This window comes from Rhinopithecus roxellana, chromosome 9 (genome assembly GCF_007565055.1).
Source record: "Rhinopithecus roxellana isolate Shanxi Qingling chromosome 9, ASM756505v1, whole genome shotgun sequence".
NCBI lineage: Eukaryota > Metazoa > Chordata > Mammalia > Primates > Cercopithecidae > Rhinopithecus > Rhinopithecus roxellana.
Window position 1 is genome coordinate 110,469,738 of NC_044557.1, and position 70,878 is coordinate 110,540,615.

The 70,878-nt window shown below is 46.6% G+C and overlaps 1 protein-coding gene and 1 long non-coding RNA gene across 4 annotated transcripts; one reads left to right on the forward strand and one right to left on the reverse strand.

Moving 5' to 3' along the window:
* Positions 1 to 368: 368 nt before the first annotated feature.
* SLC25A37 (solute carrier family 25 member 37) lies at positions 369 to 48,894 on the forward strand. Of its 3 annotated transcripts, none has more exons than XM_010357048.2 (4): positions 369 to 782; positions 39,516 to 39,744; positions 41,721 to 41,777; positions 44,699 to 45,915. In XM_010357048.2, the coding sequence occupies exons 1-4, from the start codon at positions 573 to 575 to the stop codon at positions 45,217 to 45,219; spliced, it is 1,017 nt and encodes a 338-aa protein (XP_010355350.1). In that variant the 5' UTR covers positions 369 to 572; the 3' UTR covers positions 45,220 to 45,915. The 3 variants fall into 3 exon arrangements, with proteins under 3 accessions (XP_010355350.1, XP_030793205.1, XP_030793204.1); XM_030937345.1 differs by having other exon boundaries at positions 507 to 782; positions 39,516 to 40,218; positions 44,699 to 48,894; XM_030937344.1 differs by lacking the exon at positions 369 to 782 and adding an exon at positions 8,871 to 8,936 and having other exon boundaries at positions 44,699 to 48,894.
* Positions 19,267 to 19,876, reverse strand: LOC115899580. Its single transcript, XR_004059228.1, has 2 exons — positions 19,830 to 19,876; positions 19,267 to 19,376 (listed from the first exon to the last, which is right to left on the reverse strand). It is a non-coding gene; the product is annotated as an uncharacterized LOC115899580 (long non-coding RNA).
* Positions 48,895 to 70,878: the final 21,984 nt, after the last annotated feature.

Here is a 70,878-nt window from a genome sequence, read left to right on the forward strand (position 1 = left end):
TGCATTATGTATTTAGGTTGAGCGACACAATTTCGAATGAGCGGCGGTCTCTCCAACAAAGCAATCTAGAATGGGACCCTGAGTTTTTTCAGGCCTTAGGAATGCCAAAGCTCGCTCAGCGATTCTGTTTGCAAACCCACCCGACCCGGGGACGGATTTTCCCCGAGACACTGTCATCCATGCCTCTATCTCTGGGCATACTTCACTGCGGCCCCTCCCCAGTGACCTCCCCTGCCCCTCGCGGACCAGCCCCATCCTCAAGACAGTACAACTTTCCGGGACACCCCACGTCTCCTCTCGCCCTCGTCCGGTTGCTTGGAAATTTGCACGGGACGGTGACGTCACACAGGGAGGCGGGTCCCCACTGTCCTGCACACCAATGGCACGGCGGCCGCCGGTCTCTTGGTTCCCGGCGATTGGTGTCTCGGGCCGCCGCGCTCCACCCCAGCCCGCCATGGCGTCAGGCGCCGCGGCCCCGGGGAGGTGGCTCTCACTTTAAGAAGTGAAGTTTTGCGCCCCCTCCCCCTCCCTGCCCACCTCCTGCAGCCTCCTGCGCCCCGCGGAGCTGGCGGATGGAGCTGCGCAGCGGGAGCGTGGGCAGCCAGGCGGTGGCGCGGAGGATGGATGGGGACAGCCGAGATGGCGGCGGCGGCAAGGACGCCACTGGGTCGGAGGACTACGAGAACCTGCCGACCAGCGCCTCCGTGTCCACCCACATGACAGCCGGAGCGATGGCCGGGATCCTGGAGCACTCGGTCATGTACCCGGTGGACTCGGTGAAGGTGAGGCGCTGGGGGACTTCGGAGACGCAACGAGCGGAGGAGGAGCGCGCGCGCGTTTGCATCCTGCGCGCCGACAGCCTGGGGGCAGAGTGCCCAAACCGCGCTCTCCCCAGGACCGCGGCGGGCCGGGGTATCCCCGAGAGCAGCTGCGCGCAGCCTGGGCGCCGCGCCTTCCGCCGACCCAGTGAAGGTGCCCGGTCCTTGCCCCACACCGCCCGCTGCTCCCGCTGCGTGCCCGGCCCCGGCTGCTGGCGGGGGAGGCGGAGTGGCGAGCACCGCTGGCTTCGGCGGCGGCTGGGCTCCCGGGGGACGCGATCGCTGCAGCTCTGCACAGTCTTACCACACTGGCCGTTCGGGCTGGCTGGGGCCGCCCACACGTGCGCGGTTTCCGAGGGAGCTCCCCGCAGGGGAAGCCCTCACCACGCTGGCGGTGAGAAACGTGTGGCCCTGGCTGGGCCGCGCGCCCTCAGGACTTGATGTGTGGCTGCTCCTCCCGGGTTATTTCGGGGACTTGGGGCCGGCAGGACTTCTCTCGACTCGTGGCAGCTCTTTACCGGTTCGGCATCGGCCCGTGGGATCCTCTTTCTGAGGGTTCTTGCACTTCTTCCCCCTACTTTGGGTCGCCGAGCCGCCGGGAGGCAATGACGTTTGCCTTCTTTTGCTTGCCAGGAGGTGGATGGGCTTGTGCCTTACAGCCCTTGCTGTGGATTGTGTGATAGGCACTCAGTTTCCTTTAAACCCTGTCTGTCACTTGCCCCGGTAGTTTTAACTGCATTTCTGTGAACAGGCAGCGTTAGTAGGTGGGTTTTGCCTGGTAGACTGAGAGTTGCCCTCTGTCAGCCTGCCCAGAACACCCCAGGACCAGGATAGAGGGGTGCAGGAACTAATGCCAGTATTGACTGTTACATATTGCACTTTTATAGGCATAACTCATCTATTTCATGCAACAGCCCTGGGGGTTAACAGATGAAGAAACTGAGGTGCAGAGAGGCGAACCGATTACCTTGCCCAGGCTCCTACACCACCTCCAGTCCTCTGGCTGCAGCTGCAGTGTGCTTTGGGAGATTCGGAGGCCTCTCTAGGTGGCAATTATTTTTGCAAGGCAGGTCCCACAGAGGCACTCCCAGCAGCTGTGTCTTGTTGCTGATGCTGGTTCTGCATGAGCAGGTATGAAGGCCAGAAAGTATAACTCAGAGGGTTTTCCTGGCTCCGGGAGCCGGCAGTCAGTGTCTGAACAGGCACAAGTCCAGTGAGGAAAGACATGGGCTTCCAAGGTGCTGCTGGACTTAAACCTGAGCCATCACCCATCTGTCCCTCCAGTGTTCTAGTGGGGAGTTAGAGGAATGGTTCTCATCTCCAGGAGAGACGCAGGACTGATACCAGGAGGCATTTGTGTAGGAAAGAATTCCTCAAATGTAATAAAATTCTCCATGATTGGCGCTGTTGTTTCAAGTGCCCTGGGCAGAGCCTGGGGAAAGTTAGGAGCAGGGAGGTGTTATTTGAGCAGGCCTTAGTCCTGCTGGTGTCTTGAGATGAATGTTCTGTTCGGGAACCCTACGGTGAATTCACTTCAGAGCATCATTTTAGCTTATTTTTAGGATTAGAAATAATTAGTTGTGCCTTCTGAGCACCCTTTGACACTCTCAAGAGGCGTTTCTCACATGTTTAAATTGTGTAATCTGTGTTTAGTTTCTCCTTGCCCCATAGATGTTGATATATTTTGGATTAGATGTCACCTGTGTACTTAGTATTACTTTCCATAGCAGTTTTCACCTGTAGACAGGTTAACATGGTGTGAGTGGTAGAAGGAGCCGGTCTGGTTTTCCTAGATAAGTCTGTAAAACAAGGCGTGGGTTAGCTAATCAGTAAAGTCTTTTAGGTTCTGGGATTCTAACTGACCCCAAAACATGACCCTTAGGGGCCCTTCCATGCAGGGTTGGTTTTGAGGCTGCCACTGAGTGCCAGGATCTGCCAACATCAGCACAGCTGTCTGCCCAGCGTGAGGAGTCAGGGATGTATGCTCCATCATAGAAAGGCTTGGGGAGATCACCCTGTGTTGCTTTTAAGTATTTTGTTTGATGGCAGAGACCGGGAGTAACTGAGTCAGGAGACCTGGGTTGGGCTTCAAGCCATGCTCCTCAGTTGCTTCACGCCTCGGGCACTGTTCTGTGCCTTAGTTTTGTCACCATAAAGTGGGGACAGTGGACCTATTCAGTCCCTCTCCACATTTTTAACCCATGCCCCGCTTCTCTGAACACACAACATCCATCGTCCTCTTTTACGTTACTTGAAATATCAAAAGAATTATTACAGCTGAAAACAAATCTATGTAAATAGGACCTTGAAAGAGAGAAAGCTTTCTCCAATTTCGAAAGGCACCATTTTTAACTTCGATCTTGTAATGACAAATAAGAATGTTGAATCGGCTGGTTTTTTTTCTGTCCTAGGTAGTATGGACTGTGGAACTCTGTGCTGGTCACTTCCAACCCTGAACCTGATGCTACTTATTTTGCAGTTCTAAGTGCAAAGTCGGCCTGGTGGATACTTCCCATTATAATATTAAATTTGCTTGTTCATGAAGTCACACCTCACCTTCCCAGTGTCACTTTAATAACTGGTATATTTTACATGGTGGGCCATGACTCATTAGTGGGCTCTGCATTAAAAAAAAAAAAAAAAGAAGAAGTTATTAGTGAGAGTATAAAATACGAGTGTGCCTGGCATGCAGTAGGAGAAATGTTGAAATTCTGTTTGGGTTGTGTGTGTGTGTCCCTGAGTGCATTTTACAGAAGTGTAAAATGTACTTCTGGCTAGGAGTTCTGGTCAAAAAAATATGAAAACCACTGAACCTGAGGAAATATCTCTGGAGCCCCAGCAGGCAACACTGAGATTATGAAGTGGGTATTTGGAAGACCTTTGGCAGTTTTCCTGCTGCTTCTTGTGTCTTCCTCTTTCACTTGGTCCTCATCCACAAAGGGCCAGTCTACTGGGACCTTTGGCTGCCCCTGCGATGATAGTGAGCAGCGAAGTGATATCCAGGGAGGGAGTATAGGGTCTCTGCAGGGCTCTCGCCAAATGGTGACAATGACTTACTCCTCTCCGGCAGGGCCTGGTGGCAGGTTTTCCATGAGCCTCTTTCTGGTGTTCCAGAGTGGCAAGGGGCACTTGGGGTGGACACAAGAACCCCTGGTCTGGTCAGGAGAGCTGAAGACTTGAGGAGCATGCCAGGTGGGTGGAGGAGGAAATTCCAACCAGATTAGGCACACCACTCGGAGTCCATGCTGAGTCCCGCCTGGGGAAAGCAGGGGCAGAAGGAAACAGGAAAGATTTGAAGCCGGGGACTTCCGCTGACCCTTTCACAGCCCTTCTTTTGCTTTGCTTGTCCGGGGAAACCCTGCCTATGACTCTTCTAGGATGAACCCTCCTTCCCAGGTGGGTGCACCACTGAGCGTTCACTCTAGGAGCCTCCTGGCTGACCTTATGGCATGCACAGCCAGCCTGCCCAGCTCAGCACAGCATTACCTCAACTTCTGACTTCTCTCCTGAGTTTTCTCCTGGCTGCAGGAGGACTGGTAGGAAGGGTGGTGGGGGGCAGTGCAGCAGCTGCCAGAGTCCCCTCCCACCCACTTTAGCGCTTTCCAAACAAAGTGCACTTAGGTCCGTGCCATTCAGCTTCAGAAGGGCGTGAAATCCCAAATTGCTCTAGTTCCTGGGACAAAATTATAATGATTTTTCTCTCTCCCTTCTTGTCTCCTCTCCTTCACATCCCCCTGCTCCCTTCTTTTACTGTCCTTTGATGAGAGGTGATTTTCTTAAAAGGTGAATTTAGAGTGAGGAATCAAAAGAGGGGGATTTGTGAACTGCAGTCCTGTTCCTTGTTTCATGAACCCCCAGGCTGCGTGTTGATACCCACAGCCATGGCCTGCACCCTTCAGGCCTACCCCGAGGAGGGTGAAAACCTCATCCACTTTTCTCTGCCCTCAACTGGGGAGGGGCAGGCTGGAGCGTGGTTTGAGGGCCAGGCTAGGGTGTGGTTTGGAGGCGGGTGCCCAGGAGTACTGTGAACAGCAAAGCGGGCCTCAGCTTTTTAGTAGGGAGAGGTATTTGGGGTTGAATGGGAGGATTTAATCAGCTGCTTTGCTTAAACTATACAAGGGTGTGCACCTGGGGTGGGGGATGTGCGTGTCACCTGGAAGGGAGGAATGTGCTTCCCAAACATTTTTTCCTGGCTTCCACTTGGGCACATTTCAGCTGCATGTGGCCATCTCATTAAAGATGACTTTTGTCCCATCTTAGAGCAGTGACTAGTCTTGGGGAATCAGTCCCACTTTCTCCGTTTTTCAGTCTTGGGCTCCTGACCCCCTCTGACTTCGGGCGTTTCCTTCCTCTGACTCATAGGATGAACTCACCTGCTGGTGTGAAAGCCTTCAGCACCTTTCTTGAACTCCAGAACTTTGTGGCTGTTTTCCTGTCTCCACTAATACTGAACCTTTTCTTGTCAAATAATTTGTGTTTGTGTTTTTGTTTTTAATCCGAAATACCAGCTGTCATGTCCCATCCATGCTGGCCACAGACATACCCCTGTGATCATGGTGTTGGCTGGCCCACGCCAGGAGGCATGGCTTTGCCACTCCTATGCCCACCTTGAATGTTTGTGTCTGACGTTTGTCATAGGAGGGGTATATCCAATCTCTTTCTCTTTTTTTCTTTCTCTCTCTCTCTCTCTTTTTGAGACAGGGTCTCGTTCTGTCACCCAGGTTGGAGTGCAATGATATGATCGCAGCTCACTGTAGCCTTGACCTCCTAGGGCTTGAGTGATCCTCCCAGCTCAGCCTCCTGAGTAGCTGGGACTACAGGCACATGCCACCATGCCTGGCTAATTTTTTGTATTTTTTTATAGAGCTGGGGGGGTCTCAATTTGTTGCCAAGACTGGTCTTGAACTCCTGGGCTCAAGCGATCCTCCCACCTTGGCCTCCCAAAGTGCTGGGATTACAGGCATGAACCACCATGCCCAGCCTCTTTCTTTTTGTTGAACTGGAAATCTTCCCCCAAGTTCCCTCAGCCTTCCCTCAAGTTCCCACTGAGATGGATTTCCCACCCTTAGAGAACTATCTTGGGGTTCAAATTCCAGTCTTTGACTTACTGGTTGGGCAGGACACTTAGCTTCTTCGTGTCCTTACCTGTAAAATGAGGATCCTGATTTTCTTCCTGCTTTCTCTTTCCTGACCCAGCTTTCCATTGCTTCTTTCCCTCTTCCCTCATTTTTCCAGTGGGCCTTATGGAAGTTCCTTGTTAACAAGGTCCCTTACATCTTCCCCTTTTACCGAATGTTTCTTCCACTTCCCCCTTCTGATGGAAATCCAGCTCCTCTTGCTAAGGGTTGGGAGCATGGACCCTTGAATCCAAATCCCTGGGACCGGGTCCCATTTCCCAGTTAGGTGTGACCTTGGGCAAGTTTCTTAACCTCTCTGTGCTATTTCCCTATCTGTAAAAAGGAGAAGAGATGGTACTGATCTCCCAGGGTGGTTGTGAGGGTTAAGGCCTCGCTGTACTTCCCATACCTGGTACACGCACAGAACAGTGGATACCGTCTGATGTCTGCTCTCATCTTTATCTTCATCATTACCAGCATGCTTGCTGTCACTTTCCATCATTCCCTGAGGACTTTGGCATCTGATGCACAGACTTCACCTCCGCAGATCCTTTCCTCACCCTGAGGATGCCCCCTCTTCGTTCCCACCCGACTCAAGTCCAAATCACTCTATTCCTTACACCTCTGAGTCAGCGGCCTTCACCTCCATGGTGTCTTGACCTAACTCAGAACCATCCGCCTCTGAGATCTTAAATTCAGATGTCTGATAGCCTGGACCCCAAGATTGACTGCTGCAGCTGCTGGGGCCTTCAGTTTCTCTGCCTATGGTTTTTCCAACCCTGGCTTGCCCCACCTGGGTCCTGGACAGCCCATCTGTCCCTTGGGCAGCCAAGCCCTTCAGGAACATTCACATTGCCTCCAATGCGCATGCTCCCTGGCCTCAGTTCCACGTGTCTGGGTAGCTGCTTGCGTCCTTCACAGGGGTCCTGTTGCTCCTCAGCCCCCACCCTATTGTTGTCAGCCTCAGCCTGGCATCTTGCTTCCATGTCACAGGGAAACCAGTACCTCGATCAAACCCATCTTCCTGTCACCGTCCTTCCAAACTCTCTTGCCTTCCACCCCCACTGTAAGGGAACAGGTGTCTTCATTCCTTTAAGGTACATCAATGTGGCAGAGAAGGGAGATGTATACAAACCACTCTGACACTTGGATTTGAATCCTGACTGCACACCTGGGCACATTACCTAACCTCTCTAAGCTCAGGTTCCTTCTCTGCAAAGTGGGGATATGAATACTGTATTAGTCTGTTTTCATGCTGCTGATAAAGATATACCCGAGACTGGGTAATTTATACAGAAAGAGAGGTTTAACAGACTCACAGTTCCATGTGGCTGGGGAGGCGTCACAATCATGGTGGAAGGCAAAAGGCACATCTTACGTGGTAACAGACGAGAGAGAATGCGAGAACCCAGTGAAAGGGGTTTTCCCCTTATAAAATCTTCAGATCTCGTGAGACTTACTCACTACTATGAGAACAGCGTGGGGGTAACCGCCCCCATGATTCAATTACCTCCCGCTGGGTCTCTCCCACAACACGTGGGGATTATGGGAGCTACAATTCAAGATGAGATTTAGGTGAGGACACAGCCAAACCATATCAAATACCAAGAGCTATTTTACAGGGTTGTTGTAAGAATTAAGAAGGAATGCCCTGGAGAGGGACACTGATTTCCTCAACTGAATTTAAAATTATTACATGTAGACTTTTTAAAGGACATCCTTAAACTTCCACCACAAGAGGAATATAAAGAGGTCCCTCCTGCACCAGAAAGAGCTGCAGATCTTTTTCAGTGTTCTTGGAGGTATAGGGTGTGAGAACTTGATCAGTTTGTGTCAGCCACCTTGTTCTCTAAAGGGAAAGCCCCTCAAACCATTTTGTATTCTGTATTACACTTCAGAAAGTGTGGAAGCAAAGGCCATCTAATCTTTAAAAGCTCTTAATGTGATCCTGAAGACTTTGGTTCTACAAAATGTGAACTTCTTATGGACCATTAAATTGGGGGAGCAATCTCCTGATTTTTGTCTAGCAACCCTACCTGTGATGCAGGATAATTTTTTTGTCTTTTCAAAACTGTTGTTCTTCCTATATCTCTATAATAAAAGATATTAAAGAGGAAAAATAAAAAAGAATTAAATGATGCAACATATGTAAAGTTCTTGCCGCAGTACGTGGTGCGTACATTGTCAATAAATGGTGACGGTGATGTCATTTTTGTCCCCTTACTCTTGAGTGACTCAGTTCCGGGATCTTTAGCCTTCCTGCTCCATTGAGTTTTTCTCAAAAGTCTTTCTACAGATCCAAGCCCATCCTGTCTTAAACAAACCCGAGACTTCTCACCTTGACCTCACATGCCCCCCAGATTTCTTCCCATAAACAAACTGTTGCCCCTTTTTTTGCTCCTTAAAACAAATGTTGTGAAAGAACTATTGACACTGGTCTCTGCTTCCTCACCTGCCACCCCTGCTTCCTGGCTTTTGCACTGGCCAGCTGCAGCCTTACCAAGGCTCCTGGCTACCCACCATCTTCCTCGCCCACCCTGCTGCCTCTGTCCCTGCCAACGGCACCTCCGAGAGGGGGTTGGCCCTGCGATACTCAGTTTTCCTCTTTGGGCATGGCTTTTCCTCAGGAATGTGCCTTTCCACCTCATTTCTCCCCAGCACACATACCTCAGTTTCCTCCTGGGACCTGATGGCTCCCAGATCACTATCTTGGGCCCAGACTTTCTGGAGCTGAGTCTCCAGCTGCCTCAGAGCCTCCTCAGACTCAGTGTGGCCAGAATGGTGGTCCTGGCTTCCCCTCGGGCCCTCCTTCTGCATCCTGGAGTGATCGTCAGCTTTTCTCCCACCGCTACCTTCTATGCAGGGAAGGCCTGCCCGTGGCTGTATCTGTAATACTTCTTGAATGTGTTTCCTTCTCTCCCTCCCCACAGCTACTTACTGCCTTGGTTCAAGGACCTGGATGTCTCCTCTTCTTTGAGATCCCAGGCTGCCCAAGTTAAAAGTGAGTTTAGGCCGAGCTCAGTGGCTCACGCCTATAATCCCAATACCTTGAGAGGCCAAGGTGGGAGGATCACTTGAGGCCAGGAGTTGGAGACCAGCCTGGGCAATGTAGCGAGACCCCATATGTACAAAAAATAAAAACATTAGCTTGGCATAGTGGCATGTGCCAGTGGTCTCAGCTTCTTGGGAGACTGAGGTGGGGGAATCGCTTGAGCCTGGGAGGTCAAGGCTATAGTGAGCTATGATTGGACCACTGCACTCCAGCCTGTGCAACACAGCAAGACCCTGTCTCAAAAAGAAAAAATAAAAAAAAGTGAGTTTACTCTCCCCTGCCTCACATTGCCCTTTTGCCCATTTCTGCTTTGTCTTTCTCCCCAGCAGTTGTTACTTCCTAACACACACCATCGTTTATTTATATTGTTTACATATTTTACTTATATTTATAATATTGTTTTATTGTTTATGGTCTCTCTTCCCTCATCAGAATGTAGGCTCCAAGTGGGCAGGGATGTATGTTCCTCTGTTCACCACTGTATTCCCATTGCCAGAAACACAGTAGGTGCTCAGTATTTGATGGAGGAGCTTCTGCAGTTCATTCTGCACATCAGTCATGGCTGGTCCTGCTCTTCAGTCTCCAAGCCCAGCAGCTTCCTGGTGGGCTGCAATTTTCTCATTGGAAATAGAGAAGAGTAGCAGTACCGATTGTGCCTCCCTTGTAGGTCTTTTTAGTGCGTCTAGTTGGAAAATACAGGCAGGTTTGCAGGGAACACAGTTTTCAAAGTATAAAGCTCAGTGCAGGTGCCAGGTCATGGTGTTTATTGTCACACTGGGATCCTGCGGGAGAGGTAAGGTTAGCTGATTGGAGTGGAAGATCCAGCCCATTCTTCATGGTGCCGCAGAGCCTGCAAGCCTGCAGAAAGATGGGGAGTAGCCACGTCTTTCTGCAGTTCACGCCTGTGTCTCTTCCCACCTGATAATCCCTTAGCACTTCTGTTTGCCTTGCATGTAAAGCCCGACCTTTGCATGGCGGGCACACAGACTGAAACTCTTTCCTCCTCCAGCCTTTCTCGGACTCATCTACAGAATGACACAGAAGTATTCCGTGAATATTGGTTGAATGAAGGAAGGCACAGCTTTTTAAAAGAGATGCAAAAAAAAAAAAAAAATGAAAATCTTTAAAACTTGTTAATGGCTGGGTGTGGTGGCTCACTCCTGTAATCTCAGCACTTTGGGAGGCTGAGGCGGGCAGATCACCTGAGGTCAGGAGATTGAGACCAGCCTGGCCAACATGGTGAAACCCCATCTCTACTAAAAATACAAAAATTAGCTGGGCACAGTGGCAGGCGCCTGTAATCCCAGCTGCTTGGGAGGCTGAGGCAGGAGAATCACTTGAACCTGGGAGGCGGAGGTTGCAGTGAGCCGAGATTGCGCCACTGTACTCCACCCTGGATGACAGAGCGAGACTTTGTCTCAAAGAAAAAAAAAAAAAGAGAGAAAAAACTTGCTGTTAAACAAATTCCAGTTTTGATTTTTTGTTTTGCATTGGTTTTGAATCCATGCATATTATGACCACAAAGAAGACTTTCTTGGCTCCGTTGTTTGTGTTTTGTGTGTGTGTGTGTGTGTAACCCAGCAAGCAGCAGCTGTACCCCGATGAGGCAGTCTTCATTTGGCCACTCATGTCATTCCACGTTTCCTGAGTGCCCTCTTGGCTAGGCACTGTGCTAGACACTGGGCCACAAAAATAAGAATGCCTGGTCCCCCATTCTCAAAGTAAGCATGCTTCCTATAATTAGACCCTGAGCTAAGGCGACAGAAACAGCTCCCTTGCAAGAGAAGAGTTGCCTGTCTTGACAGACGTTCAAATGGGCTGGGAGAACAAGGTCTGGGGTATTTGGACTCTGGACTGCTCAAGCTGCTGTCGTCTTGCAGGTCTAGAGCCTACAGGGTAGCATCGTTCTAGTTTGTTTGCTGGGCGCTTCTGGAATTGGTTCCTTCTCCTGTGAGAGACAGTGGTCCTCAGTTGTGTTCCCTCCCCACCATCCTCGCCCTCCCTCCCTCCCTCCCACGGTGGTTAGTCATTCTGGAGGCTCAAGCTGGCTCACAGGAGGTACTCTTGAAAACGTCCCCCACCCTCCTCGTAACCCCAGACAGTCAGGAAGGGCCGTTGTCGGGTACTAAGAGGTATTATGGTTTCACATTCGTGCTTTCTCTCTGAAGAGAAAACAAAACATGTTGAAATAGGGAGAAATCCCAGCAGCAGCTTGCTTGAAGCAAAGGTTGCATAACAGGTCTAGGAAACGTCTGGCCATGTGGGTCAAGTTGAGGGACTCCAGCCTTGTGTCACTGAGGGAACTCCTCCGGGTCCACTGAGCCTCTGGATCCATCAGGTCCATCCGGAGAGCCACTTGGAAGGCTCTGGGACCCTGAGGTCTGGCTGGCCACGTGGTCTCTGGTGGCTGTCACTGGTGAAAGAGAGACCCTGGTTGTTATTTAGCCAACAGTGTTTATTCCCTGGCGTGACCAGAAAGGGTGCATTTGAGACACTGCTGTGGGTGGGGGACCCGGAGGAGTATTTGCGTGTCAGACTTACGCTGGTGTTGAGGCCCTAGAAAGGTCACCAAACTGGGGCGGGGTGCAGGCCCCATGAATTTAAGTCCTGATCCTGCCATTAACCAGCTTGGAAACCTTGAGCTAAGCATTTCTCTGGGCTGGTTTTCTCCTTGTGAACCTAGACTAGTGTCATCTACTTTACCTTTTTGACAGGGCTGTTGGGAAGCTTAGGTGAGGTAGATTTGTGAATGGCTCTTGCAAACCTTAATGTGCAAAGCTAATGACAGATTGTATCAGAGGCAATGTGCTTGATAATTAGAGCTGTTTAGGTTAACAGCACAACCTCAGGGGCCAGACTGCCTGGAGTGGCACCTAGTCAAGTTCCTGATACCTCTCTCTGCCTTATTTTTCTCATCTATAAAATGGGGCTAATAACAGTACCCATTTCAGTGTTGCTGTGAGAATTAATTGAGATGATACACCTAGAATGTTAAGAATAGTGCCAGGCACAGGGCAAACACTCCATTAATATCAGCTCCTCTTGTTATTTCTAAAGCATTACTTGAATGCCTGGATATGTTTGTATATTGCTGTTGCAATTGTTGATTATATTATTTTTGCATTGTTTTAGCTTTTATTTGGTCATTTGATCCTCTTAGCTCTCCTTTGAAGGTGAGAAAAGGCAGGTGTTCTTTCTCATTTCATATTCGAGAAAACTGAACTTCAGAAAAATTACATGCCCTAGAACTCGGGCTTTTTTCTGCTCCAGAGCTAAGAGTGAGAGGAGAGAGGAAGGGAATCAGGCTGGAGCAAGCCAGTAGGGTGTTGGATGCAGACTCAGCTGTTAATGGCAGCAGAGCCCTTGAGCTGGGTTCTGGAATATGAGAAAGGGCTGGGATTGATGATGGGACCCAGCTGCATTGTTGGGACGGAGGAACCAGAGTTGAGTTGAGAGACTAACTCCAGGAAATCATGGCACCCAGAAAGTGTGGCACAGAAAGCAGGGCTCTAATGTATAGTTAGGAGTTTTTTGGCCAAATACTCCAGCAAGCAAGGAAAAAGGATGATGACAATATGGTTATTGCCACAGGATATTTTTAGCTGTGTCTGGCTTCTCTCTCCGGAACAAATTGCAGCTGCTGTGACACCTTCTCATTTCAGCAGTGAGTCGAAGTTGCGCTCACTATAGTGCTTTGAATTCGGACTAGTCTTGAGGATTCCTTGCCAGATCACAGTATATGTATATAAGTGACTTACTGGGAAGAGCACTACATCATAATTCCGTGGTCCACAAGGGCTGCAGTTTTCTTATCTGAAATAAGGAACCCTAACGGTGCCCATCCTGCCTCCCCTGGCTGATCTACCTATTCATGTAGTGAGAAAATAGAGGCAGGCTTGCAGGGAACACCACTTTAAAAGTATGAAACTCTGTGCAGGTGCTAGGTCATGCTATTTATTATCACACTGGGATCCTGTGGGAGGGGTAAGGTTAGCTCATTGGAATGGAAAATCCAGGCTCTCATTCCAGCACTAGGACTCAGTGCAGCTGCCTGGCCTTGGGCACTTCACCTCTCTCCTTACAGTGTCTCCCATCTGTTGAGCCAAGACAGGGTGGCTGTCTGCTGCTGACCCTTTGGCTGGCTAATGAGGAAGAGCCAGTGCTGCTCAGAGCATGCTCATTTCATGGTAATGTAGACAGGGAATAGTAGTGGCTGCATGTAGCAGAAACCGGCAGGGTAGGACAGGATAAGCCCACCTTCAGGGAGGTGTACTCAGGGCTGTTAGGGTGAGGACGTCTGTGGTATTCTCATTTTATATCCTTACTCTTATTTTCCAAGAAAGTCTGTCCCTTTGAGCAGCAGGCAGATGAGTCTGGGGACACTGTGGGGAGGGGTCCCCCAGGAGCAGGAAGGTGACTAATGATCCCGGAAGAATGACTGTGTGTGTTTGCAGATGCCTCGGCTCTTCCCCACTTTGGCCTTTCCCGTCACTGTTTTCCTCACTTGCTTAAGAGGAGAAGGAGGTAACACACAAGTGCCTTTGTCTCAGGGTCCCCATGGTGCCCACGTTGGGGGTTTTGCGGACGCCTTGCATTGCCCAAGGCCTGGCTTTAGAAGCAGAACATGGAGAGAGAAGTTGCAGCCTGCAGGAAGCTGGCCAGCCAGACCTGCCGGGCAGCGGGACCCGCGGGCACTGCCTCTGACTCACAGCGTGTCTTTGATGCGCAGTGCTCCTCTCCACACTTTCTCTGCCCTCCTGTGGATCACGGGTGTCCTAGCGCTGTTGGGAGCCTGGATTAAAGTTGGCTGAGTGGCCAGCTGATAATCAGATCCAGGGAGTCAGACCAGAGAGAGGAGGACATCTTTTCAAAGGCAAGAAGATGCTGCCAGTGCGTGTATATACATATGAGGGTGAAAGGGGTAAACCCAGGATGTGTCTTTAACTGAAGAATCAAGAAAGCTGCTTTCCTTAGTCACCCATCTCTGTGGTTCGTTTGCTAAACATTGGCTTGCGTTAGCCTGATTCACAGTAATGTGGCTCCCTAGGAAGATTCAAATGGCATTTGTGAAAATGTAGCTTCATCCACAGCCCTTCGTTGAATGACTGCATTACAGTCAGCACCACATAATGATGTTTCGGTCAACTATGGACTCCATATGTGACGACAGTGATCCCATAGATTATAATGGAGCTGAAAAATTCCTATTACCTAGGGACATCACAACGCACTGCATTTCGCCCGTGTTTCGCTGATGCTGGTGTAAACCTACTATGCTGCCAGTCATGTAAAAGCATAGCACACACGATTAGTAGGTAATGCTTGCAAATAATAATGAAAGACTCTGCTACTGGTTTATGTATTTACTATACTATACTTTTTGTTATTACTTTAGAGTGTACTCCTACTTTTTTTATTTTTTGAGATGGAGTTTTGCTCTTGTCGCGTAGGCTGGAGTGCAGTGGCGTGATCTCGGCTCACTGCAACCTCCACCTCCTGGGTTCAAGCGATTCTCCTGCCTCAGCCTCCCGAGTAGCTGAGATTACAGGCATGCACCACCATGCCCGGCTAATTTTGTATTTTTGGTAGAGACAGGGTTTCACCCTGTTGGCCAGGCTGGTCCAACTCCCGACCTCAGGTGATCCACACCCCTCAGCCTCCCAGAGTGCTGGGATTACAGGTGTGAGCCACTGCCCCTGGCCTTTTTTTTTTTTTTTTTTAAGTTAAACTGTAAAACAGCCTCAAGCAGGTCCTTCAGGAGGGATTCCAGAAGAAGGCATTGTGATCACAGGAGGTTCCAGCTGTTTTGGGACAAGATGTAGAGGTGGAAGACAGTGATATTGATGATCCTGACCCTCTGTAAGCCTAGGCTAGTGTGTGTGTTTAAGAAAAAAGTTTAAAAAGTAAAAAAAAAAAAAAAAAAAAAGTTAAAAGGAAAAGCTTATAGAATAAGGATATAGAGAAAAAATATTTTTGTACAGCTGTACAATGTGTTTTGTGTTTTAAGCCAAGTGTTATTATGAGTCAAAAAGTCAAAAAATTGAAATTTATAAAATAAAAACATTACAGTAAACTAAATTTAATTAATTAATTTTATTTATTTATTTATTTTTGTTTTTAGAGACAGGGTCTTGCTTTGTCGCCTAGGCTGGAGTACAGTGTTGAGATCATAGTTTACTGCAGCCTCGAACTCCTGGGTACAAGGAATCCTCCCTCCTCAGTCTCCTGAGTAGCTGGGATTACAGGTGCGCATGACCACACAGCTAATTTTTAAATTGTTGTAGAGATGGAGTTTCACAGTGTTGGCCAGGTGGTCTCAAGCTCTTGGCCTCAAGCAGTCCTCCTGCCTCCACCTCCCAAAGTGCTAGGATTACAGGTATGAATCACCATGCCCAACCTTGAAATTTAATTTATTATTGAAGAAAGCAAAAGTTTAAAAAATAAATTTAGTGTAGCCTAAGTGAACAGTGTTTATAAAGTCTATAGTAGTGCACAGTAATGTCCTAGGCCTTCATACTCACTCACCACCACTCACTCAAACTCACCCAGAGCAACTTCCAGTTCTGTAAGCTCCATTCATGGTAAATGCCCTACACAGGTGTACCATTAAAAAAATCTTTTGGCTGGGTGCAGTGGCTCACGCCTGTAATCCCAGCACTTTGGGAGGCCAGGGCGGGCAGATCACCTGAGGTCAGGAGTTCGAGACCAGCCTGGCCAACACGGAGAAACCCCATCTCTACTAAAAATACAAAATTAGCTGGGCATGGTGGCACATGCCTGTAATCCCAGCTACTCAGGAGGCTGAGGCAGGAGAATGGCTTGAACCTGGGAGGTGGAGGTTGCTGTGAGCTGAGATCACGCCACTGCACTCCAACCTGGTCAATAAGAGCGAGACTCCGTCTCAAAAAAAAAAAAATCTGTCTCAGCTTCCCAAGGTGCTGTGATTACAGGCGTGAGCCACCGTGCCCGGCAAAGAACAAACTTTTATATGGTATTTTCACTGTACTTTTTTTTTGAGACGGAGTTTCACTTTTGTTGCCCACGTTGGAGTGCAGTGGTGCAATCTTGGCTCACTGCAGCCTCTGCCTTCCGGGTTTAAGCAATTCTCCTGCCTCAGCCTCCCGAGTAGCTGGGATTACAGGTGTGCGCCACCATGCTCGGCTAGTTTTGTATTTTTAGGAGAGACTGGGTTTCACCATGTTGGCCAGGCTGGACTCAAACTCCTAACCTCAGGTGATCCACCCACCCCGGCCTCCCAAAGTGCTGGGATTACAGGCATGAGCCACCACGCCCAGCCTTCACTGTACTTTTGCTATATTTAGATTCATTTAGATAACACATACCCATGGTATTCCAGTTGCCTGCAGTATTCAGTACAGTAGCATACTGTACAGGTTTGTCGCCTAGAAGCAACACGCTATAGCGTACAGCCTAGGTATGCAGTAGCTATCCCCTCTCAGTTTGTGTAAGTACACTCTGTGATGTCCACACAAGGATGAAGTCACCTAACAAAGCATATCTCAGAACATATCCCCATCATTTGCGATGCGTGACTGTAATTAATGAATGGGGCCTTATGGGGTATGACTGTGGGTGCTGGGCACTAGGGAGGTGGAGGCTTGATACAACCCAGGCATTCCCCATGGGAGCCCCGATGTGGCAGGAAGGACAGATGTCCAATGAATCATTCCTTTCAGGAGTGATGAACTGTCTTCAGGGATCCTGAACCTCATGGGGAGGAGTTGGGAAAGTCCCCCCGAGGAAGGAATATCTCAGTATCTCTATCTAGACCTGAAGGAGATGTGGATGTTACAACTAAACTGTATGATTCTCTCTGTCCCTAAGAACGTCACGGCCTGTTCCCAAGGTGCCTGGCCATCCCCAGGATGCCTCCATCCCGCTGACACTCTAATCTGGGGTTCTGCTCTGAGCTGAGAAAGTGTCTGTGGTTTGGGGTCATCAGGGGGCAGCTCTTCTCCTCTATGTTCTGAAATCTTAATTCCCTGTTTGACTGTCTGGTGGCTTTCAGAGAAGCCCAGCCTCCTCCCGGGTGGGAACTTTCACTGCTGAACTAAGGACCCGAGGAGGATGGAAACGGGAGGAAGGAAGGCTAAGCGGTCACATTAAAGGCATTTCTGCTCATCATTGGCTCATAATGGGTGGCAGAAGTGGCTGGTGGAGCAGTGGCCAGGTAAGTTGCTAAAAATAAAACATGCTCATGTGATGTGTGCAGGTTTAGGGTTAGCCTGAGTGACCTTTCCTGGTCCAGGTCACAACTTGTAGGGCAAAGAGAGACTTGAGGATGGTGTAGGCGACAGCTGTGCCTTCCAAAGGTCAGAGATGGACCTGGGATCTTGTAGTGCCAGGGCCTGCTCTGGAGGCTCAGATTCGTGTGTCACTTCCTGTCTCTTTTGAAAGGTAACTGGAGAGCTGGACACTTTCCTGTCCTCTCTCTTTCCTTGTGGCCTTCCTCTGTCAGAGGTGGCTTGCTATCAAATGCCAAGGGCACAGTCAGCTGGGCTTGGTAAAGGGCCTGAGATGAGAGCTTGGGGACTTTCCCCCTGGAGTCCATGATAGTCCAGGGTGTAGACATAAGCTCTTGGATCTCGAAGCTTTGGAAACCGAGTCCTGTTTCTCCAACAGGCCGGTGCGGTGACAGGGGCACAGACCTGCTATCCTCTCTATTTTTGTGTCCACAGATTCCCCGGCACAGGGGTCTTTGTTATAGAATCTCTTTGCTGGGTGCTTTGAAGGAGCACGTGTGTGGGCCATTTTCAGAGTCGTTAGACAATGCTAAGCTGTCACTCAGAAGAAATGGTCAGGATAGAAGCATAGAAAATGCCCTGTGGAAATGTAGATGAGTGTACTGGCTCACACCTGTAATCCCAGCTACTCAGGAGGCTGAGGCAGGGGCATTGCTGGCAGATAGCAGTTCAAGACCAGCCTCAGCAACAGAGCAAGACCCTGCCTCTAAAAATAAAAATAAAGAAATGGGCCAGGCGCAGTGGCTCACGCCTGTAATTCCAGCACTTTGTGAGGCCGAGACGGGCGGATCATGAGGTCAGGAGTTCGAGACCAGCCTGGCCAACATGGTGACACCCCGTCTCTACTAAAAATACAAAAATTAGCCAGGTGTGGTGGCAGATGCCTGTAATCTCAGCTACTCGGGAGGCTGAGGCAGGAGAATCACTTGAACCCGGGAGGCAGAGGTTGCATCGAGCTGAGATCGTGCCATTGCACTCCAGGCCAGGCAACAAGAGCAAGACTCTGTCTCAAAAAAAAAAAAAAAAAAATTGGCTTTGTGTGGTGGTGCACACCTGTAGTCCCAGCTACTCAGGAGGCTGCGGTGGGAAGATAGCTTGAGCCTAGGAGTTTGAGGCTGCAGTGAGCCATGATCATGCCACTGCACTCTAGCCTGGGTGACGGAGCAAGACCCTGTCTCTAAAAAAAATTAAAATAAATAAATAACAGAAAATGCCCTATGTGGGGAGAAGGGTTATCTATGAAAGGAGTTAGAAACCTCAAGTGTATGTGAGATTGGAGATCTCTCTGTTAATGAAAATGTGCTTAAAATTTTTTTTTCTTGAACCTTGGCTTCTCAGGCAATAACTGAATTTTAATGTGTGTGTGTGTGTGTATATATATATATGTGTGGATATATATGTTTGTGTGTATATATATGTATGTGTATATATATTTGTGTATATTTATATATTTGGGCCAGGAAGGGTGAAGTGTTAAATTGCCTTACTTACAAAGCTAAGGTAGATTTGTATTTAGCCCTTAGAGCTTCAAAAATATCAGCTCAGAAATGACTTTTAATTGTGCAGATGATAAAATCACAAGAAGAAAATTCATCTACAAGTTGGAATGACTCTTAGCTACTTATTTGTTTTAAAATTTTTTTTTTCAAATTTCGGAAGGAAGTAGAGGAGTTAGAACTGCAGTTTGCAATTATGGGGGTTGGGATGCGGTGCGTATTAGTACAATGTTAGGTTGTGGCAGGTTCCATTTATCCTTGGAATTAGCACTGCTCCCCCCACAGGCTTCTAGGAGTTGGGAGCTGGCTGGTTGTTGACGCTTTGCCTGACCTTGGATAAGAAATCTTGTTTTCAAATTCCCTTGAGGTCTCTTCCAAGAATCTTTTGCTTTTTTTCTGATAAATCAATCATAAGGAAGTTTCTGAAATTCTCTTTCAGACCCTACAACCCAAAAGTTACTGCAAAGCTGGGCCTCTACCAGAAGTGACTTGAAATTGAAAACAGATTTCAGATCTCACCTGAGCAGCTCGAGTGTAAGGAAGGGACTGGGAGAGCCACGGAGAACATTTGTCAATCCAGAACCGGCCATTCATGGTGTTGCTTCACTGGAGGGCAGGGAAGGAAAGAACTAGAAGCAAGGCAAAAGCAGATCTTTCTGTAGATACACACATATAAGGCTTGGATTTGCATTTTAGGGTGAATTGTAATTAGCTTGAGATGACCAGGGGCCCACCAATCAAGCGACTCTGGGAAAAACACCTGTCTACGTCTTAATTTCTTTGTCTATAAAATGGCAAGATTGAACTAACACTACATGGTTCTCTTGGAAACTCACCAGTTCCAAAATTTCCACTCCTTATTTTCACCGGGCAGTATAACTTTAACTCCCTGTTTCAACTTTGGGTGTGAAATATAGGCTCACAAGCACTTTTGCTTTGCAGCGGAAGCTGGGAAGACCCTACCATGGAATTTTGCAGGGGGGCTGAGCAGTGGTGGGAAGGACCAGCGGCCCATGTACCATGTTGGGCCCCTGCATTCCAAATTGCCTGCCTAGAAATAAATGATAGTTTATTTAACCTACTTGAAACTTCCAACGACAACACTTCAAGACTGCAAATAATCCATCCGGGCAATTACAGAAATGCTGAATGGCTACAGCCCTGCCCTGGAATCAAGGGGAGAAGTGTGGCAGATGCTTCTGGAAGGCTCTGTTTACAGCTTTCTGACTCCTTCCTGCCAGAACCTTTCACAAGTTCACTACCAGGAAGCTGAGTCATCCAGGGGTCAGCCAGCATGGCCAAGGTCACCCCGCACTGCCAGCAGCACAGATGGGGTTAGCCCATCATTCCAGGGGAGCATCCGTGGGAATGACGGGGCTGGGGAGCTGGGGAGCCTCCCTGTGGCATCTCCCCGCCATGGTGTTTTGCACTTCCTGTTTATTTTGCAGTGAGGAACTGCCTCCTCTTATATTCACTTCATTTCTTCTCTTTCTTTCTTTTTTTTTTTTTTTTTGAGATAGAGTCTTTGTCATCAAGCTGGACTGCAGTGGCGTGATCTTGGCTCACTGCAACCTCCCTGCCTCCCAGGTTCAAGCGATTCTTCTGCCTCAGCCTCCCGAGTAGCTGGGACTACAGGCACGCGCCATCACACCCAGCTAAGTTTTTTTTTCTTAGTAGAGATTGGGTTTTACCACGTTGGTCAGGATGGTCTCGATCTCCTGACCTCGTGATCTACCTGCCTCGGCCTTCCAAAGTGCTGGGATTACAGGCGTGAGCCACTGTGCCTGGCCTTTTCTTTTTAGATGGAGGTTCGCTCTTGTTGCCCCTCCAGGCTGGAGTTGAATGGCGCAATCTTGACTCACTGCAACCTCCACCTCCTGGGTTCAAGCGGTTCTCCTGCCTCGGCCTCCCAAGTAGCTGCGATTCCAGGCATGCACCACCACACCTGGCTGATTTTGTATTTTTAGTAGAGATGGGGTTTCTCCATGTTGGTCAGGCTGGTCTCAAACTCCACACCTCAGGTGATCTGCCCGCGCTGGCCTCCCAAAGTGCTGGGATTACAGGCGTGAGCCACCGCGCCTGGCCAAAGGCAAGAGATGAGGACCACATAGACGGAAACACAGCATTAAGGGTAAAATACCCTCCCCCTGCTCTGTCTGGTGTTCAGGGCCCAGGATGGGCTATATATCCTACACTTCATTCCAGGCTCATCTCCTGGTACTCAGCAGGCTTCAGGTGACACCAGCCTTCTCGGAGCCTCTGTTCACATTCCACCTGTTGCTCCTTCTGTCCTAGCTTCACCTTCAATGGTCACTGCCAGGACCTCTCCCCAAATCTAAATGAAGTCCCCCTGCATTTGCCCTCATTGCACCTTCTGCTGTTGCTTCATAGCATTTAGAGTTTGGAATTTTTTATCGATAGGATTTTTAGTACTTTTTCTCTCCTCTACTAGACTATAAACTCCTTTAAGGCAAAGATGACACCTGCTCCCTCAGGTCCAGCAGCCCGTAGCACTGTGCTGACATTTAGGTAGTGGCATCATTTTCTTGCAGAACGATCCTGTAGTTTTACCAGCTGAGACTTCTGTGGTCCAAGGAGTCATTCATCTCTGGTCCCCGCCTCCTCCTCTCACTTTTGGAAACCCTTCTGGTCAGATGGCTTTGGTTTAAATTATATGCTGGAGCTCTTGGTTTCCAGGGAGAGGGTTTTAGCGTAAAAATCTCAACCATGAAGGTTCCTGCTCTTACCTTTTGCATCCAATACAACTCGAAGTGACTCCTCCAAAAGCTTCAGAAGTAATTTGTTCATATTGTCTGGCATAAATTCAGCAAGTGAGTCCCGGAAGTTGAAAGTCGAGTCTTGCGGTTGTTTCCTCTGGTGTTTCTCCCTGAGACCCTTCGAACAGCGAGCCTGGTACATCTGCTGTCCTGCCATCTTTCTCTGTAATTGTCGTCAGTGTGAAAGGTGAAAGGTGAAAAGTGTGTGGAGAAAGAACATCCCTTCGAGCTGTGGCTTAGAGCTGTGACTTGCACCATGTGGTTTGTCGCTATCGAGTTAGTAGCCTTTGTGGGAAATCTGGCTTTGGTAGGATCTGGGAAATTTGGACCCCTCATTTGCCCCCTGGCACCCCTAAATTCTGGAGCCCAGCTTTGATGGGGCTTACATCCCCAGCTGTTAACCTGTGGGGTGGGCCCCAGACTGTGGCCAAGTGCATTGCTCTAGGGGAGACAGATCTACAGCAGGCAGAATTTGAGGAGGACTTAAAATACCTGCTTTGGGAGGCTGAGGCGGGCAGATCACCTGAGGTGGGGAGTTCGAGACCAGCCTGACCAAAATGGAGAAACCCTGTCTCTACTAAAAATACAAAATTAGTTGGGCGTGGTGGTGCACGCCTGTAATCCCAGCTACTTGGGAGGCTGAGGCAGGAGAATCACTTGAACCTGGGAGGCGGAGGTTGCGGTGAGCTGAGATCGAGCCATTGCCCTCTAGCCTGGGCAACAAGAGCGAAACTCCGTCTCAAAAAAAAAAAAAAAAAAAACCAGAAAAAGCAAAAAAACCAAAACCTGCTTTGTTATCTGCCTGTGGGTGGAATTGAGTTCATCTCTGCATCCTTGGTCATCATTTATTGAGCACGTGTTTTAGCGAGCATGGTGCTGGCTCAGAGACGACAGTGCTGCCGCCCTCCTTCATGTTTCTCTGCACCTTTCCTGGGAGTCACACGCAGACGCATCACTTGGCATAATTATACATGAAGGAATGAGCAAGAGGAGACTGGCGACAGGGCTGCTTTAAAAATCCTTTTTTTCTGTGGATAATAGGCTAATAGCAGGGTGTGCTTTAGAAGGTGTGGCCTCCGCCAAGGGTGTGGGAACTGGATTTGTAGAAGCTAGAAGCTGCCAGGAGCACACCCGACTTGGAAGACAGCATGGGCTTCTGAGGTGCCTGGCTCCCTGGCCTGTGCAGTGTGGACAGCTGACGCCCAGCTAGGTGAAATGATTGCGTAGTTGCTCAGGGATTGGGTGGCAGAGCGGGACAGAATTTAGATCTTCTAACTTGGAACAGGGCTCTGTCCATCTTACCTAGGTGTATAGTTTGGGGAGCACTGCTGTTTGGTCTAGTGAGACACACTCGGTGTAAATATCTGTGCCCTGTAGCACCCAGATTCCAAGGGACCAGAGAGCGTGCCCGCACCCACGGGCTGGGGGCAGCCCAGGTCCTTCAGGGCTACTGTGGAGCATGGGCTTCTTGGTGCCCAGTCCTGTAGCTGAACTTGGCTGTTGCCCCCAGGGCTGGTCTCCCTATAGTTAGAGGCTAGCAAGCTCTCAGCAGCAGGGAGAGCCTTTTCCATAGTATGAACTTGGCCACACCAGACCAGTCAGCAGTGTTGGGAATCTTGGCCCTCAAGGTCCCTGCCTAGCCCTGGCCCTGGACTTCAGCACTGGTCAAAGGTCCCCAGAGCTGCCCTTGGCTCTGAGCAGGTAAGTGAGCTTCCCAGAGCACTTTTGTCTGGGCCTCTGTGCCAGTGTAAACTGATACTAGTGATTTCCCTCCCCCACCTCTCTGCCAGCTATCTAAGTTTTCCTTGTTATGTAATCAGGATTAATTTAAGCAGGCTAGTCCATCCGTTTAGAAATGATTAGTGAAGAAAGGTGAATGGGGAGGGATCAGAGTCCCTTAGGTGGCCACCATGTGCGAGTCCCCTCGCTCTTTGGGGTCTTGGTTTCCCTTCCGTGCGTTGGGGCAGCTGAAGGGAAGGGCTGCTCAGGTGGTCCTGCCACATCCTAGTGTCGTGTGTAGTGAGTACAGGTGAGAGTGCTCCCAACCAGGGCAGATCCTGCTCCTAAGCAGTGTGTCTTAGGAAGGAATTGGTAAAAATGATGTCATTGCTAAGAATGATGTCTTTTTTGCTGTTTATCCAAAGGAAAAAAAAAAGCAGAAATAAAAGCAGCTGGCAGCTGTCCACCAGACCCCATGTAAAGGGCTTTTCTTCGAATCCTCACAGAGACTTTAGGCAGGAGGTGCCATTAGGAGCCTCACTTACAGATAAAAAAAGGGGGTAGAGAACTGAAGTGAGTTGCCCAAGGACACACATGGAAGAGGAAGCCGCAGAGCTAGGATTTAGATACAGAGGGGTCTCCAAGCCTGTCCGTCCAGGTTTGAGGTCCTGGGGCTGTATATTCCATCGAAACTGAAAGGTGTGCCGGGGGAACCTAGGGTCAGGATGGGGTTTTATTTCTGTCCCTTCCTCGTGATGCTGCAGGGACTGTGACCTGGATTTCCCAACACCAGTGCCCTATGGCTGGTAGCCTCCACCTGGGACTCCAGGATCTATTGTTTGATTTAGTCATTTTCTTCTGTATTCTGATAGGAGGGATTCAGTTCAAACCTGCGGTGCTGTTCTTTGGGCCAAATGGCCCTTTATCAGCAAGCAGAGAAAAACACCCACGCCTTCTAGCAAGATTAAGCTAAGTGCTGTGGTTCTTAATGACAATTCAAGCCATTTTGATTAACCTAGGTGGTGGTTTTCTCCTTACCAGGTAGGGAATATACTGGAGTCTTTCTAAAAATAGTTCCGGTGAAGATAAACATTTATTGAGTACCTACTGTACTCCACTAGGTGAATAAATGGATTTCTCGTTCATCTCAGGAAGCATGGTTAGGGGATTTTACAGATGAGGGAACTGAAGTTCAGAGAAGTTAAGTTACTTATCCAAGTTCATATAGCTGAAAAATAGAATAGGATTTCGACCTTGTGGTAGGTGGGGATGGGGTCGTCTCTGTGCTCTCAGGAATGTGGCTGGAGTGGAGTAGAAGCTCTCTATATAATGGTTGAGTGACTGGATGAACTTCAAAGCTGGTCCTTCTGGCTTTTCCTGCTGCCCAGGCCACGTGCCCAGAAGGAACGCTGTCTTACCTGGGAGGTCTTTATTGACTGTTTGACACCCTTCCCATCCTATCCCAACCCTGTCCCCATGGCACCTAGTGTCCCCAACCAGAACATATGTTTCTTATGGGCAGAGATGGTCTTTGAGCATTGGGTGGGGTGGTTGAACTCGGTTTCTCTGAGATTTTGTGATTGGGATTTTCAGCAAAATATGGTAGCAGGCTGGTCAGAGGAGCGAGTCTGGCAGTGGGAGCCTGGGCAAGTCTAGCTGTTTGCTCACTGGCAGAACAAAGTTGGGGAGGTTGGAGGGGTAGGGGAACTCGGAAAGCAGAAGAAAGCTCACAGGGAGCCCCTTCGTGTAAAACCGATGACGGCAGAGCTGCCGGGCTGCAGCGGGGAGCCGGGCGGGAGCCTTGTGTGGAGTCTGTGAACATACTCTAGGTGCCTGGATACTCCTCTTATCTCCCCGCACATGGGTTGATGTGCATCTATGGTGTTATGATGTGGACTATTGTGTTAAATTTGTTTTTCTGTGCAGCCTTGTGACGCTTCAGTGAGTGTGTCTGTATACAAAAGGAAAACAATTTTGGCTGGGTGCGGTGGCTCACGCCTGTAATTCCAGCACTTTGGGAGGCCAAGGCGCCTGACCAAGGTGGATCACCTGAGGTCAGGAGTTTGAGACCAGTCTGGGCAACATGGTAAAACCCAGTCTCTACCAAAAAACACAAAAATTAGCCGTGCGTGGTGGCATGCACCTGTAATCCCAGCTACTCAGGAGGCTGAGGCAGGAGATCTCTTGAACCCAGGAGGTGGAGGTTGCAGTGAGCCGAGATCAGGCCATTGCACTCCAGCCTGGGCAACAGAGTGAGACTCCATCTCACAAAAGAAAAAAACCCAAAAAACAAAAAAACTAAACAATTTTGAGGATGAGGCATTTCTTCCTTACTTATGAGTGGGATGTTTATGGATCAGTGACATTGACAAGGCTGGCAGCGTCAAGGAGAGGACCTGGTTAGTCCAGCTTACCAGCAGTGAATTCAATTCTCTCTTGAAAGCAACCTGACTATTGGAATATTTCAGCCTTAGCCTTTGAATACTGACAGAGTGCCAGGCTTTCATCTGTCAAGATGCCCCTCTGTGACCTCAGCTGGTTAATGTCTCAAGCTCTTCTTTAGGAGACAGAATGTGTTTGTATTGAACCAACCACTATTGCCCAGTCTCGTGATGCCCAGGGTTGTGGAACAGATAAGTTGTGTGACCTCCACGGATCAGGGCTGTTGACTTTGCCTGTAAGTTACACTCTTGCAGCTGAGCATAGACAGAGCCCGCAGGGGCTTCGTGGACATGAACAGGTGAGGATTTAGGTGACTCTGACACAGGGTCTTCCCCAAGGTCAGGCACATAGGAGGTTTCCCCAAGGTCAGGCACATAGGAGGTGACATCCGTGGGCCTTAGCATGTTGTAGAAACAGAGCATATTGGGACAGAAGGAAGTTGAAGATCACCTAGGATCCTTTAGCATCCATCCCTTTGTGAGAGGTAGGATAGCCTAGTGGTTAACAGCATGACTCTGGCTGACTGCCTGGCTTCTTTCTAACCTTGCTTCTGTACTTTGTGACCTTGAGGCAAGTCATTTGGTCTCTCTGTGCCTCAGTTTCCCCATTTGTAGAATGGGGATAACTGGTTGCTAATACTGCTGTTTTTATTGTTATAATTATTTTGTAAATAGAAGGGTTGGAGACTCAGAGAAGCAAGCTGATTGACCTGAGGCCATACAGTGTATCAGTGCCAGATGCAGGATGAGAAAGAACTGTGACTCAGGCCCTGTCCCTCTTACCAGGGCAGGGCAGGGCAGCTGGGCAGGAGAGACTGGCAGCTCTGTTCCTCCTCCAATCCAAGGTTGTCCCTTCCCTTTCCGTCTCCCAAGGAGGTCACCAGTTGCACCCACGAAATCTTAGTCCTGTTATCTGGCATCTTTGGAATTTGCCCCACCTGTAGGGCAGAGATAACTTAATCCTTTTGGGTGGGCCATATATGGGATATTCTGAGTGTGTTCTGGGTACACTGGGCATGGGCCAGGCACAGACCTTTCCATCCCACCCTCCTTCCATTGGAGGCTTTCCTAGAGAAGGGGTGGAGATCAGATTGGGCTCCTAGGGTCAGGGGATGTGGGAATGGCACCTCGGAACCACAGGCGAGGCCAGGAGCTGCTGCCCGTGGGCGGATAGGGAAATCTAACTGGTATGTGATGTTAATGGTGACCTGGCAAGCAGCTGCAGCTCTGGAGAGAGCGGCCAGCCCATCCAGGGCCCCAGTAGGGAGGGCTTCTGTTGCATGGCTTGTTGCTGTTTCTCAGATATTGAAGAGCCCATCTGTCTTGCTTCCTGCATGACTTTTCATAGCTCCCATCATATTGCTGTTGGGTGCGATGCGTAGCCATGGAAGACACCTGATCATAAAGTAAATTCCACACACTCCGGCAAGGTATTCAGGGCCTTGCATGGTCTAGCCCCATCCTGCCTTTCTTCCAGCTAACATTAATTGATTATCTAAGGTTGCAGCGGCTCTCCTAAGTCTGAGGCTGCCTCTCAACCCTTACCTGACTGCTGTCTTCTCTGCACTCCAGACCCTCCAGCCACAGGTCCTCATTGCCCAGATGTACCAGCATGTTCATATCCTCCTGCAGCGAGAATTGTTTTCTTCCTCTCCATGCCAAATCTGCCTTTTTCTTTTCCAGTCAAAGTAACATATGTACATAGTCACAAAATGAAATAGTGTAGGAGAGATTGTAGTGACAGCTCTAATTCTTACAGCTTGACATACTCTTCCTTTTTTCTAGGTGGCTGTTCAAATGGCTTCCCCCTGGCCACCTTCTCCAGGTTGGATGTGATCTGGAGTCTGGATCTCTACCCTATAGCACGCCCTGCTGTGACCTATTCCAAGGAGAAGGGGGGTTTGGTGCTGTGGCTTCTCTCCTGGGAGGCTGAGGAACTTGGTTATTGCTGTCTTAGCAGACTTGTTATTTTCTAACAAATGTGCAGTGAAAACTCTTCACTGAATCTTTTGTCCCTAGCAATAGCAGTGCCTCCTGAAGCTCCAGTACACCCTGAGTGTTTCAGGACTGTGTCTGGAGAGCATCAGTGACAGGTGGCGTGAATCCTCTGTGGTCCACTTCAGAGGTGGCAGATGTCCAGGAGGTCAGACTGCGGCTGGTCTTTTCAGAAGGACAGATGTGACCCTTCTGAAAACTGGGATCATTTGGGGACATAGGTGGAAGGACAGAGGAGCCTTTATGGTTTGTTCTCACACATATGAACCCACTTTCTCCCCTCTCCAACATCAGGGTGACCTGAACGCTGAAGGAAGTCTAGGCCTTCCTGTAGGTGAGGGAGGGAAAGCCACGTAGACCTGTTGTAGTTGGACAAGTGTTTTCCACCAGGTCTCAACTCTTCATTTTGTCTTGGTATAGCTTTTCTGGCTGACTTTCTAGCAAGCTGGTTGGGCTTTTTGCTTGTTTCAAAATGGTAGTTTTCACCAGAGACTTTTCAGATGAGCAGGAAGCGTTTTTCGGAATGTATGTTCCTCTAACTTTGCTTGAGTCCCCTGCCATGTGATTCTGATAGGTAATTGTTTTCCCACCCCACGCCCCCTTTTTTGAGGTGGGGGCAATGACTACTTTGAGGGGAATCATTTTTCTCTTGCTGGTTTCAAAACATTAAGAGCACCATTTGCACCATTTTTTTTTTTTTTTTTGCGACAGAGTCTTTCTCTCTCACTCAGGCTGAAGTGTGGTGACATGATCATAGCTCACTGCAGCCTCAGTCTCCTGGGCTCAAGTGATCCTCCCACTTTAGCCTCCCAAGTAGCTAAAGCGGCATCCACCAGGCCTGGCTAATTTTTTTAAAAAATTATTTTTTGAAAAGATAGGGTCTTGCTATGTTGTCCAGACTGGCCTTGAATTCCTGGCAGCAAGTGATCCATCTGCCTCCACCTTCCAAAGTGAAAGTGCTGGGATTACAGGTGTGAGCCCCTGCACCCAGCTCAAATTTTCCTTTTCATTAAAAACATACATATGCGTATATGCATGTATAGATGTATATATTCGTGTATATATATGTGTGTCTATGTATATATGTGTATATATGTGTGTTTATTTGTGTGTGTATATGTATATGCATTATATGTATATTCTCTTTGTGTATTTATTTTTGCCAGTTTGGGAGATGTTAGAAAAAGACATGATTTGGAATCTTGAAATTAGGCATAAACTTAGTTGTGCTCTGAGAGCTGCAGTTAAAGGATTGTTTGTGCTGCTCTGCTCTTGCCTGCGGTGTGTGGGAATGATGCTGAGTGATGTCCTCCTGCTTTATTTTGCATGATTTTTTTTTTTTTTTTTTTTTTTTTTTGAGACAGAGTCTCGCTCTGTCACTCAGGCTATAGTACAATGGTGAGATCTTGGCTCACTGCAGCCTCTGCCTCCCGAGTTCAAGCGATTCTCCTGCCTCAGCCTCCTGAGTAGCTGGGATTACAGGCGTATGCCACTACACCCGGCTAATTTTTATGTTTTTAGTAGAGGTGGGGTTTTGCCATGTTGGCTAGGCTGGTCTCGAACTCCTGACCTCAGGTAATCCGCCTGCCTTGGCCTCCCGAAGTGCTGGAATTACAGGTGTGAGCCACCACACCTGGCCATTTTTGCATGATTTTTACATGACTTTTCAAAGGGCCAGGGTGTGACCATCCAAAGCCCTGTTAAGACTCCCTCTTCTGTAAAGGAGCCTAGGAAGGGAGGAGGTTCGAGTGAGGAAGGCTGGTGGTTTTGGATGAGGAGCAGGTGGTTTTGGATGGGGAGCGCCGACGGTTTTAATGTGCATGGTGCTCTTTTATGTGGTTTGGGTTTCTGCATTTGTAGTGTGTGCCTCCTAAGGATGCTGGAAGGTGAGACAGGGCATTCCAAGGCATAGATGGCGTTTGTGGCTTTACTTAGGAAGACAATCCTTTCCATAAAGCACAATGCCACAAAAAACCTTTTCCTCCTGGGCCTCGCATTGTGATTGATTTGTGGCGTGGAGTTTCAGTGAGGGAGGACTCCACAAGAACCAGCTCCTTGGTCTGATCCTTTCTGGACAGTTGTGGATGGGAGTTGGCTTCTTGGTGTCTTGAGAGTGTCCTCAGCAGACCCCAGTGAAGCAGGAGCATAGAGCTCTGGATGGGCTCATGGTGGACATGGGAGAGCTGCTGGCCAGGGGACTGCAGGGTGAGGCTTAGGAAAACAGGGAGGGGCTGGGCTTGGCCCCACATTTTAGTGTGGTTCATTTAGTGAATGTCAGTGCTAGCTGGGAACAGTTGACAGACAAGAGAAAAAACTTACCAGTTTGATTTTGAATTCTGAAGCAGACACTGGGCAGCAGAGGCTAACATTTGGCATTTATCCTAACACTTTCGAGGTGCCTGAGCCTTATTTCCTTTCTCTGGGAGAAAGTCTGGAATAGAGATGGTGCAGAGCAGCCTCTAGGGCTCAGCCCTGCCGCCCCCCCGGCCCCGCGGAGTTGTGCTGCTCATGGTATCACAGTGCTTGTTTGTTTCCTGTCTGTATCCCCACTGCACCTGGCTCAAGGGAGGTGTGAAGCTTCAGAACGGGCCAGTGAGTAGATTTCACATGATCGTCTCCTCAGTCCTAGAAATGCCACGTGAACTTCGAACATGGGAAGTTTTTTATTTTTGAGAAATTGGAGAGGTGGGAGTCACAGGCAGTCACCAGGTCAGGCAGGGAGTCAGTGGCTGCGTTTCTGATGCTACAGGGGACTGGCTTGGGTGGCATGACCTCCGCAGGACCCACAGAAGGGCCTGAGGCCCCCTACGAGGCTCAACTTGCCCCCTTTTCTTTTCTTTTTTGTCTTTTGGTCCTCAGCCTGGATCAGAGGCTCCTTACCCACAGGATCTTGGACAAGTCATTTTCCTTCTTGGGCTCCAGTTTCCCATCTGAAAAGGTGGGGGCTGGGCTGGATGCGGACTCCCAAGGGCATTGTAGCTCCTGTTACATGATTCCGCCAGCTCACCTGGGATAGAATGTGCATTTTTCCACTCTCCCTCCTCCCCGCAGTGAGAGAACAGGCCAGTGAGACAGGCCTTTCCTGTTTTGTCATCTTAGGGGAGAATTGGTGTCAGGGGCTGACCCTTCACTTCGTTCTAGCCTTTCTAGGAGTTTGTGGAGCCAGTGAATGCAGATACAGAGTTCATATCACTGGGAGTTTCACTGTCCTGGAGCAGTTCTGGGGCTGGAGGGGACTTGCTCAGGTCACACTGGGAGTGGCAGAGTCAGGCCAGAGACCCTTGTCTCTTGATTCCCCGGGCAGGACACGTTTCTCCATCCTGCAGACAGGCGCAGAGGAGGAATGCATGTTCACAGGCAGCACGCGAGGGCTCCTCTCAGCTGCTTATTTGGCACTCCCTCTCCCTTCCAGGGGCCAGCCACACAACCGCCTGCCTCAGCCGGCTCCCCACACAGTTGCCAGAGGGCTCTTTCTGACTCTCTCTGACACCTGGATGTTCTCTACTTGCTGCTTCAAGGGCTTAGGTTCCCATTGGCTACAGTTGTGTTTTCACACGTGTGTTCGGTCAGGTGTCTCTGATTAAATGAGACAGGACTTGCCTTGCTAAAGACAGAGGTTTAGGAAGTGCCTCGGAAAACCAGGAGAAATGGGTTTCTTTCCCGAAGGATTTCCCAGAGGCTTTAGTATGCTAATGTGCTTACGAATTTCCAAGAGAAGAGAACTAAAATGCAAACATGGAAACTGATTTTACTGAACAGGAGGAGACTGGCAGCTAGGTCTTGGGCAGGAACTGAAACCTGGACAGGAAAAGAGATTTGTGAAATTCTCTGTCTCCAGTTGTGTGTGTGTATGTGTGTGCGTGTGTGTGTGTTTTTATTTTTAATCTCTGCACTGTCTCTGTGCATCCTGATTCATTCATTTCCTTTTTCCTCCTCTCCACCCTTACTTCCTTTTTTTGTGTTTTTAAAAATTGTAGTAAAATATATATAACAAAATTTCTCATCTTACCCATTTTTAAGCATACAGTCAGTTCAGTGCCATTAAGTACATTCCATAGTATTACGCAACCATCATCATCATCCATCCACAGAACTCTCCTCATCTTGCAAAACTCAAACTCCTGTGCCCATGAAACAAGAACTCTCTGTCCTGTTCCCTCCTCACCCCAGCCCCTGGCTACCCCCATTCCACTTTTAGTCTACAAATTTGACTACTCTAGGCACCTCATATCAGTGGAATCATACAGTATTTGTCTTTTCGTGACTGGCTCATTTCACTTAGCATGTTGTTGTCAAGAACTATCTATGTTGTAGCCTGTGTCAGAATTTTCTTTCCTTTTTTAAGGCTGAATAATATTCCACTGTATGGATCTATTACAATCCTTTCATCTGGTGATGGACACTTGAGTTGCTTCCACTCACTCCCAGACTTTTTTTTCCCCTCTCTGATCCTCAGGGAATAGAAAATGCCCAGCCTTCATTTTTACATTTTACGGGTAGTGAAGCTTTAAAAAAGAGAGTACTTTGGGAGGACCAGATAGGAGCATCACTTGAGCCCGAGAGTTTGAGACCAGCCTGGGCAACATAGTAAGACCCAGTCTCTACAAAAATCAGCTGGGCATGGTGGTGCACACCTGTAGTCTGAGCTACTCAGGAGGCTGAGGTGGGAAGATTGCTTGAGCCCAGGAGGCTGAGGCTGCAGTGAGCTGTGATCGCACCACTGCACTCTAGCTTGGGTGACAGGGTGAGACCCTGTCTTAAAAAAATAAAAAAGAGACTAAATTGATTATTGTCTCTGGCTGTGGCCACTTTGGCCTGCCTTCCTAGCCGCCTGCCTTCTGCCTCTCTTGCTTCTCCTGAGGCTGCTGCAGGGTTGATCCCTCCTGGCTTCTTGCCCTACACTACTTCGAGGCATCCTGGTGGGTGGTTCGTTTCCTCCTCCTCTTATCACACACTTTCCTTGTTTTTCCCCATCGTTTTTTCTCCTCTGTATCCTGGTGTCAAGCTCAGTGGGTGCTCCCTGCAGGCAGGTGGAAGAAATGATGGTGCTGCAGGATGAATGAGGCTCTGGCCCTAAACTTGGCTGCTGTGGCTGCAGTGGTCCCAGCGGGGGCCTGACCAGGCCCATCTCTGCACTCATGGACCACTTGCCTCTGTCTGGGGCTTGTGTCATTAACTGTGGCCTGCCCTTGAGTAAACCACTCTGAGGGCAGAGAAGTCCACTGAGGTGTGGTGACTAAAGCAGATCTCAATCTTTTAGATGTTTATTCTGTCAAGGTGGAGGATGCACCAGGAAAAAGAAACACAAGTTACAGTAGGATCTGTGTCCTGTGCTTTTTCCAAAGAGGGCTTTGCGGACATCAGTATTGAAAGGGGAAAAAGCAAGCAGGAGGGAGAGAAGAAAAATAAAAGGAGGAAGGCTAGGCATTGAGGCGAGTGGTATCATTCTTGTGAGGCTCTGATGAGCACTAAGTGAATCTGCGTTTTACATGTGAAAAGAAGGGAGTTGGGGAAAGTCAATCATGGTCTTGCACTGAGTAAATCTACGTTTTACATAAGATAAAGTAAGCTTATGAAATTACAGCTGTCTGTTTGGGAACAAAAAGAAGGTCAGGTTTGCATGACTCACTTCCCAAGCTTAACTTTCTTTTCCTTTGATACAGTGAGTTTGGGGCCCTGAGGTTTTATTTTTCTTTCACAGCACAAAGATACCCAGTTGACCTTTTTGTTTCATAAGAGAATGATGCATTTTGGTTCAGGAGTGTTTACTCTAACTGCCCTACCCCTAATTTTAAAAGGGGAGGGGGTGAGAAATCAGTTCCAAATGTCCCTGTAAGTCTTGGTGTGATGCCAGCCTCTAACTGGCTGACATGAGCAGTGTTTTATTCATTTATTTATTTATTTATTTTTATTATTATTATTATACTTTAAGTTCTAGGGTACATGTGCATAACGTGCAGGTTTGTTACATATGTATATTTGTGCTATGTTGGTGTGCTGCACCCATCAACTCGTCAGCACCCATCAACTCATCATTTACATCAGGTATAACTCCCAATGCCATCCCTCCCCCCTCCCCCCTCCCCATAATAGGCCCTGGAGTGTGATGTTCCCCTTCCCGAGTCCAAGTGATCTCATTGTTCAGTTCCACCTATGAGTGAGAACATGCGGTGTTTGGTTTTCTGTTCTTGCGATAGTTTGCTGAGAATGATGGTTTCCAGCTGCATCCATGTCCCTACAAAGGACACAAACTCATCCGTTTTTATGGCTGCATAGTATTCCATGGTGTATATGTGCCACATTTTCTTAATCCAGTCTGTCACTGATGGACATTTGGGTTGATTCCAAGTCTTTGCTATTGTGAATAGTGCCGCAGTGGACATACATGTGCATGTGTCTTTATAGCAGCATGATTTATAATCCTTTGGGTATATACCCAGTAATGGGATGGCTGGGTCATATGGTACCTCTAGTTCTAGATCCTTGAGGAATTGCCATACTGTTTTCCATAATGGTTGAACTAGTTTACAATCCCACCAACAGTGTAAAAGTGTTCCTATTTCTCCACATCCTCTCCAGCACCTGTTGTTTCCTGACTTTTTAATGATTGCCATTCTAACTGGTGTGAGATGGTATCTCATTGTGGTTTTGATTTGCATTTCTCTGATGGCCAGTGATGACGAGCATTTTTTCATGTGACATGAGCAGTGTTTTAAAGGAGAGACCCTCTTGATAGCTTCACGTTATCACGGGGTGGGATAGGGACAGTCATTGTTGACAGTCAGCCTGTGCCAGGTGTTTCCCAGAAGCTCTATGGGAGATTATTCCAGCCAAGTATGGCCGTGCCCTAAGGTTAAGGAACCTGCTTGAGGTCCCAGAGCTGGAATTGAGATTGACAACCTTGGACTGGGTGGCTGTAAAGCCCAGGCACCCTCTGTGCCCCTGCCTTCACTCAGCCACTCCCTCCAGAGGTAACCAGAGGTAATTCCCTACTGCCCAGGCAGAGGGCTAGGGCTGGAAGGGGTCTAGATGGTCACTTAGTGGTTCCCCAAGCTGAGTGCTGATCGAAATCGTCTGGGAGAACTTTAAAAAGAAAAAGAGGACTTGAATCAGTGCGTGCTGGGGTGGTGTCTACGGATGAGTATTTTCAAACATTTCCCGGGTGATTCTGATCATCAGCCCATGCTCTGATCATCAGCCCCTGCTTCCAGCCAAGGACACTGGGGACCAGAGAGATGAGATGCCCTGGCCAAGGCCATTGGGCTGTAGCCAGAGCCAGCATCAGGTCCAAAGTGCAATCTCAGTAGCCAGTTCTCCGTGCTCTGTGTTTGCTCAGACTGCCACCCCTGCTCAGCGGGGCTCTGGAACCCAAGGAAGGCCTTTGACCATAGGCTGGGCTTGCAAAACCTTGGTAGGACCTTGCCCTAGGCTGGAAACCTCAGGGCTCCAGTCAGGGCTCATCCCCAAGAAGAAGCACTGCCATTCCCAAGGTATGGGGGCCTCTCCCCTGAAGGGCACTGCCAGGAGCCACCTCTTGTTCACAGGCCCACGTTAGGCCCCCCTCCCCGGGACAGGTTGCCTCTGCTCCACATGTGGTTCTGCAGATCACACCCAGGCTTGAGAAATGCGGTGACACGTGAGGTCCAAATTAAAGGTGATGGCAAGGACAGCTAAGTCCAAGAAATTGTGGCTCCTATTTAGGGGTGGTGGGCTAAGAGACAAGACACAGTACCCTTTCACCCTGGTGGGAATGAGAGACAAGACAAGACACAGTACCCTTTCACCCCGGTGGGTATTCTAAGTTGGGTTTGTTTGTTCATCAATTCATTCATTCAACAAATATTTATTGGGCTCCCAATAAATCATCTTACTGGTCCTTGGAGATCTGCTGTGAACAAGACAAACACAACCCACCTCTGTGGCCTGCACAACCCTGGAAGGTCACACACTGGAGCCCTATCACTTGACCTCTCCATGAATCCCATCATGTAGCCCCTCAACAGGGGACTGTTGTGTTATTACTGACAATAATGATGGTTTTAGACACGTATTATCCCATTTAATTTTCCCAACCATTCTCTCAAGTGGGGAAACTCAAACTTAGAGTTTTATGACCTTGCCCAGGGTCACACCATGAGTGATGAAATCTGAATTCAGCCCCAATTCTCTCTGATTCAAAGCTGGGGTTCTTGACGGCCACGTTGTACCACCTGGTACCCTTGCTTTTTGTCAGGGGCAAGTATAAGAAGAAGCCAGGTGACATGCGAAGCTTTATTTGCTCTAAAACTTGAGCGATTTCATGTGTCCTAAAGGAGGAGTTTTGTTTTTTCCTTCCCAGCATGAGCACTTGGCATGGTGTGTACTTCATTTGGTCTGGCCAACAGGCCACTCGGGAGCTGAATGAGGGGTTGTGACCGTGACCTGGGTATTCTCTTGGTTTAGATACCTTCTTGGTTGGCACATTCACTTGCTTGTCCTTCCCTTGGTCTTTCTTGCTTATAATGTATCCCTTTTTTAATTCTTAATTTTTTTTTTAAGACAGGATCTTGTCTGTCACCCAGGCTAGAGTGCAGTGGCACAAACCTAGCTTACTGCAGCCTCAAACTCCTGGGCTCAAGCAATTCTCCCACCTTAGCCTCCCAAATAGCCAAGACTACAGAGGTGTGCCACCATGCCTGGCAAATTTCTCTTTTTTCTTGTTGAAATGAGGTCTCATTATATTGCCCAGGTTGGTCTCAAACTCCTGGCCTCAAGCGATCCTCCTGCCTTGGCCTCCCAAAGTGCCAGGATTACAGGTGTGAGCCATCACACCTAGCCTAATGTATCATCTTATTAAATCAGATCAAATCCTTTTTGAAACAACTTAAAACTGAAATCACTTTAAAAAACCAAAGGGTGCAGGGCCACCCTCCCCAGGACCCTGGGGCCCAGGTGTCTTGGCAGCTGCCTTGGACTGGGCCAGAAGTTGTTTTCACCACTCTGTGGTAGGAAAAAGGGAGCAGAGTAGTGAGTTTTTAATAAAGCTAAATCTGGCTGGGTGCAGAGGCTTATGCCTGTAATCCCAGCACTTTGGGAGGCCGAGGCAAGTGGATCTCGAGGTCACGAGTTTGAGACCAGTCTGGGCAACATAGTGAAACCCCATCTCTAGTAAAAATATAAAAAATTAAGTGGTCATGGTGGAGGGTGCCTGTAATCCTAGCTACTCAGGAGGCTGAGGCAGGAGAATCGCTTGAACCTGGGAGGTGGAGGTTGCAGTGAGCTGAGATTGCGCCACTGCACTCCAGCCCGGGTGACAGTGTGAGACTCTGTATCAAAGAAAAAAATAAAAAATAAAGCTAAATCTAATTTAAGGTACCATTTTATAATCAGAGGTAGTCTTCCTTTTTTTTTTTTTTTTTGAGGAGGAGTTTCACTCTGTCGCCCAGGTTGAAGTGCAGTGGCGCAATCTCGGCTCATTGCAAGCTCCGCCTCCTGGGTGCACGCCATTCTCCTGCCTCAGTCTCCCGAGTAGCTGGGTCTACAGGTGCCCACCACCATGCCCAGCTAATTTTTATTTTTTTTTGTATTTTTAGTAGAGACGGGGTTTCCCGTGTTAGCCAGGATGGTCTCGATCTCCTGACCTTGTGATCCACCCGCCTCGGCCTCCCAAAGTGCTGGGATTACAGGCGTGAGCCACTGTGCCCGGCCCCTTTTTTTTAAGCATTAAAAATGCCCTTTTAGGAAATGATGTTTGCGGTAGAGGGCGGTGGTGATTGTTGCTTATATTGTTATTGTTTTTGTGTCCTTTCTGGGCAAAATAAAAAGTTGGCCTTGGTGTGTCCATTTCCTTTGTGGTTTTAATAGCTGGTGAAATCTGAACTCTGAAAATGACCACTAATTCAGGTGATTGATTTTTGCTGTTACTCCGAGCCCTGGGGTACCTGGGGCTGTCTGTCCTGGGAAGTGAGAGGGAGCCCCAGAGAGTCCTTTGCCCGCCTTCCATCAGAGACGCCCTCCTTTTTTATATATAGGATTAGATTTTTTGTATGATTTTGTTTGGAGATAAAAGGATACTCCTGCCAAAAGTTGAAAAGCTGTTCCTCTAGGATGTGTGTGTGGGGGAGTGGGGGAGGGAGGGAGTGGGGGGGGAGGGAGGAAGGGAAGGGTGGGAGGAAGGAAAGGAGGGAGGCAGGAAAGAAGGGAGGAAGGGAGGGAGGGAGGAAGAGAGGGAGGGTGGAAGAAGGAAGGAAGGAATGTGGTTACTTTGGTGGGACTGAGCCATGATGGATCTTCCACTTGGCGAGTATTTCTTACCTACTGTACTAGTCAGAGTTCTCCAGAGAAACAGATAATAGGATGTGTAAAGTCTACTTGGGTTTATAAGACCAGCCTTTGGTTGAAGACCTTCCCTGGGTCCTAGCAGACAGAAACCAGGAGAGACAGAGACATCTATATCCGGCTACATAGGGAGGTTATCTAACTCTCCGCCTGTTCTCTATCTCTATCTCTATCTGTCTGTCTGTCTGTCTGTCTATCTATCTGTCTACCTACCTACCTACCTATCTAATCTACCTACCTACCTATCTAATCTACCTACCTACCTACCTACCTACCTACCTACCTACCTACCTACCTACCTATCTAGTCTACCTACCTACCTACCTACCTGCCTGCCTGCCTGCCTGCCTGCCTGCCTAGAAAATCAAGAGATTTACTTTGAGAATTTGCTCACATGATTTTGGGGACTAGCAAGTCCAAAATCTGCAGGCTGTAGATTTAGGGAGAGCTGATGTTACAGTTTGAGTCTGAAGGCAGTCTGGAGGCAGAATTTCTTCCTTGAGAGAGACCCAATTTTTTTCTCATGAAGCCTTCAGCTGATTAAATGAGGTGTATGTACCCACGGTATACAGGTTAATCTACTTTATTCAGAGTCTACGGATTTAAATGTTAATCTCATTTAGAAAATCCCTTCATACATACATCTAAACTAGTGTTAGATCAAATATCTGGGTACTGTGGCTCATCCAGGCTGACCCATAAAATTAACCATCACACCTGTGCAAGCGCCTTTCCCTCCTGGGTGGTGTCCTAGGGATGACAGAGGAGGGGAAAGCCAGGTCTCTGCTTCAAGGACACAAAATTATGCATGCAAAAAAATTAAGAATGCTGCTCTGTCTGGAGTAGCCATTCTTCTATTCCTTTACTTTCTTAACAAACTTGCTTTCACTTAAAAAAAAATTAAGAACAAGACCATTTATATTTAAGTGCCAACTTATAAAAATGAAATGTAAAAAGGTATTTAGAGGTGACAAGGTAAGTGAGGGCTGGAGGATTCGGAGAGATTTCATGGTGTAGGGACTGAATAGAAGTTTCCAGAACACGGAGGTTTCAGATAAGTGAGGACACAGAAGTCTTCACAATCAGAGTGGGCATCACAGGACAATTCTACATCTATCTAGGACTCTTGAGTTTTTGAAGGGTTTCCATATGCATTGTTTGGTTTGCTGCTTGCAACAACTCTGTTATTTTAATTGAAGGTCTTAAAGCCCAGAGAAGTTAAGGGATTCCCCAGAGGCCACACAGCTTGCCAGTGGCAGGGGAAGGTCTTCCTCTTCCACAGCCTTCTCTCTCTTTCTCCCTTTGTGGAGCATAATGAAATCTACATGCACACATTCATGTAGATTTCATTATGTCCATGTAGAATTCATTTTAATTTCAAACGTTTCCTTCCCAGAGAAATCCTGTGAAACTATGAATATTGTTTTCTCCCTCTCTCCTTCTCCAGGTCTTATTTTCCTTCTTTACCATCCTGATTAACTCTATTTTTTGTTTGTTTTCTCTTCTTGCCCACTCCCAGACACGAATGCAGAGTTTGAGTCCAGATCCCAAAGCCCGGTACACAAGTATCTACGGAGCCCTCCAGAAAATCATGCGGACTGAAGGCTTCTGGAGGCCCTTGCGGGGCATCAACGTCATGGTCATGGGTGCAGGGCCGGCCCACGCCATGTATTTTGCCTGCTATGAAAACATGAAAAGGACTTTAAATGACGTTTTCCACCACCAAGGAAACAGCCACCTAGCCAACGGTATTTTGAACGCGTTTGTCTGGAGTTAGAAAGTTCTCTTCTTCAACACGTCCCTCCCCAGGGTGTTCCTCCCTGTGACCCAGCCGCCTCGACTTCGGCCCGCTTGCTCATGAATAAAGAACTCAGAGTTGTGTGTGCAACGCACACCCAGACACACGCACACACACGCGCGCGCGCACACACATGCTTTTTTCTGTTCCCCTCCGCTTTCTGAAGCCTGGGGAGACATCAGTGACAGAGGGGGTTTTGGTTTTATTGTTATACGGGTTTTCTTTTTTGTTATGGTTTTTTTGTTTTGTTTTTAAACATTCAAAAGCAATTAATGATCAGACATAGGAGAAACCCTGAATAGAAACAAAACTTTTGAATGCTGGATTCAAAAAAAAAAAAAGTTATCTGGACAGCTTCTTTGAGACTATTTAAAAACTGGTACAACAGGTCTCTACAACGCCAAGACTAACTAAGCTTTAAAAGGTCAAGAAGTTTTATGGCTGACAAAGGACTCGCGCAACGCAGAAGGCCTTTCCCACCTTAAGCTTCCGGGGATTTGCGAATTTTACCCCCATTCTCTTCTGTTTGTCTGAGCCCCATCTCTCTGCAAGCAAGGGCTGAAATCATTTTGTTTGGTTGTTTTGAGGGAGAGAGGCGGGGTGGGGGGTGCAAATCTTTCAGCAGCTCTTACATAAGGCATGTTTTATTGGGGAGGGCTGAGCTTTTATTTTCCTCTCTCTGGTGGGGTTGGCTTTTGTTGTTTTTTGTTTGGGTTTGGAATGGAAATATGGATAGCAGCATAAAGTACCTTTATTTTGACAAAATTCATTTTTTTCGACAATGGAGACATAGATATGACCAGCAATAACTTCTCCCCCTCTCTTTTTACTGTGCTCAAGAAGCATCTCTCCTCCCATTAGCCAACCTTGGTCATAAGCGTGCCTGGCTGGTTTGCAGATACTTGTTTTGCTTTGTAAAAATTGGCCATTAGTGCATTTATTGAGACGGTCACTAAAGAGCCATGCCCTGACCTACCCTTGATTCTATGACATTGGGGCCCTTTTGCTGAAACTGCCTTCTGTAAGGGTTTCTCTCCTTGAAAGAGATTTGACGGAATCCATTTGATGCCAAGTGCTGCCCTGCGCTGTTTCTGCAGTGTGTGGTTTATGCTGTGGTGATCTTGCTAGGAATGATTATAAGTGTGTGTGTGGTGGGGGAGTGGGTATTACATGCATTGCTGAAGAGTCATCCTGGTGTTCCTCATTCCTCCCACCTTCCCGTGGTCATTTTAATTACAGGGCAGTGTCACCGCAAAGGGAGGAAACTCAAAGCCAAAAACAAAATTCCAGGCCTGATTCTGGCTTTTGAGGTTCCTGGTTCTTGAAGCCAGGCCTGACCTGACTCTCAGATGGGGTCAGTCCTGTCGCTTTGCAGACTGACCCTGGAAATCTACCAAATGCAAATTCTCCTGATTTCCTCTTTTCTTGCCCAGTTTTTTCTTTTCTTTTTTTTTTTAAAGCCTGGATTTTAACCAGATTTGCTTTTTTCCCCCCTTCTCAGCTGTATATATGATGTTATCTCCTTTCAGGGCCCCAGCTTAAGGGCAAAGTGAGTTAATGTGTAGACACAGGCAAGGGACAAGAGAAAGTTAACACCTAGACAGTGGAAAAAGCCATGATGTGTGATTTCTGGGAACCACCAACACTTGGAGGTTTCGCTTTTTCCCAGGGGTTGACTACAAGAAAGAAAACAAGGTTTTTGCAAGATTAAAATGTGGGTGAATGTGCCTAAATTAACCACCCCCATTTTTATCATATTTCCACCATCACTTTAGGGTTTTAAGAGTCAATGCTTACCTGGGTGGAGCTGGTAGTACATTTTACTTCTTAGAAAGCTAAGTCCTGGGTTCCGTCTGATTTTAGGTTCCGGGAACTTCCTGAGAACACCCGATCGCAGAGGGTAATTTTCTGGAGTTTGTTTTGCAGGGATAGCTGGGAGTATGGCCACCCTGCTCCACGATGCGGTAATGAATCCAGCAGAAGGTAATGTCATGGTCCCAGGGAGGGGCAGTAGGGGATGCGCAAAGGGGCACAAAAAATGGTGGGGGAGTGGAGAGGACTGAAGGTGGGCAGGGAGGCTCCTAGTCTCCAGTCAGAGCAGACAGGAGAATTGAATTTTTTACTACGTTATCAAAGGCCTCAAGAAGGGACATGAACATTTGAGTTTTATGGTATTCCTGTGCTCAGAGCTACTCAAAGTGTGTTCTACAGACCAGCAGCATCAGACCTCTTGAGGGTGTTGGAAATGCTAATTCTGAGGCTAGGCGCAGTGGCTCACGCCTGTAATCCCAGCACTTTGGGAGGCCAAGGTGGGCAGATCACTTGAGGTCAGGAGTTCGAGACCAGCCTGGCCAACATGGAGAAACCCCATCTCTACTAAAAATACAAAAATTAGCCAAGTGTGGGGTGTGCACCTATAATCTCAGCTACTGGGGTGGCCGAGGCAGGAGAATCGCTTGAACCCAGCAAGCAGAGGTTGCAGTGCGCCAAGAGCATGCCACTGTACTCCAGCCTGGGTGACAGAGCCAGACTCCATCTCAAAAGGAAAAAAAAAAAAAAAAAAAGAAATGCTAATTCTGGCTGGCATGGTGGTTTAAAACTGTAATCCCAGCACTTTGAGAGGCCAAAGCAGGCAGCTCTCTTGAACCCAGGAGTTCAAGAGCAGCGTGGGCAGCATAATGAGACCCTGTCTCTACGAAAAATACAAAAATTAGCCAGGTGTGGTGGTGCGTGCCTGTAGTCCCAGCTGTTTGGGAGGCTGAGGCGGAAGAATTGCTTGAGTCTGGGAGGTTGAGGCTGCAGTGAGTCCATGATTGCACCACTGCACTCAGCCGGGATGACAGAGCAAGACTGTGCCTCAAAACAAAAAAGAAAACAAATGCTAATTCTCAGGCTCTACACAGAGCCTACTGGATCAGAATCCCTGGAGCTAGGGACCAGAATCTGTTTCCTGGTGACTCTGTTGCATGCTTTTGCACTATTCTAAAATCTATGTGTGCATACATACACACACTCACACACTCTCTTAGCCCTTGTTTAACACTTACTGATCCTAGACAAATGTATGGGGAACCCATCAGAGGCTATTAGGGCTAGTGTTCAATTTGACTGTTTTTAATATGAAAGATTATGGATTACATTTCAAACAGATGCGAACGTGGAGAGAATAGTATGATGAACCCCAATGTGTCCATCACTGTGCTTCAGAAATTAACATTGGGTCATTTTGTTTTAGCCATCTCTTTCCACATTATCTTCTTTTTGTTCTTTTAAAATTCGGGGGTATTATGAAGCGAGCCTCAGCTGAGCAGACCAGAGTCTGTTCCCTTTTTATATATCCTGCTGTCTTAGCCAGCTCGGGTCTGAATAGTGACTACGTTTTGGGCCTGGCACCAGGCAGGCCTTCAGCTGGGTCATTCTCTACCAGGTGATGGCTTTAGGTGAGCTGTGGAGCTCTTTTCACCTTTCTGCCTCATCTGAAAATAGTTCCTGGCCAGAAGGGAGAATTGGAGAGAAAAGTTTCAACATTTTAAGTCTTATGCTATGTTTGCCTATCTTTTGTCTTTTAAGGTGAAGCTATTAAATTTGCTCTCAGCTACCCCCCATGTTCTAGCAGATAAAGGACTTGGTCTGCCCTTCAGGGTTGTGATGGGGCAGGTTGGGAGGTGGGCGGGGAGTCTCTGTGGTCTGGGTACTGAGGTTGAGCCAATGGGCAGGTGAAGAAAATCACCTTCTCCATTCCCATTGATTTTTTTGTCGTGTGCTGCACAAGGCATGCTGGAAGGACACACATGTTTCCCCCTTTTTATTTACAAAGTAGAGAGCTGAGAAAGACAGTGCGTGTTCTGTTTTATTTTGTACACATTATCTTTCTCAAGAGATGTGATGCCCTTAAGTAAACTGACCTGCCTTCATGGCTTGTCCCGTAATGAATGTGTTCAAGACAGAGTGTTTTAGGGGCAGGAAAGAGGCATTCTTAGGTAAGTGGCGGTGGGGAGAGGAAACCCTTCTAGGAAGTAGTTCAATGAAAAACCTAAAAATGCCCAAATAAATATTCACTTACATATTGTATATCTTGGGCTGCTTTTTAGGGCAGTTCATTCAGGTCAGTAAACAGGTAGTTAACTTCGTGTAACCAAGCAAGGGTTTTGTTTGTCTTTTTTAAAGGAGAAAAAAGTGAGGTTCAAACTGTCTCTTTCTCCTTGTCATAACTATTGACTGACAGTCTTTATTTCTTTTAAAAGTAAGGAAAAGCACATTGTGTGTATTTATTTGGCAATACATGAGGCCATTAAAACCCTGAGCCTAAGGTACCACAGTTAGTCTCATTTGCCTCTTGTCCTGTGAACTCCAGTTAGAATGTCATTGAACTTGGGCAGACATAATTCTAGTGTCTATTTCAAACGCACTGTGTCACAGAAGCTAGAATTACCGCTAGAGGCACAAACCCCTGTGAATACACCAGGGGACACGCTTCCAGTAGATGTGCTGGGGAAGGAGGAGGGCAGGGGGACAGGGGACAGGATTCAGCTTGGTGGTGGGTCCTAAGGGTTCCTACCAGGGGCAGCCAGGATCTGGGAAATAGATCAGCGACTCTAGTCTGAAGTGACTGCCTGGTTTGAGGGCGGCCTTCAGCAAGATTCAGGCAGGAGAAACTTAAGGAAATAGCCACCTTCCAGGCATGAGTCCTGGAAATAGAAATGGATTATAACCCGGGTCTGCCAGGAGCTGGCCCTCCGCGGCTGCTCAGACTAGGGCTGTGTGTGCTGGCTCTCGCCTGTTTCCGGTGTCTAACTGGCTTGTTTCTCTTTATGGCTTGGCTTCATTCCGACCTGGGGTGGGGCCACCTCCAACCCACTGCCCACTGGCTATCCGTCTGGCCTACCCCACGGTTCCAACCACAGTGGTGAAGCAGCGCTTGCAGATGTACAACTCGCAGCACCGGTCAGCTCTCAGCTGCATCCGGACGGTGTGGAGGACCGAGGGGTTGGGGGCCTTCTACCGGAGCTACACCACGCAGCTGACCATGAACATCCCCTTCCAGTCCATCCACTTCATCACCTACGAGTTCCTGCAGGAGCAGGTCAATCCCCACCGGACCTACAACCCGCAGTCCCACATCATCTCAGGCGGGCTGGCCGGGGCTCTCGCCGCGGCCGCCACGACCCCCCTGGACGTATGTAAGACCCTTCTCAACACTCAGGAGAACGTGGCCCTCTCGCTGGCCAACATCAGCGGCCGGCTGTCGGGCATGGCCAATGCCTTCCGGACGGTGTACCAGCTCAACGGCCTGGCCGGCTACTTCAAAGGCATCCAGGCGCGTGTCATCTACCAGATGCCCTCCACCGCCATTTCTTGGTCTGTCTATGAGTTCTTCAAGTACTTCCTCACCAAGCGCCAGCTGGAAAATCGAGCTCCATACTAAAGGAACAGGCTGTGGGAAGGGATCATAGAATCTTTTCTTCTTAAAGTCATTCTCTGCCTGCATCCAGCCCCTTGCCCTCTCTTCACAGCTAGATCTTTTTTTTTTTTTTTTTGCAGGGTGCTGCCTATGGGCCCTCTGCTCCCCAATGCCTTAGAGAGAGGAGGGGACGGGATGGCCGCTCACCGGAAGGCTGTCTGCAGGGACATCCGAGGCGGTGGTGGACAGGAAAGACTTTGGAAGGGGAGTGAGAAATTGCTTTTTCTCTTCCTCCCCGGGCAGAATGTAGCTTTTCTGCTTCACTGTGGCAGCCTCCTCCCTGGATCCTTAGATCCCAGAGGAGGGAAGAAAATTTGCAGTGACTGAAAACAGTAAACAAAAAAAATTTTTTATGTATATAAAAGTTCCATTACACAGTACAAAATAGATGGATAATGTTTATCCTTTATTTTTCTATGTAGAAGTTTTTGAATTTGTGTGTGTGCTTATATGCGTGTCTACACCTAGTATTGCAGCTGGGACTCTCCAGCTGTTTTTGTTGTTCTTGTTTTGTTTTTAAATGAGAGGGTTGAATTCTTCCATCAGGTGAACGAAAAAGGCACCAAAGTAATAAATCACTGAATGTGACCTGCAGCTGTGTTTAGCCCCTCCAGATGGAAGTTTCACTTGAATGTAAAATAATAAAGTTTATATTTTGAATTTCTCTTTTGATGGGGGAAAAAAAGGTACGTTAAAAAAAAATGTCAAAATAATGATATGTCACTTGCAGCTACCTTTTTTTTTCTTTTAAATTCAATCAGCCACCTTCATGTGCCTTTTTCCTTTGTCTTTCCCCAAAATTCCAGGACCAGAGATCTGGCCCTGGCCCATTTTCTTTTGCTGTGTATACACCTGCATACATGCCGGGTGGCAGGATCTCGCCCGCTGGAGGGTGGTGGAGCCCAGCAGAATTAGGGTGACTGGACATAAACCTGCTGAGACCGCTTCCTCCCCTTGTGAGTGATGTGAATGCCTGCCTTCCCAGGCCAGCACTTAGAAGCCCTTGATAGGCAGCATTTGGCGGCTGGTGGCGCAGGTGTTTGGGGTAAATCCTGCCTTCATCCTAGGACTGACCTGCATCAGCCTTTTAACTCAGTCACTTCAGGTAACGTGATCTACGTGTGTTTTGACTGAATCTCATCTCCTGTGTTTCCCTGTGCAGTCTAGGGAAACATGTCTCCGGTCTTTGTCTGTCCCCCTGTCTTGTCCCAACCATTAATTCCAATGTCACAGCTTCTCATCGCATGTGACAAAAGCCAGGGCTATCTGCTAGGGCCCTGTGGCTGAGGTCTCACCTGAACCCTCATGCCCAAGTCAGAAGACCTCTCTCCAGAAGTCATTCTGCATCCTTGTCCGCTCTGTGTCACCCGAGAACACAGGCCTCGCAGCCTCACTTTCTGAAATGGTGTGTGCTGAGTCAGATTGCCGCCCAGAGAAAATACAAGCCCGTTTTCCCTAACTGTGCCATTTGTTGCTCTGCCACTCTGCCGTGCAAGGGGATACTGATGAGACGAGCTGCACTGTCTCCGATTTGGAGCCCTCACCAGAGCTTGTCTTTGAAAATAAGCAGGAAGCTCATGTGTGTTTGCATTTCAGTGAGCCAGGTCCTGACCTGCCGCCACCCACCACGGTCAGTGTGGTGCATCTCACCGAGGAGGTGCAGGCCTGGATTCTTTTGAGTGGTGCTACTGCCTAGGAAGTAACTGCCTAGGAAGTAATACGTGGAGAATTTCCATCCTGGGACCATGCACACAGTGCCTTGGGGCGTAGATTTTGCCCTAATAGCGATGAGGAATTTTATCAGTCAGTTGACTTACTTTTTCAGATCAGGGATGGGAAAGAGTCAAACTGAGTACCTCCCACGTGTACCCTGTCAACAGCCCCTTGAAGCTGGGTTGTGGGGCTTGGCTGCTGTCCGGTCCCATCTGGGGGTTAATACCTCCTCTCTGCTCTGCCCCCTACACCCCAAAACCAGTTGCAGCCTCAGTCCACATGAGGATGCAGAAAGCCGTAGAGTCCACGATGCTGCTGAAAATGTTTACATCTGTGCTTTCAACCTGCCTTGGGTTTGTGTTAAATGGTGTTAAATTCTGCAAATGGAGGGGAAAAAATCAAATTATAAATTTCAAAGTAGAATTTAAAGCAAATTGTAAAAAGTTTATCCTACCACCTCTTTTGGTCCACTTAAGATATGCCACACTGAAGCAAGGTATTTCCTACTGGATTTTGGTTTCACTGGTGTTTAGAAAAGAAACTTGATTTCTCTAGGAGCACTCCTTTGGTTAGGGGAATGCAAGAAGGAGAGGTGAAGGCCGAGTGTGGTGGCTCACGCCTGTAATCCCAGCACTTTGGGGAGGCTGAGGCAGGCGGATCACTTGAGGCCAGCAGTTTGAGACCAGCCTGGCCAACATGGTGAAACCCCATCTCTACTAAAAATACAAAAAATTAGCTGGGCATGGTGGCAGGCATCTGTAATCCCAGTTACTTGGGAGACTGAGGCAAGAGAATTGCTTGAACCCAGGAGATGGAGGTTGCAGTGAGCTGAGATTATGCCACTGCACTTCAGCCTGGGTGACAGAGTGAGACTCTGTCTCAAAAAAATAAATGAATAAATTAAAAAAAAAAAAAAAAAAAAAAAAAAAAACAGAAGAAAAGGCGAAAACCGGAAGCTGGAGCTCTGTGGGCCCGGATTGCAGGCCCCTCCCTGTGTGATGAGGGATGGGTCAGCTGGGGGAACCACATGGCCAGCCTGCATGCCTGGTCATCAGGAGGTTGAGGAAAGCCTTGAAAGTTGTGAAGCACTAAGCAGATACAAGTGTTCATTAATTTTGTAGAAATGAACTTTCCTCTATGGCCTTTATCTCCAACGTTGGTGTTGTTGCCCCATGCAGACTGCAGTTTGATTTTTGATTGTGACTTTGACATTGCAAAGTGCGAAATAGTAAGTGGCCTCCCCACCCCGCCATCCCACCCTGGTGACCAACTCAGTATAATCATGGCACGTACTCAGTCATTGGTGTCTTTGGAGTGACCTCGGCAGCCAGTCAGTGTCACCTGGGTACAGGACCCATACTTTTATGTGGTATGTGTGTGAGTAGCTCTTCTGCCCAAACCATGATTTGAGGTTCAACTACCTGTAGATTAAAGCTTTATACAATAAACTGATATTTTCCAAATGGGTGAAATCTTTCCCTCATGATATGTTTTCTTAACTTTGCATTGAATCTATTTACTGGGTTACATTCTATGTGTAGTTTGTTTTTTTCATTTTTTTCTTTTAAAATGCTCATGTCTTATTCCAAGCATCTTCCTCCAAAGTCCCCATAAAGCTGCATCTCCAACACATTGTTATGCCAATAAGGTTTTATTTAACTTTATTTAAGGATGATTGTGTCTTCGAATGACAAATGTATGTACTGCTGCTTCCTCCCTGCAAGACGCACAATGTATGTTTTAAGGGTGAGCAAGTGTTATTTCTTAAATTTCTCAAATGCCTGTAGTAACTGTTGTTTATGCCTCTCAACTGTTGCCAGCTCTTTGAAGAAGGGGAGAATTGTGTGTTTTTGTGTGGGGATGTTTCTGATATGCTGCTACAGTTACAACACTGGAGCTAGAGAAAATAAAGTACTGATCTTCGAAGTGTTGTGGGCTCTGTGGTGGGAATCCTGAAATGAGAGGGGAGTGGATGGCAAGAGGGGATGTCCTTCACGGGGTCTATGCCTGTTCCTCTTGAGCACTAAGGACCAAGGTCTGCAGCTTTGGTAGGAACTGCCCCTGCAACCCCATTTCCCCAGGGCAAGCAGATTGATGGTGGTGTTTGCGTTGTCTTGCTGGGCAGGAGCGGGAGCCCTCCCACTGGCGTGGCTCACCATGCTGGGGAGGGTGGCACTTTTCTTTCTCATCGTGAGAGCCTGGATGTGGCAGGCTGCAAGTGGTTCTTTGGAACATGCTGTACTCAAGCCTATTTTCTCTGTCTTAAACCTCAGCTTAAGCCAGAGAACGTGACCTCTTTTGGAGGTGGGAGGAGGGAAGGTTTGGACCCCCTTGAGAAGCCAGGGATGACTCTGGCTCTTCCCACAATTTTGAAAGTCTGAGCACCCACCTTCAGTATGACCACTGGAGCCCTTTGGCCTGCCAGGATGCAGGGTCAGAATTGAGGTCAGGCCTGAGCTGGCCAATGCAGGGGTGCCCAGAGGTGGGAAGGGGTGATGGTTAGTGGATGGTGAACGCTGGGATAAACTCCCTGTTTTGTGATTTACCTATGGCCAGTGCTGTGCTACTCCAACTTGTGGTTGCTTCCCCTCCTCTGGGGTGGGCGGCACAGATGGTCTGCTTCCAGTAGCTACGGATTCATTCAACAGATATCCTCCCTTTCCCTCCACCGCAGAATCAATCAGCCAACAAATTGGCTGTGCCTCCCGTGAGCAGAGCCTCATGCAGGTGCTGGGGACAGAGTGAAGTGTAAGATGTTGTCCCTGTCTTCGAAGGCCTTACAGCCTAGTAGAAGAGTACAAGGGGAGATGCAGACTCCTTAAGACAATCAGATCTTGACCTACCGAGATGGTAGCAAAGTCAGCCATGGAAGCAAAACAGTAGCTTTGTGCCCATTAGACCAAGCTCCATGAGACAGTGGCCTTGTCTGTTTTATTTGCTTCTTTATCCCCAGCCAGTGGTGTGCTGGTGCTGGCACTGCACTGGCTCTCTAGGTCGTACAGCGCACATTCCTTCCCAGCTCCACATTCTGTATTACCACGTTGGTAGCTTGAAATCGGCAACAGTGGGAATATTTACACCACAGAAATCGTCAAGCACTACTTATCAAGGCCTTTGCTTTTCCAAGGGCTAGTTTACCAGCATACCACTGCTGGTACATAGCACAGTGCTTGGTATGTGCTAGGTGTCTGGTGAAGATTTGCTGAGAGGAAGATACGAAAAGTAGAACCCAGCATCAACCTGGGGGGCCCTTCTGTGGTACCCCTCTTAGTTTGCCACCTGCCTCCTCATGGGGGCATCTTTCTATCTTTCTATCACTCAGGAGCCCTCTCCAGCATGACCACATTCAAATTCCAGCCCTAAAAAGACCATGAAAGGAAGGTATACCCTTTCCTCTGGGGACAAGGTCTCCTTACTGAGTCCCATGTTTTCTAGTTTTCAGCTACCTCTTCCAGGAGAGACCTCTGCTCCTATCCAAGGAAGGGCCTTAGTGTGACAAACATCTCAGAGAAGAAGTAATGAGCCTAGTCTTGTACAAGAGAGACACACAGCCAACTGGGCAGATGTGGAGGTGGGTTATGATTGCTTACAAGGGAACGAAGAATTGCGTCTGGTCTAAGTCTGAACGCAGTGAGTGGCCTAAGAGAAATAAGAGCAATTAGGGAGAAAAGAGTTTGGTTTGCATCCATAAGGGCTTTGTAGGAGACACCCTCATGGTAAGTAAGCTGCACATGAGAGCTTTGACTGCCATTGTAAGAAGTTTGACCTTTAAGCAGTAGGTAATGGGGAGTCACCAAGAGTCTTTGAGCAGGGGACACTGTGATTGGAGCTTGGTTCTAGGGAAACTCATCTGGCTAAAGTGTACGGGACTGAGTTATGAACAAATATGGAGGGGACCAGGAGATGGTCAGTTCTGTGTCACAGTGAAATTGTCCAGAAGAGGGATGACTAAGAGAAAGGTGAGGGAGTCTGGAATAGAATGAGTGGGACTGGATCGATGTGAGTGTAGAGGTGAAGTCAACAGAGACCTGGGGGTACAGGACTCTAGGTCATGCTGAGAACAGGCTGGGCTGTCTGAGAGGAGTAGGAAGACCTGGCGGAGAGAACTAATACATGGTGGCAGAGAAGATTCCTCATCTCAAGTCCATGGGTCTCTCCTTAGTCCTCCTCCTCTTTGGGCATGTAAAACTCATCTCAAATCCATGGGTTTTCTCCTTAGTCCTGCTCCTTCTTGGCGTAGATGCCTGGTCTCCAAGTCCATGAGTCTGTCTTTAGTCCTCCTCCTCCTTGGGCATAGACGCCACATCTCTTAAGTCCATGGGTCCCTCCCTAGTCTTTCTCCTTGAGCATGCACAACACTTGAGGGCTCTCTCTTTAGCTCCCCTACTTGACTTCCATTTCCCTGCTTCCTCCTGGTCTCCCACCTCTGTGAGTACCTTCTCTGGCCCCTCACCAACTTCAGCTCCTTTCTGGGCCACCTAAGTGTGGCTGCTTGGAAAGGTTCTGCTGCTGGGGATCCTGTCTCTGCACACCCCCTTGGTGCTGATCTGCCCTCCTCTGGGAAGATAATTCTTAGATGTGGGGCTGTAGCACCCCGATTCTTCTCCTGAACTCCAGATTTAAATGTCCAGTGGCCTGCTGGAGATCTCCTGGATCTCAACTTGTCCCCCATTCTCAAGAGACTGTCCTCCCTTGCTGCCAGAGGCTCACCATGTTACTCAGTTGCTCAAGACCTTCAAGGGCTCCTCACTGCTGATTGAATTTAATAGGCTTTCCTGCATATGGCAGTTCCCAGTTTAGCTTCGTGTTTAAGGTAATGACCAGAGAGAAACAGAATAGGTCAGCAGGATGGTTGTGTAAGACCCTGAGGTCTTAATGTCCTTAACAGGCTGGTGCTGTGTTCTTTCCAGAACTTTCTTCCTATTGGAATGTCTTCCTCCCTCTCCTGCCACCTCCTCTCTGCTCATTCAAGTCCCATTTTTCAGGCTGTCTTGAAGATAGCATTTACTACCTCACTGTGGAGCTCCTACTAATTTGCCTATCTATGTGATCTCCCTCTCCTCTTTGTCAGTATCTACAGCCTCTTTGACAAGCCTCCAACCTTCCATGGCTGATCTCACTTTGCATTTTTGCTGCCTTCTGCCCAGAATTATGTGCCCAGTGAAGGCAGAGACTGATTTATTCACTCCTGTTTTCTCCATAGCCCTCCAGCCTACTGTTTCCCACATTCTGTATAAGAGTGACAGTCATTGTTCATTATATGTAACAAACTTTTGTTGTCCTGTTGAGTTTGAAACTCCTGTGGACATCCAGATGGAGACCCCCAGAGGGAAATGCAATATTGGTGGTCAGGAGAAAGACTGGAACTGGAACAAAGGACCTGGCAAATAGGTCAAGGGATGTGATAGCCAAAGCCATGGGCAGAGGAGAGTCCCTAGGGAGAAAAAGAATATCGTGGAAGGCTTATATGTAATAGTGAAGAGAGAAATGGGAACCAGGAGAGGCTGGAGTGGTCAGAGAGTTATGAAGTAGCCAAGAGCTCTGTGAGGCTTTTACAAAGGAGGGGTAGTCATCAGTTCTACAAGCTTAGGTGTGAAATATAAGCAACTAAAGCCATTTAGAAAACAACAACAACAACAACAACAACAACCCTACTTTGTCTTTCCTTGCTCTTGTCTTCTTTGTTCCTGGTTTGTTTTTCCCTACCCTTACTCTCTTGCCTTTTTGGATTCCCCTTTAAATGTCACCTTCACCAAGTTCAGCTGCTTCCACCCCTGCCCTTCCCCTGACCCCCCGCACCTAGCACCATTCCTACTGTATCTAGCATAGTATTTCAAGGCTACCTAAAGGCAGTAATTAGACAGACACTCAAAACTGCACATCCCAGGCTTGTTCATGAACATGAAAAGTTGGAAAACAAACTAGATATCTATCAAGAAGTGAAATGATTTATAGACCATCCTGGCTGTCCTGGTATTTTTGTAGAAAAGAAATTTCATTAAGGGTTCCCAGCAATCTTGGAATCTGTATTCCCAATACATTTATCAAATTTAGGATGCTTCTGAGCTTCCCCATTTCTCTGGCCTTGTCTCCTAAAGGTAATGTTACTTTGATAAACACGTGACCTCTCTTTTGTGAAGCCACGGATATAACACAATTCCAGACTTCCAGGTTCCTGTTGCCATATCTTCTCTAAGAAGCTCTTCTTTGCTTATGCTCATATTTACCTATGGTAGCTTTGATGTTTCATTTTCCATAGTAAGTGAGACTCAGGGCAGAGCCCCCAGCACTACTGCTAAGAGGACACGAGGGCCACTTTAGCAGAGACAGACAGCCCAACCCCTGTCCACTGTCATCAGAAACTCGTCTGTGACAAGAAAAAGCATAAATCAAAATCATACCAGTGATGTTTTAGTCTTCAACCTGAGGCAGTTGAAGCTTGGGTATCGCCTTGGAGTCCTTGTGTATTTCTATTGTTGTCGAGTACTCTCAGTGTTGAAAGGGCACCCGACTACAACCTCATGAAGCCCAGAGCTACAGAAAGAGGGATTGTTGACATCTGACTTCTTCATTATTGTCATGCTGGCCCTTGGGGTGGCTGCCTTTAAGGGAAGAGGGGGTTTAAAAAGAACAAAGGGAGATATGTACCAGGGGTGTTTGTCCTCATCAGTATGTGAGTTCATGGAAGGAGTTCTTGCTGCTTGCTGAACAGTGAAAATATTCTCTTGATGGACACCTTTAGCTTGGGTTGACAGGTGACAAATATATATCCCAAGATTTCTACATTGAGCCTAATGCAACGAGCTAGTGAAATATACCAGCACATCCTCAATCTTTCCCTGATTGTGTCTGTGTAAAGTTTAGAATAAATAATGTGTGTATTAGTTCATTCTTGCACTGCTATAAAGAAATACCTGAGACTGGTAACTTATAAAGAAAAGAGGTTTAATTGGCTCACAGTTCCACGGGCTGTACAGGAAGCACAGCCAGGGAGGCCTCAGGAAAGCTATAATCATGGCAAAAGGTGAAGAGGAAACAGGCTTGTCTTACATGACCAGAGCAGGTGAAAGAAAGAACGAGGTGGGAGGCACTACACACTTTTAATCAACCAGATCTCGTGATAACTCACTATCATGAGAACAGCACCAAAAGGGAAATCTTCCCCTATGATCCAGTCATCTACCACCAGGCCCCACTTCCAACATTGAGGATTACAATTTGACATGATATTTGGATGGGAACACAAATCCAAATCAAGTCTTTTTTTTCTCTTTTTTGTTTTTTTTGAGATGGAGTCTCACTCTGTTGCCTAGGCGGGAGTACAGTGGCATGATCTCGGCTCACTGCAACCTCTGCCTCCCGGGTTCAAGTGATTCTCCTGCCTCAGCCTCCCAAGTAGCTGGGACTACAGGCATGTGCCAGCATGCCCGGCTAATTTTTGTATTTTTAGTAGAGATGGGGTTTCACCATGTTGATCAGGTTGGTCTGGAACTCCTGACCTCAAATGATCCTCCCGCCTCAGCCTCCCAAAGTGCTGGGATTACAGGTATGAGCCACCCCGCCCAGTCCCAAATCATATCAATGAGCAAATTTTAATGTTAATAATTATGGATATTCATAATGTCTTCTGTCTGTAGCTCTGGGCTTCATGAGACTTCAATGGGAGCTGCTTTCTATTAGCACTGTCAACATTAAGAGTCCTTGACTGCAGCAGAAAAACCTGAGGACCCAAGGCCAATGCCCAAGCTTCAGCGGCTTTGGTCTAAGACTACAAAACATCACCAGCCTGGAAACTGGTAATAGCTACGTGCTAGGAGCTTCCTTGGGATTTTGCGTAGTCTCTAGCACATCCAGTGATCCATTCAGGGTTTCATGTATATCCATAACAATGGAACTTCATGGTCATTTCACAATTTTTAGGTAGGGTCCAAGGTCTGAGGGCAAATTGTCCTGCATGAATCCCTCTCACATTTCCCCTCAAGGTCACGAATGAGTAAAATCTGGGTAATTACACATGAAGGGGGTCATGGTTAATGAGACTGAGAGGCAGTCACAGTGGGAACAGCAGCCAGGAGAAAAGAATGTTCTAGATGGAAAGAATGAACCAAACCCTGGGCCTATTATTCATCATGGTAGAAAAACTTCCTTTACACAGAATGGAGCATGAAGTTCTAAGCCTCCTGGTGTTCCAATGAGCTTGGGTTGCCAAGAGCAGTCATTTAACAAATGTCCTTAGACTCCTACTGTCACACTTAATCTGATTCAGCTTCCTATTTTGAAGAGATGATTTTGGCTGATTTTGACTTCCATCAAAATCTTTGTTTCTTGATGCTCTCTTGAATGTCCACCTTGGCTTCTATGAGTCTTTTGTTTTTAAGATCAGCAAGTTCCTCAAAGTCACTAAACTGGTTGAGTGATCTTGGGTGATTTTGCATATATCACTTAATCTCTCTGGTCTGCAGTTTCCTCAGCTGCAAAATGAAAGGGTTGGGCCAGATGACGTGTAATAATAGCTCCTCTGGCTTCACTAGCCTGTAATAATGTCCACAGAGTACAGGCTCTATCTAGCCTCTCAGTCTATGATTAAAATATGATTACATGCTTTTTAGATGAAATTAGAAGGAAAATCTCACAGGACTTTTAACTTACCTACCATAAAGAATCATTCATTATCATTTTGCTTTACTTCTTCTCACTTCCCACTTCCTAAACTACTCTACAAATAAAGACTAAAATCCAGGAACGTGATATAGGAGAATGATGGATGTGACTATTTCACATCCTTTTCTTTAATATGTTTTTTAATTGCTACATTTCTGTGCCCTTGCAAGTAAATAATTTATTTACCTATATATCTATTTGAACTCAGAGTGAGTACTGTTGGTTTCTGGTGCAGTCCAAGCCCTCCAGCTCAGTGCTTGAAACAAAATGGGTCTTATTGTGTGCCAGCAGCTCATGGAATGTGATGCCCTTATTTTCCCACAGTCCTTTACTATAGGAAGGCACAGTGTATATTTTTCTTTCTTTCTTTTTTTTTTTTTTTGAGACAGAATCTCGTTCTGTTGCCAGGCTGGAGTGCAGTGGCACAATCTTGGTTCACTGCAAATCTCCTGCCTCAACCTCCTGAGTACTCCTGAGTAGCTGGGACTACAGGTGCATGCCACCATGTCCAGCTAATTTTTGTATTTTTAGTAGAGACGGAGTTTCACCATGTTGGCCAGGATGGTCTCAATCTCTTGACCTCGTGATCCGCCTGCCTTGGCCCGGCCTCCAAGATGTTTTTTATTGTAGGGTCTATATGTCTCAAACTTCTTAAAAAAATAGACTTTATTGGCCTGCAGTCTTTCTTTCCTCCTTCCTGGTAGCCCCTGGCAACTACTGATCGTTTTATTGTTTCGATTGTTTGGCCTTTTCCAGACTGTCAGGTAGTTGGAAACATACAATATGTATGTAGCCTTTTCAGATAGGCTTAACTTAGTAACATGCATTTAAAATTCCTCCATGTCCTTTCATGGCTTGATAGCTTATTTCTTTTTGGTGTTGAATAATGTTCCCTGGTCTGGATGTACTCCAGGTATTCATTCGCCTACTGAAGGACATCTTGGTTGCTTTCGAGTTTTGACAATTACAAATGAAGCTGCTATAAACATCCATGTGTAGCTCCTATGTGGGCACAGATTCTCAACTCCTTTGGGAGATACTAAGGAGGGCAATTGCTGGATCATAGGTAAGAGTGTGCTTAGCTTTGTAAGAAACTGCTGGGCTGGGTACAGTGGCTCATACATGTAATTGTAGCATTTTGGGAGGCCACGGCAGGCGAATTGCCTGAGAGACCAGCCTGGGCAACATGGCCAAACCCTGTCTCTATTAAAAATATTAAAAATTAGCCAGGCATGGTGGTGCACGCCTGTAATCCCAGCTACTTGGGAGACTGAGGCATGAGAATTGCTTGAACCTGGGAGGCGGGGGTTGCAGTGAGCCGAGATTGCGCCACTGCACTCCAGCCTGGGTGATAGAGTAAGACTCTGTCTCAAACAAACAAACAAAAAACCAAACCTGCCAAAACTGTCTTCCAAAATGACCGTGTCATTTTGTTTTCCCATCAATAGTTCCTGTTGTTCCACATCCTCGCCAGCATTTGGTATCATCGGTATTCTGGATTGTGGCCATCTAATAGGTTTGTACTGGGATCTCATTATTCTATTTGTATTTCCCTGAGGACATATGATGTGCAGCGTCTGTTCATATGTGTATTTGCCACATGTACGTCTTCATCATGAGGTGTCTGCTAAAGTCTTTGGCCCATTTTTTTTTTTTTTTTTTTTTTTTTAGTGGTTTCATAGTGGACTTTATTGGGAAAAGTTAGTGTAAAAAACATTCAAATTTGTAAAATTTATATAAGATGGTAAGTTACGCCTTATAGTTACAGTAATCACTATAGTAATCACAAATAAGGTAAAGTCTAAATTACGGTTTGGCCCATTTTTTAATTGGGTTGTTTGTTCTCTTACTGTTGAGTTTTAAAGGTTCTTTGTATATTTTGGATAGTAGTCCTTTATCAAATATGTTTTTGCAAATATTTTCTCCCAGTCTATGGCTTGGTTTTCATTCTCTTAACAGTGTCTTTTTCAGAACAGAAATTTTTATTTCAATAAAGTCCAGCTTATCATTTCTTTCTTGGATCCTGCCTTTGATCTGCAGAATGGATGTTGTAGTTACAGGCATAAAATATTAATTTTATCTAAAAAGGCATTGCCAGCCCCAAGGTCATCTACATTTTCTTCTATGTCATCTTCTAGGAATGTTGTAGTTTTTCATATTATGTTTAGGACTGTGATCCATTTTGAGTTAATTTTTGTAAAGGGCATAAGGTCTGTGACTAGATTGATTTTTTTTTTTTTTTTAGCTTGTGGATGTCCAGTTGTTCCAGCACCATTTGTTGAAAACGCTGTATTTTTTTTTCTATTATATTGCCTTTGCTCCTTTATCTGAGATCAGTTGGCTATAGAGTCATACCTCAAAGATATGGCAGGTTTGATTCCAGGCCACCATAATCAAGCAAATATTGCAATAAAGTGAGGGAAACAAATTTTTTGGTTTCCCAGTACATATAAAAGGTATATTTATACTATACTGTGGTCTATTAAGTGTACAATAATAGCATGATGTCTAAAAACAATGTACACCCCTTAATTAAAAATATTTTATTGCTAAAAGTGTTAGTAATCATCTGAGTCTTCAGGGAGTCATAATCTTTTTGGAGGTGAAAAGTCTTGCTTTCATACCGATGGCTGCCGATTAATCAGGGTGGTGGTTGCTGAGGATTGGGATGGCTGTGTCAATTTCTAAAAAAAAAAAAAAAAAAAAAAGACAACAATAGAGTTTGCTGCATCAATTGACTCTTCCTTTCATGAAAGATTTCTCTGCAGTAGGCAATGCTGTTTGATACCATTTACCCACAGGCAGAACTTCTTTCATAATTGGGGTCAGTTCTCTCAAATCCTGCTGCTGCCTTATCAACTAAGTTTGTGTAAGATATCTAAATTCTTTGTTTTTATTTCAACAGTGTTCACAGCATCTTTAACAGGAGTAGAATTCCATATCAAGAAACCACTTCCTTTGCTCATACATAAGAAGCAACTTCTTGGCTGGGCATGGTGGCTATATGAAATCATTTTTAACCAATATTTTATAGGCATATATAAGTGACCAATTTTGACAGTACTGGGAAGTTTAGGATTTCTCACAAACTAACAGCTACTGAATAGAAAAGATCAAAATAGGCCGGACACAGTGGCTTCCACCTGTAATCCCAGCACTTTGGGAGGCTGAGGTGGGTGGATCATGAGGTCAGGAGATGGAGACCCATCCTGGCTCACATGGTGAAACCCCGTCTCTACTAAAAATACAAAAAATTAGCTGGATGTGGTGGCACATGCCTGTAGTCCCAGCTACTTGGGAGGCTGAGGCAGGAGAATCTCTCGAACCTACCTGGGAGGCAGAGGTTGCAGTGAGCTGAGATCACACCATTGCACTCCAGCCTGGGCGACAGAGTGAGACTCCGTCTGAAAAAACAAAACAAAACAAAACAAAACAAAACAAAACAAAACAAACAGAAGCAACTTCTCATCCAGTAAAGTTTTTTCATGAGATTGCTGCAATTCAGTTACATCTTTAGGCTCCACTTCCAATTTTAGCTCTCTTGCTGTTTCCATTATCTCTGCAGTGACTTCCTCCACTGAAGTCTTGAACCCCTGAAGGTCATCCCTGGGAGTGGAATCAACTTCTTCCAAATTCCTGTTCATATTGACATTTTGAACTCTTTTCATGAATCCTAAATGTTCTCAATGGTATTTAGAATGGCGAATCCTTTCCAGAAGGCTTTCAATTTACTTTGCCCAGATCCATCAGAGGAATTACTATCTATAGCAATTGTAGCCTTATGAAATGTATTTCTTAAATAATAAGACTTGAAAAAATGAAATTACACCTTAACCCATGGGCTGCAGAATGGATGTTGTAGTAACAGGCATAAAATATTAATATTCTTGTACACCTCCATCAGAGCTTTTGGGTGACTAGGTGCATTGTCAATGAGCAGTAATAGTTTGAAATAAATCTTTTTTTTTCCTGAGCAGTAGATCTCAACAGTGGGCTTAAAACCTTCAGTAAACCATGCTGTAAACAGATGTGCTATCATTCAGGCTTTGTTGTCCCATGTATAGAGCACAGGCAGAGTAGATGTAGCATAATTCTTAAGGACCCTAGAATTTTTGGAATTATAAATGAGCATTGACTTCAACTTAAAGACACCAGCTGCGTTAGCTCCTAACAAGAAAGTCAGGCTGTCTTTTGAAGGCTTTGAAGGCAGGCATTGACTCTCCTCTCTAGCTTTGAAAGTCCTAGATGGCATCTTCTGCCACAAGAAGGCTGTTTCATCTACATTGAAAATCTGCTGTGTAGTGTAGCAGCCTTCATCAATTATCTTAGCTAGATCTTCTGGATAACTTGCTGCAGCTTCTACATCAACACTGGTTACTTTATCTTGCCCTTTTATGTTATGAAGATGGCTTCTTCTCTAAACCCCAGGAATCAACCTCTGCTAGCTTTAAGCTTTTCTTCTGCAGCTTCCCCACAATTTTAAGTCTTCATAAAATGGAAGAGGGTTACAGCCTTGCTCTGGATTAAGCTTTGATTTGCGGGAATGGTGTTGCTGGTTTGATCTATCCAGACCACTAAAACTTTCTTCGCATCAGCAATAAGGCTGTTTTGCTTTCTTATCATTTGTGTGTTCACTTGAATAGCACTTTAAATTTCCTTCAAGGACTTTTCCTTTGCGTTCACAACTTGGCTAACTGTTGGACACAAGAGGCCTAACTTTGGGCTTATCTTGGCGTTTGACATTGGTTTCTCACTAAGCTTAATCATTTCTATGTTTTGACTTAAAGTGGGAGATGTGCAACTCTTCTTTTCACTTCAACACTTATAGGCCTTTGTAGAGTTACTAACTGGTCTAATTTCAATATTGGTATATCTCAGGGAATAGGGAGGCCTGAAGAGAGGGAGAGAGATTGGGGAATGGCTGGTCAGTGAAGCAGTCAGAACACATGTAACATTTCTTAATTAACTTTGCCATCTTATATGGACATAGTTCAATAATTACAATAGTAATATCAAAGATCACTGATCACAGCTCACCATAACAGCTATGATAATAATGAAAAAGTTTGAAATATTGTGAGAATTACCAAAATGTGACACGGAGACATAACTGTTGGGAAAATGACACTGGTAGACTTGCTTCATGCAAGGTTGCCACAAACCTTCAGTTATAAAAAACACAACCTCTGCAAAACACAGTAAAGTGAAGTGCAATAAGACAGGGTCTGCCTATATTTATGTGGATCTGTTTCTGGGCTCTATTCTGTTCCATTGATCTATTTATTCTTTCACCAACACCACTTGGTCAAAGAGTGCTTTTACTGCCTTTTTTTTTTTTTTTCTCTTTGAGATGGAGTGTCACTCTGTCACCCAGGCTGGAGTACAGTGGTGTGATCTCAGCTCACTGCAAGCTCCACCTCTTGGGTTCATGCCATTCTCCCGCCTCAGCCTCCCGAGTAGGTGGAACTACAGGCGCCCACCACCATGCCTGGCTAATTTTTTTTTTGTATTTTCAGTAGACACGGGGTTTCACCATGTTAGCCAGAATGGTCTCGATCTCCTGACCTTGTGACCCACCCGCCTCGGCCTCCCAAAGCGCTGGGATTACAGGCGTGAGCCACCGTGCCCGGCCTATTTTGATCTTTTCTATTCAGTAGCTGTTAGTTTGTGAGAAATCCTAAACTTCCCAGTACTGTCAAAATTGGTCACTTATATATGCCTATAAAATATTGGTTAAAAATGATTTCATATAGCCAACTTTTTGCAAAATATTCATTCCCTCGTCGCTGAGAGTTTATTTGCTCTTGAAAGAAAATTGTATTTCACCCAATTTCCCTGAAAATATCTGTGATGTCATCTTTACTTTTTCAGAGATCAACATTTCCCTGAGAGTTTGTTGGGATAAATCAACACTGCATTTTAGCTGAGGTGACAGCCCGTCCTATCAATTAGAGCAGGGGCTTTTGGAGGTTTTTGAGTGTAGTATGTGTTTGACTTAAGGATTATGGCTATAAGGAGGTCATAGATTACAGCAAAGAAGTCTTTTGAGGGGGGTAAATGTGGGTATATAGTTTCCTCACTGGGAAAATCTGTGTTCCTTGTGGAATGCAATTTTTTATTTGATAATCACAGCACTCAATTCTTTTCTCCAGCGAAATCCCTGAATTTTGATTTCTGGCCACAAGGTGGCATCTGATTTTCATTAATACGGGAGCCACACCCCTTTGTCTCTCACCTCTCAAGCTGGAAACTTCCATCTGTCTGTTTCTGGACTCGTATTGTAACAGATTTTTTGCCCCCATGGCCAGCAAAGGATCTAATGGAAATTACATGAACTTGTGTAAAGGAAATTACATTAACTTGTGTTTGTCTAGGGGCCTAGAACTAAACCTTCTTGTATTTGGTTAAGTCATGCTTGTGTCAAGGCATGCTCCAATTTTTTTTTTTTTTTTTTTTTTTTTTTTTTTTTTTTTTTTTTGAGATGGAGTCTCGCTCTGTCTCCCAGGCTGGAGTGCAGTGGCGCGATCTCGGCTCACTGCAACCTCGGCTCACCACAACCTCGGCCGCCTGGGTTCACGCCATTCTCCTGCCTCAGCCTCCTGAGTAGCTGGGACTACAGACGTCTGCCACCATGTCCGGCTAATTTTTTGTATTTTCAGTAGAGACGGGGTTTCACCGTGTTAGCCAGGATGGTCTCGATCTCCTGACCTCGTGATCCGCCCACCTCGGCCTCCCAAAGTGCTGAGATTACAGGCGTGAGCCCCCACGCCCGGCCCAAGGCATGCTCCTACATTTTTAATGTTTTTAATTTATCATACTCAGCATTTCCCATGTATTTCTTTGTCCGATGGCTAATAAGAGTGGGGTCATGAAATTTTTTTTGCATATGCCTATCCTATGCTGCATGTTATTTTGCTCATGAGTAGGAAGGTGCAAAGGATCCCTCGAAAATGATGAGTGTGAGTTGGATGGAGGAAGTCAAGGAGGAGGCGTTGCAACTTGGAGAGACAGGGTGCAGGAGGCACAGGAGCAGTGTGAGGCGGCCAGAGTGTAGGAGGAGAGTGGTCTGGCCTGCACTGGGGTAGCCAGGTCTCCACCTGGGCAAGGCCCCGAGGTCATGCTGAGGTGTCTGTACTTTCCCCAGGGGATGTTGAGAACCATCCTCATGGATTTTTTTTAAAAAGTGTGAGTCTAAAATTCAGCTGAAAAAAAAAAAGGGGAAGCACAAAGCCCTGTGGTCGGTGGGGGATGCTGAAAAACACACAAGGCACCTACATAAATAATATCCTGGGCAGCATGGGACATGTGTCCTTAGGTGTTGTAAAACTTGAGCTGAATTTTTCAGAGAAGGAAGCAAGATCCTGTCCAGCTGGCACAGTATGGATTGCTGCAGGGCAAGTATCTGGGACCCAAACCTGCTATAATAATAGCTGACATTTGAATGTCTGTTTACAGTTTGCAAAGTCTTTTCAAACATTACCGTACGTGATGTTCACATTATCCCTGTGGTGCCAGCACAGTTACTGTCCCTGCTTTACACTTGGGGACGTTGAGACTCAGAGAGGTTAAATGACTTGACTTCCCCAGGGTCAGTCTGGTCATTTGGGTCTGACCCTGCTTCTTGAAGGACTGGCGAGATGGGGGCCAGCAAAGGATCTAATGGAAAAAGATGAGATTTCTCTCACTTTTCTTCTGAATTAAAGATGGTGATAGACACAGTTGCTGCTACAATGAACGAAGGCACAGCTTTTCCTGTATTATTTCCTTATATGATTTTGCAACATAATGTGCTATGATTTTGCCATATAATGCTATGATTTTGCCATGTAATGCTTTGGTTTTGCCATATAATGCTATGGTTTTATTTCTCAGTGAGAACGTAGGGGAAAGGGACTGATAAAATGCCATCAATTAAAAACAACCAAGAGAAAACTATCTCAAGGTTTTAGCCAAAATGATATCAGTCTACAGTTGAAGCCATCCTCCTGGTTTTCTTTCTCCTTTTATGATCTTTGCACTCTAGGAGCTTATGATCTGGTTGGCAAGAGAAAGCAGGTGCATGCTCACTGCGGCAGATCTTGGGGTGACTTGTGGTGCACCAAACTGATTCCTGTGGATTTGCAGCTTCAAGGCTTTTTCTGAAGCCCAAGGTGTGTCACACCAAAGAGGTGACATACTCCATTGTGTGAGTTATGACCTGAAAGCACAAAAAGAGGGGCAAGATAAAGCCTCCAAGGGCATCACCAGCAATGAAGGCAAGACCATGGCCATATGCTCCAGCTGTCCATCTTCAGTTAGGACAATTCCAAGGCACATTCTATGTGGTTACTCAGAGGATTCCAATGGGGTTGAGGCCCAGTCGCTCAAGATGTAGACCATTAATAATGCATCCTTGGTTGGTTCCTTCTTCCCTGTCTCACATCATATACTCTTTTGCTTTCTGGCATCGTCTTCCAAATAAACAACCTGTGCTCAAGTCCTTGACTCATGTCCTTGACTCAGGCTCTGATTTTTGGGGAACTCAAATTAGAAACACAAGCACATTTACTCACTTGTGTTTCTAGAAAAGCTTGCTCTACAGTAGATGCATGCACCAAGTCTTCTATGATCTCAGTGGAGTGGGGCATTCCAAAGTACTGGGGTGGATGGAGTAGGCTTTGTGCAGGAGGAGAGACTTGCCCAGTTGTCAAGTGCAGCCATACTGGCTTTGAGTGGGAAAGGGGGGCCATTCTAGGTAAGATGGATGGACTGTTGTGAATAAAATCTAAGGGCTTTGGAAAGAGCTGAGAGAATAAAGAGGCCTGCTGGCCACAGTGGGTATTAGACTACGGGACAGGGAGATATGTTTTAGACTTGGACTGGTGGGCTAGCCCTGGTGATGTTATCTTGACAGCCCAAGTGTCTTTCTTTGCTTGCAATTTATTACAGGTGGCAGCTTTGCTTCTATTTTGAGTTATACTGTGGAAGGCATTCCTTTTCCACAGCAAGCATTTCCCCAGTGAATTGTTAAGCCCAGATTTACTAGGTGAAGCATCTGATTTTTCCCTTCCTGCCCCTCATCCTGGGCTTGGAGCCTCCTTCCCTCTCAGTCTCTCCCCAGCCTCAGCTTCCTCTAGAACTATTCATTGTGCTTTAGCCCATTCTACTCTCACAGCTTCTTCACCTTGACAATTTGGGGCTTTAAGAAAAGATCTGGCAAAGTGCCTTCTCCTTGTACCGGCATCTGTGTTTGCACCTTTGATGTTTTGTTAAGGTGAGTGCTGAGAGTAGTGTGCATATTTGAGTGTTGGCAATAGCTCTTGGTATATTCTAGGTGTCCAGTGATCCAATGGTACCATTCAGGGGTTGAGTTTTTTGAAGGGACCAGGAGATTTGCTGGCTCACAAGAGTGTCACTGCCTGGTAATTTTTCCTTGCTCTCCTAGAAGGTTGACTGCCAAATCATCTGTCACATCAAATCTGACCCATTGGTTCAGATACCTGCTGTGATCTTGGGAAGCTGAGTGCAGTATTGGTCCCTGTCATAGTTTATAAACTCCTTTGTTTGGCAGGAGACCCCAGTGACCTACTCCTCCCAATATCACTCAGCAATACTTTAGGCTAATAACCCTGTATAATTGCATAATATTACTAGATTGCAAAGCACTTACAAGGACATTGACTTGCTGTCTCATCTCTGTAATAATCCCATGAGGTAAGCAGGACAACTATTGTTTCCATTTCATGAATAAAAAGACTGAGATATTGGGTGACTTGCCCAAGATCACATAACTGGCTAACATCAGAGGGGGATCCGGAAACCAGGACCCATTTACTATTAGACCACAGTGCTAAGGGAGACAGCAAGAAGCATGAGATCCAGTCTTTGCTTGGAGGATCCCAGAGTGCTGTTTGAGAGAGACCAGATCAGCAGGAATGAAAAGGAGACATTGGGTTCCAAGTGCCAAGTGAATTCTACGAACAGCATGTGATCTAGGCATAAAGAGGAGAGATTGCTCTTGATAGGAAAGGCTAAAAAGGAACACAGAAAGTAGTTCAAAAAAAAAAAAAAAAAAAAAAAAGGAAAGCAAAATAAATAGCACTTACATGGGAGTAGCTTTACAGCTTGAATAAGGGCCATTTTGGGCAAGAAGACACAGACATAAAAAGAATGAATATCTCCTAAATGATACAAACAAATCTAAGAAAGGCAGAACGTTAAGTAATCATTGAAACTGGCCAATATTTATCTAACTTTAAATGTCAGGAAAGAGAGCTATGACTTTCTGCTGTACCTGCAGGAGTCATGACTAAGCTGAAGATGGTGGAATTCGGAGCCATGAGACCTGGGTTCAAAAGCCCACTTTCAAGAGATGGGACGTTGGGCAAATTGCTGAGACGTTTTGTGGTTATTTCCCGTTTGGAACATAATGACACTAATTTCAAGCTCAAAAAGTGGTTGTGAATGTGGAATGACTAATACAAGTGAAACTGACTGATGGTGTTAGAACTCTGGGTTCCTCCTCTCTTCAAATATTTTGGGCCTTGCTTGGTAAAAGCATCTTGAGTTTGATGTACCATGGATTTGGCCCAGAGGTGCCATTCCTGTTTCCCTCTGTGCAAGGCCATTGTATCCATTAAGTACAAGAGAATCAACTCCTTACGTGTACCAGCTTTACAGGGGACAATGGGAATGTTTGAAAACCCAGAAGAAATGCAGTGATCTCAAAACATGAAAGGAAAACAAAACAAAAATTAATGAACACCCAGTTAGATGTCTACAAAGCTGTATCAACTAGTTAATTGCTTCTAAGGCTTATATAGCCATGTATAAATTATATTTAATGTGGCATGCTGGCAAATTTTATTTTATTTATTTAATTTTTTAGTGAGAGTACAGAGATTTTTTGCAAAGTAAAAAGTACACACTTAAGAAAGTGGAGTGCAGATGTACTCAAGACAGAGTCTTGCAACGGGGTTTCTATCTTTATGGTTTTTTTAAACCAAGGGGTGGAATATTCATGAAAATTCCTGAAAGAAGATGAGGATTTGTTGGAACTGTGGTGACATTCATTTTTATACCAAATATGGGTGTTCCTGGAACTGTCATGGTGCTAATGTGTGCAGGATTTTGTGTGTTAATGAGCATATATAAAAGGTCCTAGGTGAAACCTGGGTCAAATTCAGCACCACATTGGGTCTAGTTGCTCTTAGTCAGCTTGATCCACACCCTGGTTTTCAGGGTTTTTTTAGCCTATAGTCTTTAATCATACAGGCGTGACCACCCTGTATTATTTCTGTCTCATTTTCCCTCCCCACTCGCAGAGATTTCCATACCTTATTCTTAGGAATTGATGAGGGAGGAAGTCAGTCTTCTGAATCTACTTCCTGTTGATCAGAGACATTGACCCTGCATAGTGAGGACATAGAAATTTCTGGCTGCCTGTCTAAGAGTCCCAAGGGTGGATCATCAGTCTGAATCCAAGGCAGGGATTGGCTGGAATCCTAACATAACCATAGTTTTGACGTGGAACTGTTGCAACCTGGAAGACACACACTTTGCAAGGAGGTGAAACAAAGACCAAAGAGTAGCCATAATATGATAGCTATTAAAGGTCCTAGGAAAGGTGGATACCGTGTCACACTTGGTAGATATCCTTTGATGGAATCCAGATAGTTTGAGCAGTGGGGTTATTGAAATTATGAGGCCAGTAGCCCGTTAGTAAGTCTTTTGAACTAGCAGTTCAACTAATCCTGAATTGTTAATGTAAGAACACCATGTGTGGTTTATTACTATGCAAACCCCTCTGAGAGGTTCATGATCTAGCCCTGTCAGGGTCTCATACAGTGACTTAGAAATGAACCCAAATCCTAGGATTCAAATCCTGCAAAATCCTGTCATACCCAGGAAGGCTCTGAATTATTTCTTTGTTTGTGGAGGTGTCACCTTTTAAACAACCTCCTTTCGTTTGATGGACAAGGTCTGATTTTCTGGGCTTAGGATGTACCTCAGATATTTTACCTCAGGTTTGGAAATCTGGGCCTTGGATGGAAAGATCCAATACTCTTTCTCCCAGGAACTCTAAGACTTGAATGCCATTCTTACCTGAGTCCTCTTTACTGGGATTCCATACCAGGATGTCATCTACATATTGGAGTATTGGCTTCCTTAATTCTCATGCCAAGATGTTTCAGAACAAATGAGGGGTATCTATAAAGCCCTGAGGCAGTACCGTTCAGGTGTACTGCTAGGAAATACTAGTTTCAGAATAGGGTCACTCAAAAGCAAACAATTGAGAAAATATTGAGAGTTGGGGTGCAAAGGGATACAAAAGAAAGCATCCTTAAGATCTGATATCGTGAACCAATTGGTGTCTCCCGTATTAGGGTAATTATAAGTATTAGACGCTATATGATGTAAGGGAATTATGGTCTCATTAATGGCTCATAAGTCTGGAACTAGATGATATTCTTTGGTTTCTGCACAGAGAAGACAGGAATATTGCAAGGAGACTGACATGGAACCAGGAGGCTGTATTTTAAAAACTTCTCAGTTGGGGCCTGTCTTTGCCTGGCTTTTGGTTTGAGGGGATATTGATGCTTCTATGGGAAATTATTTTTGTCTTTTAAAGAGGGGCTCACTGGCTGAACATGGGTTGCCTTCCCAGGGATTTTTTGATCCCATGCTTGTGCGGCTGTTTGAGACCTTATTTCGAGGAGGTGGATCTCCTGTTTTTCTCAGGCTGGCTCAGAAACAACAGTCATTGCCAATAAGGCTCCCCAGGGCCTAATAAATGTAAAGTGGCTCCAAGGGTGGCTAGGAAATCTCATCCCAATAAAGGAGCTGGACATTCTGGCATAACTAGAAACACATGAGTAACCATATAGTTTTCTATCCTGCAGCTCAAGAGTAAAGCAAAGCATTTTGATTTTGGTGTACTGGCAAATATTAAAATTTTGATTTAATATGGGATGAGAACTCCAAAAGTAGGAAAACCCCAGTCCTATGACGTTCCTAAAATAATTCTACTCCTATGGCTGGTACGGTCATGGAATCCTTAAGAAATGAGCCACAGCTTGGCATGCCAGGTAAGGCAGGGTCCGAGCGGTATTCATTGGTCCCCCTGACCTGTTACTCTCCTTTGATAGGTAGAAAATCAGATAGCATAGGATGAGTGTCTTATTGGGCTGCTATAACAAAATGCCATAAACCGAGCAACTTATAAACAGTAGAAATTTATTTCTCGGCCGGGCATGGTGGCTCAAGCCTGTAATCCCAGCACTTTGGGAGGCCGAGACGGGCGGATCACGAGGTCAGGAGATCGAGACCATCCTGGCTAACACGGTGAAACCCTGTCTCTACTAAAAAATACAAAAAACTAGCCGGGCGAGGTGGCGGGTGCCTGTAGTCCCAGCTACCTGGGAGGCTGAGGCAGGAGAATGGCGTAAACCCGGGAGGCGGAGCTTGCAGTGAGCTGAGATCCGGCCACTGCACTCCAGCCCGGGCCACAGAGCGAGACTCCGTCTCAAAAAAAAAAAAAAAAAAAAAAAAAAGAAATTTATTTCTCACAGTTCTGGAGGTGGGCAAGTCCAAAAACAAGACACTTGCAGATTCAATGTCTGGTGGAGGCCAACTTTCTGGTTCATAGATGGCGCCTTCTTGCTGTGTCCTCACATGGTGGAAGAGACAATAGGTCTCTTTCAGGCCTTTGTTATAAGGGCACTAATCCCATTCAAGAGGATTCCACCCTCATGACCTAATCAGCCCAGAGGCTGCACCTCCTAATATCATCAGGGTTAGGATTTTAACATAGACAATTTGGGGAGACACAAACATTCAGGCCAGAGAAGGGAGCCTGGCAGAGACTGAGGGATGAACTGGATCAGGAGTCCATGAACTCTTTCTTGTTAGTGGATGCTCTTTGGCTTTTCAATAGTAAGACAATTAATGATTTAACTTTGATTTATGCTTAACTTTATTTTAAAATTTTAGCAGTATTCACTGATCCCCTCCAGTTGCAGCAAGAGCCCTAGAGAAAGAAAATGAACCCTTGTAGTATTTTGGCAATAGGAGAGGACATTTGTGTTACAACTTAACAATCTCTCTCTCTCTTTTTTTTTTTTCGAGACGGAGTCTCACTTTGTCTCCCGGGCTGGAGTGCAGTGGTCCTAGCTCAGCGCACTGCAACTTCTGCCTCCCAGGTTCAAGCAATTCACCTGCCTCAGCCTCCCTAGCAGCTGGGACTACAGGCATGTGCCACCATGCCTGGGTAATTTTTGTATTTTTAGTAGAGACGGTGTTTCACTACTGTCTTAAACTCCTGAACTCAGGTGTCTTGAACTCAGGCTTGTCTTGAACTCCTGAACTCAGATGATCCACCCACCTCAGCCTCCCTAAGTGCTGGAATTGCAGACATGAGCCATGGTGCTCGGCCCAATTTCATCTTATTTACTAAAAGCATACTTTAAGTATATCATCCCCTTCTGTTCAGTTATGTATAGCACCATCTTCTTCTTCTGTGAAAGATGCATCCTGTCAGTGGGGAGTGCTAGATAAAACAGTAGCGGGTGCTGGGTGGAAATGGAAAAAAAAAAAAAAAAGAAAGAAAGAAACAGAAGCAGCCCCTGGTAAGCAAAGAAGAGGAAGTTCTTTTGTTGGGAGTTTGAGGCTCCCAGGAGTGGTTTTGATATCCAGCAATTCAGTTCAAGCTTATTCCTCTCAGAATCACTGGATGAAAGCGTTTGTATTTTTAAGAGACTCAGGAGAACGACTGCTAGAATGCTCACCAGTCCAAAAAAAAAAAAAAAAAAAAAAAAAAACCAAAAAACCACATTATGTCCAATGTGGATTTAGTAGCTAGAGAAATTGGCAAGTGTGTGTGTGTATATATGTGTGTGGCTCAGGAGAGGGATGGGATTTGGTTCTTTTCATAAGGAGACTTCAATTTGTAGAATAAGCCACACTAGGCTTGCTTTATAAGAAACTTCCTTAGACATTTATTATGCTCCATGATTGATAACAATGAGTTTTGCATCCATTGTTTCTTCAGGAAGTTACTGAGCAAAGATGTTCCTCACCTTCCTAGGAGGGGCAAGGCAGAGTTGTCTGTGATTTTTTTGAAAGACTACTGAACCTGAAACACAGCTTAGGAAAGTGAGGCCTGTGGAAATGTGAGCAGGATGTGCAAACTCGCCGAATGGAGCACCTGAGCTAACTGCAGGGCTAGAAAGAAGCCAAGAACAAGGAGCATAAAGTTTACCTGGCTTATTG

Bases quoted from the DNA above. Each gene is read 5' to 3' on its own strand.
- SLC25A37 (XM_010357048.2), top strand. From the start codon at position 573: ATGGAGCTGCGCAGCGGGAGCGTGGGCAGCCAGGCGGTGGCGCGGAGG. The intron at 783-39,515 runs GTGAGGCGCTGG...GCCCACTCCCAG, and splicing joins ACCCGGTGGACTCGGTGAAG to ACACGAATGCAGAGTTTGAG. The intron at 41,778-44,698 runs GTAATGTCATGG...TTCCAACCACAG, and splicing joins GGTAATGAATCCAGCAGAAG to TGGTGAAGCAGCGCTTGCAG.